We start from the raw sequence: 66,180 nt of genomic DNA, 5'->3' as shown, positions 1-66,180 counted from the left end.
GACATCTCCCTTCATTTCAATTAGTTTAGCCTTCCTATGTTCCTCTAATCTGTGACTATAATCAACCAGTTCTGTTAGCATCCTGATAAACAGTGTCTTGAATTGTGCTTCTGAGAGGCTGGCAATTTCTCTGTCGCTGAGAGTTATTGGCTCTGGGACTTTGAGTTCTTCTTGCGTCATCTTTTGGGCTGTTCGTGCCTGTTCTGTAGCAGGATCGGAGCCCTAAAGTGTTCACTAGAGCAGGACGACTAAGTTGCTGGGTTGTGACGTTGTATGTGGGGGCAGGGTCAAAGAGGAACAATGGCGTCCCGTCTGCCGCCTGCGGCTTCGGCCCCCACCAGTGCCGCAGCTGCCACCATCACCGGGCCCACGCGTTTCGTCCCACTGCATGCGAGTGTGCCACCGCTGTCAGCCCTCGCCCCCTGGGGCCTGCGTGGTCCGTCTCACTGTGCGCGAATGTGCAACTGCGGTCAGTCTGCCCCACACCCCAACTGGTTCCGGGCTGCCTGTGCACCTAGGTTGGGGGATCTGTCCTGCCAGATCCTGCTCGCTGCTGGCTGTGCCCCTCTTACCAGTTAGATGTAGTTGGACTTCCGTATAATTCAATTTTCTGTCCTTTGGCTGTGTCTTTGTTCTCCAAACCTTAGTTGTATTCAAACTTGGTTGTGGGAGAAGGCACAGTGTTTCCACCTATGCCTTCATCTTGGCAGAAGTCCTGAGTTCATGGGTTTTGTTTGTTTTCTGGCTCTAAGACTGTACTGGTTAGCTTTTACTGTATAAAAAAATCTCTCTGGAATTTTGTGTCTTAGAACAACGCTGACATCGTTTGTGATTCTCTAGGTGGGCTCCTTCAGCTAGTTGTGCCTGGACTCAGTCACGTGGATACAGTCACCTGTGGGAATGATGGGCTGGATGGTCTAAGACAGTTTCCCCCAAATGTCTGGTAGCCAGTGGCTGTCAGCCAGGGGCCTTGGCTCCACCGCTGTGGTCTCTCCAGCAGACTAGCTCAGATTTGATGTAAGGCAGTAGCATTCCCAGAAGGCACAAAGCAGGAGCTGTAAGCCCTCTTGATTCCTGGGCTTAGAAATCAAACACATTCACTTTAGTCACATTCTATTGGTGAACCCAAGTCAAAGAGCCAGCCTGGATTCAAGAGGTGGAGAAATAGATTGCACCTCTTGTTAAAAAAGGTCACATTTGCTGAGCCACATCACCAAGCTAAAATTTAGTAACTAACCTGATTGGAGTTCTAGCCTCTTCCAGGGGTGGGATTTTAATTCAACCACTGTGGAATCCCAGATCCAGGCTAGTGAGGTGATCTGATTGACAAGACCTCCTGCCTGCCTCTGAGTTGTCCTCGCCCCAGGTAATGCCCTCTTTTCACTTCTCAGTCCTGGCCTCTTCTGCACAACCTCCGTCTTGCACAACTCCTCGGAGCATTCTTCTAGTTCTTGAATCGCTTATTAAAGCCAATTGTATCTTCCAACTTACTTGGTTGAATTTTGTTTTTTTAATGTGTATTTTATTGATTATGCTATTACAGTTGTCCCATTTTTTCTCCCTTTATTCCCCTCTGCCCTGAACCTCCCCCAGGATCCCTGCCCCATGCCTTAGTTCATGTTAATGGGTTGTACTTGTAAGTTCTTTGGCTTCTCCATTTGTTATACTATTCTTAACTTCCCCCTGTCTATTTTGTACCTGCTAGTTATGCTTCTTATTCCCTGCGCCCTTTCCCCCATTCTCCCCCTCCCGCTTCCCACTGATAACCCTCCATGTGATCTCCATTTCTGTGATTCTGTTCCTGTCCTAGTAGTTTGCTTAGTTTGCTTCTGTGTTTTTTTTGTTTTTTTTTAGGTTCAGTTGTTGATAGTTGTGAATTTGTCATCATCTTACTGTTCATAGTTTTGATCTTCTTTTTCTGAGATAAGTCCTTTTAACATTTCATGTAATAGGGGCTTGGTGATGATAAACTCCTTGAACTTGACCTTATCTGGGAAGCACTTTATCTACCCTTCCATTCTAAATGATAGCTTTGCTGGATAGAGCAATCTTGGATGTAGGTCCTTGCCTTTCATGACTTTGAATACTTCTTTCCAGCCCCTTCTTGCCTACAAGGTTTCTTTTGAGAAATCAGCTGTTAGTGTAATGGGAACTCCTTTATGGGTAAATCTCTCCTTCTCTCTTGCTGCTTTGAAGATTCTGTTTTTATCTTTAATCTTGAGTAATGTAATTACTATGTGTCCTAGTGTGTTGCTGCTTGGATCCAATTTCTTTGGGACTCCATGAGCTTTCTGGGTTTGCAAGTATGTTTTCTTTGCCAGATTAAGGAAGTTCTCCTTCATTGTGTTTTTGAATAAGTTTTCCATTTCTTGCTTTTCCTCTTCTCCTTCTGGCACCCCAGTGATTCAGATGTTGGAACATTTAAAGTTGTCCTAGATGTTCCTAAGCCTCTCCTCGTTTTTTTAATTCTTGTTCCTTCATTCTGTTCCTATTGAATGTTTATTTCTTCCTTCTGTCCCAAATCATTGATTTGAATCCCAGTTCCCTTCCCTTCACTATTGATTCCCAGCATATTTTTCTTTATTTTGCTTTGTATAGCCTTCACTTCTTCCTCTATTTTGCGTCCATACTCAATTACTTCTGCGAGCATCCTGATGACCGGGGTTTTGAACTCTGCATCAGATGGGTTAGCTATCTCTTCATTGCTTGGTTCTTTTTCTGGAGGTTTGATCTACTCTTTCATTTGGGCCATATTTCTTTGTCTTAGCACACCTATTGTGTAATAAGGAATGGAGCCGTAGGTATTCACCAGGGTGGAGCAACCGCTTTGCTGTGTTGTGGTGCTGTATGTAGGGGATGGGTCAGAGAGGGAACAATGCCACTTGTTTGGCTCTTGGCCTATTTTCAGTCACTTCCTCCACTACCCACAAGTGAATTGGGTCCCTCTGGTGCTGATTCCTGGGTAGGTAGGTTTGTGTACATTCTAGGACCCTGTGGTCCCTCCAATGGACTCTCCTGTGAGACTGGGAGTTTCTCTTGCCACCACAACCCCCATAGATTTTTACAGCCAGAGGTTTTGAGGCTTTATTTCCCCATGTTGGAACCCTGGGTTGCATGGTCTGTCTTGCTCCCCATTTGTTCCTCCCAGTTTGTGTGCATGCAACTGTGGGACTGCCCAGTCTATCAGCTGCTGTCTTGGTGTGTGTCCTCTCTGCCCTGGCTGCCTGTCTCCACCCCTCCTACCAATGGAATGTTTCTTCTTTAACTGCTTGGTTGTTGGACTCCCATGCTGTTTGATTTTCTAGCAGTTGTGGTTGTTTTTTATTTTTAAATTTGTTGTTGTCCTTCTTTTGGTTGTGTGAGGAAGCAAAGCATTTTCTACCTATGCCTCCATCTTGCTGGCTTCCTAACCAGCTTCCCTCATGTCCCAGCCCCAGACCCTCTTGTCCATTCTCCATGCAGCAGTCTTCTGAAGCATAAATCAGATTCTGTGTCAGGTCCCTGCTTAAAACCTACCAGGGACTCTTTCACTGAAACTGCCAATAAGTAAATCCACACTGCTTAATGAAGCTATGGGGCTTCTGCCTGTGCCTCTGACCTTGCCTCCTTCTGCTCTCCCTGTGTGCCTTGTGCGAGCCCCAGGGACCTCTCCAAGTTTACCCCCTCTCATGCCTTCTCACTACCTCTGCTTCTTCCACCTGGAAGCTCTTTTCCAAGTTCTTTAGCACATGTCAGTACCTGAGATTCCCCTTTTCATGTATTTGTTTTATGTGTGTTGCATGTCCCCACAACTCCACACTCCTGAACAGAAGAGAATAGATGCTGTTGTCCCTGCTGTTTACAGCCATGTGCCCAGAGCCTGGGCCGGGCCTGACACAGTGGAGCTCAGTATCATTTGTTGACTGACGTGACTGTGAGGACTACAGCTAAGACTGTCAGAGCTAGAAGGGAAACAATCCAACCTCATGGTTCCACACATGGGGAAAGAGAGGCACAGGCACTGTCACTTGTCCAGCGGCACAAATGCAGACTTGTGCAAACTAAGTTGGTCATACACAATCCTGAGTTTCTTTTCCATAAACAGTAGTGGCCACTAAAAGTGAGGGTTACTTATTTCCACCTACAAGCTCCTGGCCTAGTTATCATAGAAACAGATCTCAGAACAAATTCTGTCACCCATACCAATAGGTTTTACAACAAACATTTACTTAGAAAGTAGCCACAAAAACTGGTTCATATAATCTGTTCTGTAATGTCACGGAAGGCCCAGCTCTCTGTTCTTTTAGGTGCTTGACCACCTTGCATGAAAGGTGCACTCAAGGAAGATACAGCATTTGAGGCAGAATCCAGCTAGATTAATGGTTACATCTGCAACCAGAATACCTCCGACATGGGACCCCTCAAAGATTCAGTCCAGTGCATCATTCCTAAGAGAGACTCTTGTACTCTGAACGAGGAATGGGTGGAAACCCAAGCCATTTTAGCCAATCTACATATCTTGAAAACTACTAACTTTGCCAGAGAAGAGCTCATTTGTAATTCCTGCCATGCTAAGTAATAAGCTATGCATTTCACTGATACATTCATTATGGCATTCTCTGTGCTAATCAGTAAAGCTTGGGGGTGGGGGTGGAGGGTGGATTGAGACAAGGAGAGCTTCACAGGCTGCTGCGCTAATTGTGTGTGATTGTGTATATCTCTCTAACCTGCAGGGTAATTGACTTCCAGTTGGTAGTGTGGAAGTATTTACACTATGGAAATTGGTGACAGGGTCCGCCCCCATGGACAGACAGTTATTAAACATCAGCATACTATCGGATAGGCTGAGGGACCTCTGGAGTGTGGCCTTTCAAATATGATGTTGGCCGACCACCTCACCTTCATGACTACCCTACCCCACCCCAGTGATGCTCCATCCTGGCTGCACTTCAGAAAGTACCCAGCTTTTACAGGGCTGCTGATTTCCAGGTCCCAGTAGGTGCAGATTCTGACTTGATTGGTTAGGGGACCCTAATCAGGACACATGTAAATCTCACCAGGTAGTTCTAATCTGCAGCCAGGGTCACATTTACACCTGTATGTCACACTGTCTATGCCACATATTTTAACAGTCTCAAAAAAAAGTTAATGGCAGCCCTGGCTGATGTGGCTCAGTGGATCGAGTGCAGGCCTGAGAACTAAAGGGTTGCTGGTTTGATTCCCAGTCAGGGCACATGCCTGGGTTGCCAGCCAGATTTCCAGTAGGAGATCTGTGTGTGAGAGGCAACCACACATGGATGTTTCTCTTCCTCTCTTTCTCCCTCCCTTTCCCTCTTTCTAAAAGTAAATAAATCTTTAAAAAAAGTTAATGGCAAAACCAGGATTGGCACCAGACCTGCTGGTCCCTAACCCAGAGCTCCTGGCACAAGGAGGGAAATGTTGAAAATCGGTCGCCACTTCTGAGATCACAAGGGTTTGCAAATATGCTGAGGGGCAGCCCTCGGCCCTCGGGGTTCAGGTTGTGGGTGGGGAGGGCCCATGAAGGAGCCCAGTAGCTCAGGGCAGGCTGTGCCAGCCCCAAATTGCTCCAGGCTCCCTCTGCAGGGGTGTCTCAGCTTCATTTCTTAGGGCATCTTGCAGGGTCTCAGATGTGTGTGTGGTGTGTGTAGGCTGGGAGGCTAACCTCCAGGGAGAGGGAGACAGATTAATTCTTCAGAGGACAAGGTGCTGAACTAGCTCTGGGGGTGAGGGGGGCCAGGGGAGGAGGACAGGGCGTAAGACTAGTCTTGCAGAACTCAGTGAGGGAAGCTAGTCCCCCAGAGAGGGATAAGGAATTAGTTTCCTCCTCCTCAAAGGACAGAAAGGACAACTATTAACACTGTGGTAAGATGTTTTCTTGGACCTCAGTTATTCATCCGAAGGTTCCATGTCTCTACCCACAGTAAACACCCTTGCAGGGCCTGCTCCTTTTCTACCAAGAAACTTGACTTCCCTTTAACCCTGCAGGGCAGAGCATTGCTACCTCCCCACACCCAGTCTTACTTTCTCCCTTCTAGAGCAGAGCCCAGGGGGCTGGGCCGGCTAGTGTCTGCTTCTCTCTGGGAGTCTGTGTGTACAGGAGGCTTGGGAGTCTAGGACAAGGGACCTGGACAAGAGTGCCATTCCTCCAGTCACCACCAGGGACCCCACCCAGCACTGCCTTGAGCTCATGACCTCTGGCCAACACACTTAATTATCAAGGCCACAGTCAAGTATTGACTCCCAAGCCACAGACTGAGCTAGGTCTGGGAAGCAAGGAAAGCTGTCAAGCTAGGGCCATCTAGCCGTGGGAGACCACTCTCAGCCAGGCCTGGCACTAAGGAGAGGAGAGGCCTGGTGAGCAGAGGCTGGGTCAGACCTGGGCTGAGTGTGTGCAACGAAGGGGACCCTAACCTGGCCCGAGGATGAGGGTGGAAGAGGGTTTCTCAGAGAAGAAGGCCCCTGAGAGCAGGGTTGGGATTTCCCATGGCCACTGAGAAAGGGATAACCAGAGACCGGGTGGGTAAACGGGGTATGTTACAAAAGGAAACTCAGGACCCAAACTCCGTGGGGCCTCTTAGCCCCGCCCTGGTCTGCTGCACAGCACCTTCCTAGAAGGGGCACTCCGCCGTCCTCAGGCTGAGCAATTCCACTTCCTTATTCCAGTTCCACCCTGCACATTTTAGCACCTTAGCGGTTAGGTTCTGTCCTTGTCCCATAATCTTTTTTCTCTTGACAACAGTGGAAAACGTGCATTTCTATCTACCCCGGATTAGGCACGCTCAATCTTTTCCTGCAGTTCCTCTGTACATATTCTGTCACGCCCCATTAATACAAGCGTTTCCAGGGTTGCAAGCGAACTCATTTGCAAAAACCCCTCCCTCTCCTGTCCGCTTGTTCCCTACCCTTTCTCTGGGTCTTAAGCTGTAGCCCCGCCCCCACCCCGCCCCCTCCCAGAGGCAGGGCGGGTGCCTCGAGCCCATTGGCTGCTGGGGCTAGCTGGTCCCGGCCGCAGCCCGGGCTGTTATTGAGGCTTGGCTGTGTCTGTCCCCGAACGAGCGGCCGCAGGGCGGGCAGCGGGGCGGGCAGCGGGGTAGGCAGCCGCAGGTGGGGCTGCTCGCTGCCAGGGACCTAGGCAGGGAGCCCCGGAGCCCCGCGCCTGGTGTGCCCAGGATGCCGCGCGGGGACTCGGAGCAGGTGCGCTACTGCGCGCGCCTCTCCTACCTCTGGCTCAAGTTCTCCCTCGTCATTTACTCTACGGTGTTCTGGGTGAGTGACCCCAGGAGGGCCTGGGGATGGAGATGGGGGCACACTCCCTGACCGCCCGGTGCCAAGTCCAGCGTTAGGTCCAGACATTGCTGTTCCTGGGAAGGCACGGGCGTGCATGCCTGGCTCCTTGTCTCACTCTTCCTGGGAACCCAGACGACCTAGCTCAGCCTGTGTTTCTGCAAGCTGGTCAGGAGCATTAGAGTTAGTTGGCTACTACGAAGGAGCACCGCCTAGCTCACCTGTGTGCTCTTGACCACCAATCCGCAGCGCATCGCCTGGGCTGGTGCGGTAGGCCATGGTTCCCGCGTCGGCCGCACCCACTCGGACTGCTGGGTATGACGGAGTTTACCCCTCTAGCAGCCTGTGGAGGAGACACGTGGTCGGGCTTTGTGGTGGACTCCCAGTGCTGTCCTCACGGTGTACTTGCTGATGCCCCTGAGTAACATGTTTCCCCACTGCTCCTGGTTTCCTCTTGGCTGGAAGGAGGATGTACCAGGAGGACGTGTGTGCCTTGTCCACACTTGTCCATGGAGTGGTTGGGAGGATTCCACCAGACCTTGTCTGGGGGCAGGGAGGGGGGTCTCTGGCCACCCCTAGGTACTTAGTAACTATTTCCGTGCCCACTCGCTTTTCCTCCTCTTCTGACTTGTTGCTGGGCAGGATGGTTATAGTTGGACATGAACCAGCCTTCAAATTCTGCCAATACCACTTTCTAGCTGAGTAATCTTGGGGAAGTTACTTCAATTCTCTAGGCCATAGTTACCTCATCTGCAAAGGGAGACATTAATTATGTGGAACTTTTTAGGATGGTTGTGGAGATTAAATGAGGTAGGCCAAGTGTAGTGCTTAGTACAGGGACCAGTGAAGCGCTCTCGAAGTGTGAACCTTTTTTATTATTGTGGGCAGGGAAACTGGGTCCTCCTGGTAAACTGCCCCAAGAGGCTGGATTTCTTCATGGATATTTCAAACCAGGCTGACCCCCATCTAGAAAAAGGGACATCTTTCTACAGTCCAATTTCAGCCCTGCCACTGTAGAATAGGCCCCTGCCTCCAGTAAGCCAAGGGCAGACTTCCCCAGAAAGGGGAGAAGGAGTGACTGACCCATTCCCCCTAAACACGCCCACAGTCCTGGTCTCCTCCTCAGTCTCCTGTTGGATCTCTTCTCTCAGCAGGAAATGCTAGATCTGCCATCAGGCCTGGCTTTCCATGTGACCCCCCTGCAGATGTGACCTTGCCTAGTGGTGGAGGGATCCAGATTCCAGTCTTCCAAGTCACTTGCCTACTGGGGGCCTCAGAGCTGTTAAATGACTTACCCATCTGGAAAGCTAGGTGAGCCCAGCTCCCTATCCAGGTCTCTGACACTACATAATGTGGAAGAGAGATGAGCAGTATGTTTGGGGTCAAAGGATGGAGCACAGACCTGTTGGTGGAAACTCCAGGGAAGCAGCAGGGAGAATGTGGGATTGGGGTGGGGGTGATTCGCGCTCTCATTTGGTGGTTGTCTCCCAAGATTGCATCAGAGTTAACTAGAGAGTTTTAAAAACACTAGAGGTGCCTGTGCAGAGGTATTTATTTAACTTACTTAAGGTCTCCGGGTAATTCTAGTGTGTAGTCAGGGTAGAAAACTGTTGGGCTAGGTGGTCTCATAGCCCTCTGCCCCGCCCTGGTGCCGCCCCTGATTCCGATTCTGGGATTCATTGCCTGCTCCTTACTTGTCTGGCCTCAGGAACTGTCCTCTCAGTAGGTCAGAGCTAAAAGAGGGAAGGCTACAATTGATGGGTGGGGAGGTGGGAAAATTAGGGAAGACCAGGAGTCAGAGATGGGGAGTTTTTGGCCTCACCTCTTCTCTCCATAAGTAATCACTGACCAGTCTTTTAACCTTCTTGTACCTCTATTTTCCCATCTGTAGAATGGATAACGGATACTGTGCTTCATACCTTATTACTCTGTATTTTGGATAAGTGATGTGGGGAGAGAGTGACATGTTGGCTAACCAAGTGCTATACAGAAGAAAATTATACTGTTAAACTTAAATTGAACTTTCAAGGCCTTGTTCTGTCCTTGTCCACTGCAGCCCAGAGGAACTTAAAGCCCTTGCTTTGGTTTTTCTCTTGGGGCAGGGAGTGCCTCAGAACTTGGAATCCTCCCTCTCTAGCCAACTGAGCTTGCCTTACCAAGTCCTTGACTTCCCATCACTGGAAGTGTTTCTGCTTGGACACCTCCCCACCCATGCCAAGTACTCAGTCACCTGCTAATTCTGCCGGAGCCGCTCCAGGTGCCAGAGTTTAACTGCAGGGTGGAGGTCCAGTGTAAGTAATTTGTCCAAGCCTGGGTTTGCTGTTAATTGGAAATCATTACAGGAAAGCCCATTAACTCTGGTGCCATCCCTCAGAAGGAGGAACGGTGCCAAGGGTTACTTACTTTGTAAGCCTGAAGTGCTAACACTTTCCTTTCACTCCATAAGTCTGGAAGGGGCCATAAGTTTTTGCCATAACTATGCACCTTCTGTAAGGCTTTTTGCTTTAAAACTTATCCAATAAAAATATTGTTCAAAATATTTTTATTTACTTTTATTATATTTTATTGATTATGCTATTACAGTTGTCCCAATTTTCCCCCCTTTGCTCCCTTCCACCCAGCACCCCCATCTCCCTCAGGCAATCTCCACGTGATTGTTCATGTCCATGGCCATGCTTATAAGTTCTTTGGCTCTTCATTTTCTATACTATACTTTACATCCCCATGGCTATTCTCTAACTACCTATTTGTACTTCTTAATGCCTTCACCTCTTTACCCATTGTCCCACAGTCCCTCCCATCTGGCAACCATTGAAACACTCTCTGTATCCATGAATCTGTCTCTGTTCTTATTTGCTTAGTTTGTTTTTTAGATTCAATTGTCGATACATTTGTATTTTTTGCCATTTTATTGTTTACAGTTTTTTAAAGAAAATATTTATTTAGTTTTAGAGAAAGGGAGGGGGAAAGAGAGAGAGAGAAACATCAGTGTGTGGTTGCCTCTCATGCCCCAACTGGGGACCTGGCCCACAACCCAGGCCTGTGCCCTGACTGGGAATTGAACCAGCAACCCTTTGGTTCGCAGGCTGGAGCTCAATGTACTGAGCCACACCAGCCAGGGCTGTTCATAGTTTTGATCTTTTTCTTTTTCTTAAATAAGTCCCTTTAACATTTCATATAATGGTTTGGCAATGATGAACTCCTTTACATTTTTTTTTTTGTATGGGAAGCTCTTTGTCTGCCCTTCGATTCTAAATGATAGCTCTCTGGATAGAGCAATCTTGGCTTTAGGTCTCTGCTTTTCATGACTTTGACTGTTTCTTGCCATTCCCTTCTAGCCTGCAAAGTTTCTTTTGACAAATCAGCTGACAGTCTTATGGGAACTCCCCTGTAGGTAACTAACTGCTTTTCTCTTGCTGCCTTTAAGATTATCTCTTTATCTTTAACCTTTAGCATTTTAATTATGATGTGTCTTGAAGTGGGCCTCCTTGCACCCATCTTGTTTGGGACCCTGTGGTTCCTAGACTTGCATGTTTATTACCTCCACCAAATTAGGGAAGTTTTCTTTCATTCTTTCTTTCTTTTTCAAGTAGATTTCCAATTTCTTGCTCTTTCTTTTCTCCTTCTGGCATCCCTATGATGAGAATTTTGGAACTCTTGAAGTTGTCCCAGAGTCTGCTTACACTATCTTTGTTTAAAAAATTCTTTTTCTTGCTATTCTGATTGGTTGTTTTTTGCTTCTTTATGTTCTAAATCATTGATTTGATTCTTGGCTTCATCTACTCTACTGTTGTTTCTCTGTAAATTGTTCTTTATTTCAATTAGTGAATCCTTTGTTTCTGTCTGGATCTTTTTATGCAGTTGAGGTCCTCACTAAGTTCCTTGAGCAGTCTTATAACCAGTATTTTGAACTCTGTATCTGATAGATTGCTTATCTCTCTTTTGTTTATTTTTTTCTTCTGGAGTTTTGATCTATTTTTTCATTTGGGCCATGTTTCTTTGTCTCCTCACTTTGGCAGCCTCCCTGTGTTGGTTTTTATGTATTAAGTAGAGCTTCTATGACTCCCTGTCTTGGTAGTGTGGCCTAATGTAGTAGGTGTCCTGTAGGGTCCAGTGGTACAGCCTCCCCTATCACCCAAGCTGGGTATTCGAGGTGCACCCTTCATGTGGGCTAAGTACACTCTCCTCTTATAGTTGAGCCTTGATTACTGTTGACAGGTCAATGGGAGGGATTTACCAAGGCCAGTCAGCTGCAAGGACTGTGACCACTGATGTGGTCTGTAGCTATGCACTGGGTGTAAAGGCTCTGCAGTTTCCTGGGTAGTGCAGGCCAAGGTCAGCCCCAACCTGTGTTTTGCCTGGGACCACCCTGCATGAGCTAGCAAGCAACCTGAGATAGTTGCTACTTGTGTTGGGCTTGGAGATTCCCAGGTGAAGCCAAGCTGGGAATCTAGGCTGGTTGCTGTCAATGCCAGACCTGGCGCCACTTACTAAGAAGTATGGGGGCTGGGGACTCAGTGAGGCTGGCTGTTGCTAGTTTGATAGGATTTAGGAAGTTGTGAAGCATGAGCCAAGACCAGCCATTCATATGGAAAAGTCATGGTTAACAGTTTGAGTGGACCCATAAACTGTGTAGGACAGAGTCTCAGAGGATCTCCAGGGTGGGGTAAACAGTGTTAGCAGGTTGATGGAGTCTCAGAAATAGCATCCACCTGCTGAATCTGTGGCTCTATGGGCCTCTGCCTGCCTTCCTGGGTGTGAGAAAGCTGTCCCCCATCGCTTTCCTCCTTAGTGCCAGACACTGCACTTCCTCCCTGTATGCTTCTGGTGCCTTTCAAACTGCTACCCTGGTGCTGGAGCTCAGAGGGAGTGAGTCTGAGTAGGTGAGTCTGTGTGTGGGTTCCTTTAAATTTTTTTAATTACAAGAGTTAATATTTATTTTTTTAAGTTTATTTTATTGATTATGCTATTACAGTTGTCCCATTTTTCTCACCTTTATTCTCCTCTGCCTGGTACCCCCCATTCCCTCTGGCATTCCTCCCCCTTAGTTCATGCCCATGGGTCGTACATATAAGTTCTTTGGCTTCTCCATTTCCTATATTAGTCTTAACTCCCCTGTCTATTTTGTACCTACCATTTATGCTTCTTATTCCCTGTGCCTTTTCCCCCATTCTTCCCCTTTCCCTTCCCTGCTGATCTCCCTTCATGTGATCTCTACTTCTGTGATTCTGTTCCTGTTCTAGTCATTTGCTTAGTTTGTTTTCATTTTTGTTTTTTAAGTTCAGTTGTTGATAGTTGTGAGTTTGTTGTCATTTTACTGTTCACAGTTTTGGTCTTCTTTTTCTTAGATTAATCCCTTTAACATTTTATATAATAAGGGCTTGGTGATGATTACAGTTAAAGGGCTTGCCCTTTAACTTGACCTTATCTGGGAAGCACTTGATCTGCCCTTCCATTCTAAATGAAGACTTTGCTGGATAGAGCAATCTCAGATGTAGGTCCTTGATTTTCATGGCTTTGAATACTTCTTTCCAGCCCCTTCTGCCTGTGAGCTTTCTTTTGAGGAGTCAGCTGATAGTCTTACGGGAACTTCTTTGTATGTAACTGTTTCCTTTTCTCTTGCTGCTTTTAAGTTTCTCTCCTTATCTTTAATCTTGTGTAAGTCAATTATTATATGTGTGTTTCTCTTTGGGTCCAACTTGTTTGGTATTCTCTGAGCTTCCTGGGCTTGTATGTCTATTTCCTTTGCCAGATTGGGAAAGTTTTCTTTCATTATTCTTTCAAATAAGTTTTTAATTTCTTGCTCTTCATTTTCTCCTTCTGGAGCCCCTATGATTCAGATGTTGGAATATTTAAAGTTGTCCCAGAGGTTCCTAAGCCTCTCCTCATTTTTTTGAATTCTTGTTTCTTCATTCTGTTTCTATTGAATGTTTATTTCTTCTTTGTATTACAAATTGTTGATTTGAGTCCTGATTTCCTTCCTTTCACTGTTGGTTCTTTGTATATTTTTCTTTATTTCTCTTTGTATAGCCTTCACACTTCCTTTGTTTTGCAGCTGTACTCAGTCATTTCTGTAAACATCCTAATTATCAGCGTTTTAAACTCTGCAGCTGATCAGTGAAGTTTTTTCTGAAGACTCTTTCGACTTGTTTGCTCATTTCATGATGGGTGATTTACTAGCACACTTGCCCACACCATCCTGAGTGTTCAGCAATTTTTGACCAAAAATGGTGTGACGCCCATGCCCCACCCTCTCTATTAACCTAATCTCTCCTCCAGTGACCTTTTTGTGTTTCCCTGATGGAAAAAAGTCCTCAAAGGGAAACATTTTGCTAATGTGGAAGAGGTGAAATAAACAACAGCAGAAGCTCTAGAACACATCAAAATTGACAAGTTCAAAAACTGTTTTGAGCAGTGGGAAAAATTTTTTGATAAGTGTATTTACACCAAATGGAGAGTGCTTTGAGAGTGACTGCAGTTTAAACATAGAATGAATACACAATTTTTAATAAATAAATTTCATTTTGGGGGGGTCCCCCTCATACACATGTATGTATTATATTCTTTTTTTCCCACATAAGGTAGCACACTATACACAGCTTAGCTTTTCATTTAGGTTTAAATCCACATAAATTGTGGAGTTCTGCTAGGGGTTGCCTCATTCTGTTTGATGGCTGCATAGAAATCACTGTGGGCTATGCCAAAATTTATGTAATCAGTCTCCAGCTGGGGAACTCAGGTTGTTTCCAACTTCTAGTTACTGTAAACAGTGCTGCAGTGACTGTCTTTGAATGTGTTGCTTTGCACATATGTGTACATGTCTGCAGGGTAATTTCCAGAAGTGGAATTTCTGTTTAAAGGGTATATGAATGTATAATATATATGCAGAAATGCACCAATAGTAAGTGTGCACAACTTGATACATTTTTACAAAGTGAACACACCTGTATGATGAGCCCCTGGGACAACCAACAGAATGGACAGCAGAGGCCAGAGCCTCTCTTGTTCCCGCTTCTAGTCCCTACCCCTTCCTTCCCCTGGGAGCCACTGCTGAGATGTCTAATGGCACAGGACAGCTTGGTCTGTCTTTGCATGTGTGCTACGATGTTGATAAATGTTGTTAAACCGCCTCCGCATGGAGGATTTACCAATTGTAACATTATTTGCTGTATTTCTTTAACTTGATTCACTTTTTAATCTTAAATTTGTTTTTAAAAGGTTTATATCACTGCTACTAATGGGAAAACACTATTCCCTCATTAAAAATAGCAGATGCCGTTACAATAAATACAGTGCGAGGAAAACAAAACGATGTTATTAAATCCTAGTTAGATACTGTGGGTGCTAGTAGGCACCTGAGGCCTGTCCTCTTTGTTCAAAAAGCAGGTAGGTGGACACGTGTTTGAGAGCCTTAAAGACAAACTGGCACCCAAACTGGGATTTTCCCCTGTATGTGGTGGAGAGGGTGGGAAGGGAGCTGAGCGGCACAAACTTGTCTCAGTCCATGAGTCTATGTGAGTGTGATCTCCTTCCCCACACTTGGGGGCCCTCTTGCTATCTGAGGGCACCTCAGGGTCCAGAGAGGCTGTTTTCATGGCCGCTCAGCAAAGCTGGCGTGGACCCACCAGTGTCCTCATTCCCAGTTCATTGCTCTTCTTGGTGGGTTGCTGAGGATGTCTCCATAAGCAACGAAGTCCCCAGAGAGGCACTTGAAACCAACTCTTCCCACCATGCAGGGTGAATCATTCTGGCACCTGTGCCCTTGGCCCACTGGGGACACACCTCTATTTTTAGCACTGACCACAGGATATTCTAGAGATCCGTTTACATGACTGTTCTTCCTCACTGGACTGTGGGCTCCTGGAGGTCAGCGGGGTAGCTCATTCCTATCTCCTTCCGAATGCTGATCTTGGGGCTGGGCACACAGTAGGTGCTCAGGAAAGCCTTGTTGCATTGGGGTGGTGGAGTCCTAATCTGTGTTTTGTAAGTGAGGATTTGAGATGGCGGAGCCTGGATTAGGTGCTGAGCAGGGTGTGTGGTCAGCAGTGTTCGCTTTTGCTGAGGTCTTGAATTTGGTAAGTGGGTAGGGCTGCCCACAGAGACACTGCCTCTCTAGAAAGCACCAAGCCTGTTGCTCTGGTATGTGAGATGTTAACTAATCATTATTATGTTTGGGGAATCTTATAGTGATATTAGGAAGAAAAAAACTTAGAGGAGTGAGTGGGAAGGAAGTAGAGGTGTGTAAGTAGTGAAGGTAAGAAGTGTCAGAGGTGACACTAACTTTTCTTTGCCTTGTCCAAGCATGGGCTCTGTGATCATAGCTTGGCCTGCGAGTCTTTATACATCGCTATTCATGGTTAAGGCTGTGGAGTCTGGACCAGGCTGCCTGGGTCCCAGTCCTAGTTCTGGCACTGAGAGGTTGAGTGACTTAAACATTAGCTTCCCTGTGCCTCGATTTCCCTGTTTGTAAGAGGAGTGATATTAAAAGCTACCTGAGAGTTGCCGATATAATTGCCTGAATTAATATATAGGAAATGCTGAGAGCAATGCCTGGTACATAAGAAGTACTGTGTTAGACACTTAAGGGTTAGCCCTTTTTTTCCTACCTTCCTCTCTAGTCCAGGTGCTGCAGAGCCATAGACTGAGAATGAAAAGGGCCCTTAAAGCCACCTCTAAGTGTCACCTTTTCATTTTACTGAGGGTTCAACAGAAGTCTGGATGGAGAGAGGAAGTGAGTTGCTTGAGACCCCACAGCAAGTCAGTGACAGACCTGAGACCAGGACCCAGGTCGCCTGATGCCAGTTTCTTCTTTGGGCCACCATGACCTTTAGCAGCCATGCCCCTTCTCCTGGAACAGGTGGCACCTCTCTGCTGTCAAGGCTCAGGGGGCGGGGAGGGGGCGGGGAGAGGACAGTGTGTTTGGGAGGAGCTTGCTGCCTGGCCTGCCACGTAAGCGATAGATGAGGCCAGGCAAGAAAACGAGTGGATTCAGTTTCCAGCAGGAACTTCTGACTTTTGAAAAGAGCGTCCTTGTGAAAGTAATATGTGCACATAGTTTTCAGAAATTGCAAGCAATTCAGGTGAGTACAAGGAAGACAGTCACAGTCACCTTCAGTCCTACCACCGAGAGCCACAGTCACACGTTGGCAAACACCCTTCGGGACATCTCCTTGTGCGTATATGTACACGTTTTATTTCCTTACATTTAAAATATTGTGCTTGATTCATTAGGCAGGTCTATTTTCCTCTTGCTCTAGGCAAGTGTTTCAAAGAGAAAACAGTGACACAAGCAGGAAGCGGGGCAGCCTTTGTGCGGGAGAAGTGGTCCCCCTGCCTAAGGAGCTGTCACAGAGAATCTGGAACAAAGGGCCTGGGCTCGGGCCTGGGGCAGAGAGGTCGTGCCCTCCCTCAGCCCGGCTCTGAGGTCTTTAAAAGCCAGGGAATCAGGAAGGCAGCCCTGGGAGAGGTCTGGAGAGTGTTCCAATGCACTCACCCTGCTCATGAGCAAACTGAGACCCGAGAAAGTGTGTTTGCTCTTAGTCCTGGCTTCTCTGCATGATCCCTCCCAGAGGAGGGGTTGTTTTACATTGTAAGGCTGGTGGGGACCCTGCTGCCTTTGTTGTTTGTTCCTGAGAAGCCAGAGTAATGCTGCCTCCTTCTTCCCACTGCCTCTTCTCTCTGGGTGGCTCATAGTGCCAGCCTGGGGTGGGGCTCAGTGAACCAGATAAGGCACTGATAGGAAATTTCTGTACCAGCCGGTTCCACGGACAGGGAATGATGTCTCCTGGGTGAGCTCAGGACACGGGATTGGAAAGAGAAACCTTTCTCAGAAAGAACCTTTGCATCTGAGTGGGTTTGAACTGGCATCTAAGTGGAAGGCAGGAGAGTCCAGTCTTTTTCTTACAGATTTTATTTATTTATTTTTAGAGAGAGGGGAAGGAGAGAGAAAGAGAGGGAGACAAAAATCAATGTGAGAGAGAAATATTAGTTCATTGCCTCTGGTATGTGCCCTGACCCTGACTGTGGACCGAACCTGCAACCCAGCATGTGTCCTGGCTGGGAATCTACCCGGGGACCTTTCGGTTTGTGGGACAACACCCAACTGAGTGAGCCACACCGGTAAGGACAGGAGAGTCCAGTCTTGACCTGCTATTCTTTCCAGGGTGGGGACAATATGTTTGCTTTTCAGTTAATGAGTACTTTCTTGATGCTGACTGAGTGTGCCAGGCACTGTGATAGTTACTGGGAAAGAACTATGAGCAAGAAAGGCTTGGTTCGGGCCTTAGAAGACCCGCAAACCAAGCAATAAGCATAGCTTGTAAGAGGTGCTCCCGAGGAAATCCGGGAGCGGGCAGGATGAGATGGGAGTGCCCACTTCAGAAGGATAGTCGAAGAAGGCCCTTCGGAGGAGCTGGTATTTCAGCTGAGGCCCAAACAGTGAGAAGGAGCCGGCCATAAAAAAGGGCTGCAAAGAGCGTCTTGGACAGAGGGAGTGGTAGGGTGAGCTGCAGGTCCGATGGGCCGCATGACCAGGGACAAGTTACAGACAGCTTCCTGTGCCTCAGTTTCCTTGTCCCTGGAAAGGGGGTAACCGTCGCCCCTCCCACTGGGGCCAGGCTAGGGTGGAGAGACGCCTTCAGGTCTCTCTTAGCAGAGTGTCTTGTGTGGTAAACGTTAGTGCAGATGCTGTGAGAAGCTAGGCAGGAGCTCAGAGCTTGCTGGCTGTGGTGAGGGGGCTGGGGGGAGGGTGGGGGCTGCTGCAGGAGGAGCCGCCATCTTGTACTTGCCTGGCCGTGCTTTGCCTTACCTCATTGGATCCTCAGAACAACTGGGAGCTGCATATACAGGGGCACTTGAGGGGAGGAGTGACTGGAACAACCAACCATTTGCATCCATCCCTGAGATGAGTTGTTTACTGTGGAAATGATGCCTGCTGTGTTTTGTTTAATTTTTCCAAAGGGTACTTTCCCACCAGTGAAGGGTTTGCATCTTGGCCTACAAGAAAGTAAATATTTGCCCCAAGGGTAGAAGGAACACAGTCTCGGCTTGGTCAGGGCTCAGAGTCCTTCCCCTTCCTGCAGGACAGCCCCTCCCAGGATGCAGTGCATGGCCTTGGACCAGTCCCACGGCCTCCCCAAGCTGTTTCCGGTGCTAGGACGGGCTGGGCTGGGTGCAGTGTGGTGCACTGCACAGGTGCTTGAGGTCAGGCGCTCAGCGTCTGTGCACCCTTGTGTGCCAGAGGCTGTGGACCCTGAGGTAGCTTCGCAGTGGGTGGAAGCTAGCCCCTTGCCCACTCTGTCACAGGTTGGGGTGAAGTCTCCTACCTGGGGTGGGGTGGGGTGGGGTGGGGTGGGGTGTGGATTGTAAGGCTGGCATCAATTCTGAGACTGGGTCACTTCTTGATGTCAAAAGACAGCACCTTCCAACCCAGTGGGCATTGACTGTGACTCAAAGCCTTCCACCCAGGGGGTTTGACAAGTACATATGTCCAGACCCTGTCCTCAGAGTCTATGGGTCTGGGTGGGGCCTAGGCACTTATAATATTTAAACTTCCCCTGGTGATTCTAGTGCGCAGCTGGAGTGGAAACTACAGCCCATGGAGGTGCCTGTGAGGCAATCTGATGGGACTGGCCTGGTTTCCAATGCAACGTTCTCTCCAGCTGAATCCTGCTCCCAGCCTGTCCATCAGTCTGGCCAGTCTCTGTGGGTGGGGAAGTTAGTACATTTGGGTGAGGCTCACCATGGAAGGAGTGGGCCCAGAAGGGAGAGAGCCTGCTAGCCAGGGGAGGGAGAGCGGGTGCAGGGGTAGGGAGTTGGCGGGGCCCAGCCTGGGTGAGGAGGGGCTGGTGGAGGTGGGGTGGGACCACGGCCTTGCAGTGTGGAAGGCTGGGCTTCTTCAGGCAACCAGGATGTATCAGGAGTGTGTGTGTGGCTGTGGGGGTCCCATGATTCTAGAATTTTGTTTTCTTTTTGGTTTACCTTTATAACATTTTTTAATCTGGTCTGTGGTTAACTTTGGAACTTGAAGAAGTCTGTAGAAGCAGACTTGAGTTTCTTGAGTCAGGGAATCACGCGCTTGGGAGGTGAGCTGTGACAAGTTTCCTCCCTTTAACTGTGTCTCCAGTTTGAGAACGTCTGATGCGTAGGCATTATGGGGGGAAGCTGGCTGCAATCGCTTGAGTATGGGGGCCTGCCGTTCTGACCCCACAGGAGAGGCACAACAGGTGGGGGGACAGTTTCAGACAGGCGGGATGAGCTCACGTGATGTCATGGTGGGAGCTGGTGACCAGTTAGTGGAAGAATGGGGACTTAGTTTCTGAATCTGACCAGTGAGCTCTGCAGTGGGTTGAATGGTGACTCCCCGCCCCCAGTGGGTATATTTATGACCCAAAACCTGTGAATATGACCTTATTTGGAGAAAGGGTCTTTGCAGATATAATTAGGTTCAGGATCTTGAGATGAAATCATCCTGGATTGCCTGAGGGTACCTAAAATCCAATGACAAGTGTCCTTATAAGAGAAAACCTCACCCCCTTCCCAGAATAAAACATTCTATATTCTCCTTCTGGAGACCTAGAAGCTGCTAGAACCTGGGAAGAATTTGGCCTGTGTCTCGATGCAGAGAAAAAAGTGGCATTTTAAACTCAAGCTGCTTTTCTGCCCCTTTGCCTGATAAAACCAAAGTCTTCTTGGAGACGCTTGCTTTTCTTTCCCTACGTTTTGTAAATGCCTGGTCTTCTTCAAGAACTCTCGTCTAGGCTACTTTTTAAAAAATATTTTACTTATTTATTTTTACACAAGGGGAAGGGAGAGAGAAAGAGGGAGAAAAACATCAATGTGTGGTTGCCTCTCATGCATCACCTACTGGGGACCTGGCCTGCAACCCAGGCATGTGCCCTGACTGGGAATTGAACTGATGACACTTTGGTTCACAGGCCAGCTGGGCCATCTTTTAAAATAAATCTTTTGGAGAGATAATCCTTATCAAAAGGGGGAAAACCTTAGCTATGTCTGATCAAATTAATTTACTTCAGCTATTTCTTTCTAAATTAGTAAATTCCAATAAAAGTTATTGAATGTCTAGTTATTTTGAAATAACACGAAACACTGAGACATAGCCGGCTAGACCCGCTTTTGGATTTTCATTACGAAGTGGCTGTGGAGTGGATTTGCTGCTGCGGATGAATGTCTTGTGCTTTGTGGGAGGTTTCTTCGAAGTGAGAGTGTGTTTGCCAGCGGAGGAACCTGTGTTTCCAACGGTCCTGAGACGTGTTCGAAAGTGAATCTAGGGAATGCCGGTTGCTTACTTTTGGTCATGATTGGAAATCAAGGTTTCTGGAAGTTAAGTTCAAGTGAAGTTGGAAAGAAATTATGGTTTTAATCATAGAAAGCATAAGGCATGGAGATGGAATTTTGAAGGATAGAGATTGAAGGTGATTTATTCTAAAAATGGTTATTTCTAAAGGGATAAGAAAGCTGTGAAAGTGGCAGAACAGTTTGTGAAGGTTGTGAAAGTCTTCAGTTTGTGAAGAAAGAAACCTCAGGCTCCAGTGCCCTTTCCTCCACCCAATTCTCCCTGGTGCCACCCTTCGATGGCTTTGGTGGCACCTGGAGTTGTTTCCTTATACTCCCACCCTCATCGGTGTGGGGAAACCTACCTGTCAGCTGTGTAATAAATCCTTCACCAAGATGTGCTTTGTCAACGCTGAGATAGAAGGTAAGGCTGCCCTCTGGGGAGTCATCCTACATGACTGTCCCCAGGTGACACCAGGGACACAGGGTCCAGAGAGTCAGGAACGGATCACCCTGATGTTTGAAGGGGCCTATTTCTTCCCCTTTGTTTGGTGCTCTGCTGATTGGTAAGGCCACCCTCGGGGCATGGGGTAAACACATCCATAGGTCAACCGGGCTTTCTCTCTCAAACATGCTTTCTCTCTCTCTGCCCATCTGGTCTCTCAAAAGGGCTTTCTACTGAGTCCCCTGTCTGAGTGGGTTAAATCCATTCCCAGGGCATCTGACCGGTGCTCCTATCATTGGTCAGCTCGCCCTCAGGCACAGGGCACACACATCCATCTCTTTGTATTTCTCTGCTGGTGTCTCTCCCCACACCAGGCTCTCTCCTTTCTTGGACAGTAACTAAAAACTTTTTTCTCTTCACTTTCTTCTCTTTGTGAATTCTTTCACAGCCTCTGTCACCAACCACCCTGACAGGAATGACAGCCCATGTCTTGGCCTCAGATTCCTGTCTGCAAAATAAGAGAGTGGGGCCAGAACAACAGCCACAAGATGATTTTAGGTCGTCCCTGGGAGGGAATTTAAAAATTTAATATGTATATGTTAAATATAATGTATATTAAAATAGTACATTAAACCAATGATTTCATAGGTGTTGACTAGGTTAGGTCAAGATTATATTTATTTTAGTAAAAAGACAGTCAATTATTTAAAGAAACATAGCAGCACCTGCCAGTCAGGTGTAAGCACTTAAGAGTCTCTGTATCTGCTGATTTTAAAGAAAGAATGGGGATTCTCAGGTGTTACAGCACCTTTCAGTTTATGAAGGAGTTTCCCCATCTCTTGGGGTCCTCTGAACGACCACAGGGCAGGCATGATCACTCCTGTTTAACAGCACGGGCAGCGGACCCTCAGGAGGGAAGTAGGCTGTCCAAGGTCACGCAGCTCCTGAGCGGGGAGTGCCTCAGCTGGCCATGCTCTTTGCTGGTCGCACCAGCCCAGCCCCAGGGAGGGGGCAGTCACAGCCCTGACCTCCTCTCACTTTCAGCACCAGGGTTTCCTCATGATATTGATTTGTTGTGTTTGTCTTCTCTCGTGCTAACTGTCTTAAAGTGCAGGAGGGGATTGAGGTGGCAGCGACCCTCTCTCTCTTCCCCCAAGCCTCTCCCCAACAGGGAGGGACATGCTCAGGCCCTGTTTTCCAGGAGGCTGTCTTGGATGTGTAATAGGTAGGTTGCTGTCTCAGGCTGTGTTTAGCCCCAGTGAGCAGTGAGACATCTGGCGAGGGCATTACTTCCAGGCCAGGGGAGGCTTCCTGCCCCAGGGCCCTGGGGAGCCTAGCCCTGGCTGTGGCCACGGAGACATCCCAGGCCAAAAGGAGACTTGGGCCTGTAAATAGACCTTCTTGTGGAAGAGATGGAACTTGGATCTTGCTTGTTTCTCAACTTTTTTATTGTAAAAATATGTAAAATGTAGGAAAGGTGAAAGAATGATACAGTGAACACCCATATGCCCAGCAAGCAGGATCAGGAACTCTGACACTTGGCCAACTAAGTGTCAGACTGAGTGTCAGACATCATGACAGGGCACCCCAGGCGTCCCAGAATGCATCTCCACAAAGAGTTCTTGGATATAAACACAGTTCCAAGACTGCACCTAAGAAAATACCAAGGCTACATGAAACTTATTAAATTGTTCCTAATGTTCCCCATAATGCATTAAAAAACATCAGCATCCGACAACATGGCTCATGTATTGCATCGGATCTCATTTTAACAAAAAAGGTGAGAGGCGACTTCTGAGGGCCTGAATGTTCTGGAATCCTGGGGAAGATGGCTGTGTGTTCCTTGTCTGGATTTGTCTAACCCACCAAGACCTACTGGGCCTTGCCCTCTTCTTGCTCAGGGAAGTGCAGAAAGCGAGTAGGGGAAGTCTTGCTGGGCCTGGAAAGCAGTGTGGAGCTGTGGGGGCCCCTGCACGAGTCCTCCCTCGGTGCCTGGATGCAGGACTCCTTAAGTGCTCACCCAGTTGCACCCCCCAGGCCAGGCACTGGGAGAGATGCTCTACAGAGCCGGGAGACCCAGGGCTCACTGCCGGCTACCCACAGTCTGCTTATGAGACCCAACATGCCCCAGAGTTGCGCAATCGTAGATGCTGTGTTTGCAAATAACCAGTGTGTAGGAGGCTTCTGGGAAGTCAGCGTGCCCAGGGACGCATGGGGCAGAACCTCTTTGTCCTGTGGTTCCCATGCTCAGGGGATGGTTGGGATGGAGCTGAGAGCCGTCCCTTCTCTTCTGCAAGATGGAGGGCACTGAACAAGGGGTTCCCCATCAAGTAGGGGTGGTGGAAATGACACTTATATATAAAAAACCCCTTAAACTCACAGAAAAGCCGGAAGAAGAGTTCAAAGAACACCTGAGTGCCTTTGAGTTACCAACTGTTAATATTTTGTCTCAATCCCTCTCTCTCGATGATTTCTTTTTTGCCAGTGCAGCTGAAAGGAAGCTGCAGCCATTATGATCTCACCCTTAGATACCCTAGCATTCAGCCTTTCAGAAAGGGCGTTCTCCCACACGCCATTGTCTTGAAAAATAATCACCATTAAATAAAGCATCATCTGTGCAGCTCACACCCAGATTGGGTTGTTTTCCAGATGCCTTGTGCGGGCTATTTTACCCAATCCAGGATCTACTCAAGGCTCCCCCATTGTTCAGGCTGTGACGAGTCTCCTCAGTCTCCCCCGGTCTAGACCGCCTCTGCGGCTTTTGATTCCCTTGTCACCTCCAGGTCTGTTGATCTGCAGAGCATTAGTGGCATTGCGGATTTGCTTCCCAGTTTCTTTGGGGTGTGGCAGGAGGTGCAGAATACCATGTTAGGAGATGCCTGATGTCCAGCCACCTCACTGCTGGCCATGCCAAACTTGACCGCTAGCCCTCTGTATTGCAAATATGCATTTCCCATGAAAACAAATGAGTAAGCCGTGGGGTGACATTGGAGCTGTGTGACTGACTAAACCGTTGGGTGAAAGAACATTTGAAAGCAAATCCAAGCATGTGACTCCCCTGCTTACATTATTTCAGTGAGTTCCCTATTTCAAGTTCAAAATATATTGAGTCTGCCCACTTCTCGCCACCTCCACGAGCCTGCCATCGTCCAGGCCAATGTCGCCTCCAATCTGGGTTGCCGCAGCAGATTGCTGATTGCTCTCCTGGCCTACACTCACCAGGCTCTTCTCAGTATAGCAGTCAGAGGAGCTCATTTAAAAATCAAAGTCAGATCAAATCACTGCTCTGTAAAATTGCAGTGCCTTCCACCCACTCAGAGCAAAAGTCAGAGTCATCCCAGTGGCTTAAAAGGCTCCACTGATCTGCCTGGCCCTGCCCCTGCCCTCTCACCTCATCTACACCCCTCCCCCACCCCTACACTGTAGCAGCTGTGCCTTGAATACATGGGTGTGTTCCAAGGTCTTTGTGATTTGAATGCCAGCCTCCTTTCCCAGCCTCCCTGGTGTACTTTCCTGTTTTGTTTCTTTATAGCACTCTGACCATGACATACTGTGTGTTTTTCTTGTTTGTCTCTCCCCAGCTAGAATGAGTTCCACCAAAGCTGGGACTCTCATGTTTGGTTCGCTGCTGTAGCCCTCCCCAGCGCCCTCCTAAAACAGCTCTCAAAGTGCGCTCCAGGAATCCTTGGGTGGGTGGACGGGGGTCCGGGAAGTCAAAGCGACACTGAAATGCTAGCTGCCTTTCCCACTCATTCTCTCAGGAGTCTGTGGCGGAGTATTTCAGGGGCCTGTGGTGGCGAAGGGGCGCAGACTGGCTGAGGAGCGGCTGTGAGCATCCTGCTGCCCACTCATTGGCCAGACATGGACATTTGCAAAAACATAAAGCCCATGTTTTAAACATAATCTTCTTTGTGTTTTTTGACATTTTTTAAAGAAAAATATGCTATTTATGTTAACATGTAAATCTATGGTTATTTCTAGATGAATTAAATATTTAAAATGTCTGTTTTAATTTCTTATATAATAAATACAGTAACTGATACATATGATACATAAAAACAAAAGTTCTAGGGTCCTCAAAGTTTTTTAAGAGTCCGAAGGAGCCCTGCCTCTTGTGGCTCAGTGGGTTGGGCGTCGTCCCGCACACCAAAGGTTGCCGGTTCCATTCCCCGGCAGGGGTCAGGGCCTGTGCATGGACTGTGGGCCAGGTACCCGTTCTCAGGTGGAGGTAACCAATCAATGTTTCTCTCACACATTGATGTTTCTTTCCCTCTGTTTCTCCCTCCTTTCTCACCTCTCTCTAAAAATAAAATAAAACCTTTAAAAGAATCCAAAGGAGTCCTAAGACCAAAAACTTTGAGTAGAATGGACTTAATCTGTCAGTAAAGGGATATTAAATGACTGAATACATTTTTTGACTTAACCTAAGAGACCAGGCCCTGGTGGTCTGGCTTCTGTGAGCTTCCCTGGCCCCCTCCCCAGCCCCATCTACTTGTCCTTGGCTCCAGCTATGCTGACCTGCTATCCCTGAAGCACCTTCACGGGCACCCAAAACCCTCGTCCACTTCGGGAATGTTGCTCGTTCATTACATGCATTAAATGCACTCAGTTCAAGCATCACCTCCTCCATCTCACTGGTTTTGCCCTGGGTTAGCGGCTCCTCCTCTCTGCGCACTCGGTTACCTCTCCCCGGCGTTTCCTGTTTCTGCTGCATTGCTGGTGTGTCGTGTTCTTGGTAGACAGAGCTCCTCGAGGGCTGGAACCAGGTCTTATCTTTTCTCTCCCAGTGTCTGGCACACGACAGGCACTTAATAAATGTATGCTGAATCAGTGAGTACTGCCTAGGAATTCAGAATAGGGACTCCCCTTTCCCTGAATTATCCTGGGACCAAAGTGCCTCTAAGGGGAGATGGTTTGTGGCATCTGGTTTGAGTGTTATATCAGTTCTACATCCTCATTGGGGAAGGAGAAGTAACATTAATTGAGCACCAGCTCGGTGGCAGGAACTTTTACTTGGCATCTTGTCTCAGGGGCATTGTGGTTTGTTGGGTCACTGGGGACTGGCATGGGCCCCAACCCCTTTCCATATGGCTCTTTCCATATGGCTTCTGTCAGGACAGTGTGGTCTGGGAGCTGAGCCACCAAGCTTTCTGGGTATTTCTGGGACTAACATGTTTGCATAGTGTGTACAGCCTGTGAAATTGTGCAGATCAAAGACGGTATGTGTGTTGCTGGGTTCTGCCATCCATGCCCTGCATGGAGTAGTTAACGAATATCTGGACTTATCTGTTGAATGGGCATAATTAATACTATAAATATCAGTACCAGTGAGGGCTCTCCATTGTTGATTCCATAGGTGATCAGAAGTGGAGAGAGATCCCTGTAGCTGGGGTGATCCAGGAAGACCTCCTGGGGGAGGAGGACTTTGATCTGAGCTTTGGAGAATGGTTATTAGCCTCTTTTGGCTTTATTAGTTCCAGAACAACTGTTGGTCTCCTTTCCGTGGCTACTGTGGGAGTAAATGCTGAAGGGGTGTGCCTCCATTGAGGCTGGGCTGGGAGGGCCTCTGTGCCCTGGAGGGACTTTCACGTGCAGAAGTGTGGCATTCCCGGACTAGGTAGGAAAGCATGGAGAACTCAGGGGAGGAGAAAGTGCTGGGTCACCCATGTTCTGCTGACGACCCGGGGTCTAGGAGGAGCTGGGTAGGCATGAGTTTTCTGGACTCCTGGAGCAGTGAAGGGACTCTAGGTGTTGTCCTGGCCAACCCCCTCCTTTTTGGAGTGGAGAAACTGGGGCCCAGAGACAGAAAATGACTTGCCCAAGTCGAATGGGACCTAGAAGCAGAGCTGGGATTAAAGTCCAGGGCTCCCATCTGCCTGTGCCGCCCCCCCAACCCCACCATCACCTTCGCTCAGTGCTGCTTCCAGTGTACAATGCTGCCTCCTTTCTTCTTTGCCCTTTGACCTCTGTGGAGTTATGAGCCCTCGGACTGGGTCAGTGTACATTCTTTAAGGCCTGTTCATACCAGGCACTGACACATGTGATCTGATTGCCTCCTCCGCCCTCCAGCCCTAGTTTAGGGAGAAAGAAAGGGCTTAGTTCAAATGTGGGATTTTGTGCAAAGGGGAAGGAATACACCGAAGGATGTGTATATATATATTTCCTTTATATCCAAGAAAAAAAGAATCAAATATATATTTTGGGGGGGGTTCTTTTTTTCTTGGATATAAAACTAGATCTAACATTAAAAAACAAGTGGCAGGAGAGAGTAAGCCCTATTATTGCCCAAATTATATAGAGACTGCCCTTAATTTGTATGTGCCCAACTCGGGCCAGTGTTCCCTGGGAGATGGCATCCTTGGCTGTGTGGCCTCACTGCCTTCGGAAGCTCCTGCTGGAGGTTCCTTCATCTCTTCCTTCCCTTCCCTGATGTCCCCAGAAAGCAGCCCCATCCTTTGCTGCCTGCTCCCTTTTGGTGGCTCCCTCCTTTATTGTGGCTTCTCCTCTCAGCAACTCAGAGGATCAGGGAGAAGTAAGATCATGGGGGACCCCTCTTCCTTCTCCCTTTCCTGAAATGCCTCTTGTCCTCACTTTCGGTCCCATGGGGAAACTCCCACACTGTCTGTGGGAAAGACCCCAGGGCAGGGAAGATGGGAGATGCCTGGCTCAGTTCCTGGTGGACAGGTGTGGGCTCTGAAAGGCTGCCGGGGCTGGAACTGGGTGGCGTTGTCTAGGACAAAGCTCCTTGTCACCTCTGTGAGCCTGTGTCTCTTTTTAAAGCGTCTGGGAAAATGGAGTACCTGGGCCATCTTACCTACTCTTGCCAACAGCTTGCAGCTGTGAGCAGTGGCGCTCTTTCTAGATAGAGGTTTGGCTCAGGGTGTGCTCCTGAGTGTGCCCAGCAGGGAGCAGCTCCCGCCAGCCTTGCATAGCTCTCTAGAGTCCGCAAGCCCATATCCCAGGACCCGAGTCTGCTTTCACCATTCCTAGCCTGTCAGCTGCAGCGGCAACTTTAGGCCTGGGCGCTGTCTGAGGCGGCCTGAGCGTGAAGTCCCCACCCACCGCCACAGCCACATGTCCACGTGGGGAACACTGGCTTCTGTCCTGATTGGCCTCTGGCCAATGCGTCAGCCTGGCTTGAAGGTGGGCCTGGGGCTCCGCTGTGGCTGAGATCTGGGAAGATAATCACCCTGATGTCACGAGAACACAGCCCGGGGAGGCAGGTTCTGACTCTCGGTTCAGAAAGAGAAAGGCCCAGCAAGGGAGAGGAAAGAAAACCAGGGAGAGGAGTGTGTTGGGTAGAGGTGATTTGCTCTCGACTCCTCCTTTTCTCTTGGCTCTTTCCTTGGTTTTCAGAGTAACCGTGAGTCACTCTCACCCTTAAACCTTGGGAGGCCCTGCTGTGCAGCGGGATTGCGGGAGTTCCTTCTGGGCTGACATGCAGGTGAAGCAATGTCATGTCTCAGAGGCATTGCCGCGACGCAGAGGTATTGGGTCCGTCCCTGTGCCGACGGAGGGTCTGGCAGATGAAGTCTAACTCTGTGTGCCCTTCAAGGCTCAGCTCCAATGGGCCTCCTCTGGTTTCCCAGCAGGACGTGGCTGCTCTGCCTCTTGTTTCAGAATGTCCTTATCAGTTATTTGTTACACCACCTCCCACCTGCCTGCCCCAAACTTCCCAAGGAGAGGCGGGGCTTGGGCAGCTCTCCCCTCTAGGGCTTCATGTATTTATTGTTCTCAATTAGAAAGGCCACTTTGCCCTGGCTGGGTTGAATAGCACTCAAGCTCCCAGCTTAGGTCTTTCGCAGCCTGGAATGTGCTGTGTGTGTGTGTGGGAGTCTATTTTTTATTTTGCCATAGGAATGTGGAAGATCGTCTAGGGTGAGAGAGAAGGCGACAAGACAGACCTTTCGGAAGCTTCACCATATTGAGAACAGACAGTATGTGGGAGTCTTTTAAATCAAGTTTCTGTCACCATTGATGCTGGAGGGAAGCAAAACAGACTGGTGTGTCCACTTCGCTTCGTAGAGAGATTTGTTTTCTTAAGGCCGTGTCTCCTACGCCCACACCTGGCTGGAGGGCCTGCTCAGGCGGGCCTGGGAAATACTTCCTGAAGTCTCTCCCTAGCTCTGCCTAGCTATGGAAAAGCTTCAGGGAAGTGGAGAGAGCACTTTTATTAGAGAAATCATAGTAAAGAAGACATAAGCAAACAAGGAATACTGTGCTTATGGGCGGAAGACCTGATTCGGTTCTGTCCTAAGGGGTCTATAGATTCCATGCGGCTGAGTCAAACCCCAGCAGGTTTTTTCATGGAACTTGATGATTCTAAAATGTGTAAGTCACAGTTGAGGCCCAAGACTATCCAGGACACTTCCAAAAAAGACAGGAAAGAGGAACTCGGCCTACTAGATGCCGAGATGTGTTTTAAAGTTCTACTCACTATGCCACGAAAGCTTGTTTAGGGGTAGACTGACCAATGGAAGAGGCAGGGAGACAGAAACTGACCCAGGCACAAATGGAACCTTAGTGTGTGACAGTGGGGTCACGGCAGTGGGGTCACCAGTGGGACAGGAGGACTGGTTAATGAATGGTGATTGTTACGCTGCAAACCAAAGCAGGCTGTCTCAGAGAGTGTCATGGATCAAGGATTGCAATTAACCGAGTTCTCTGCACTTGATCTCCAGTTTTTAAAAAGAAGTCCAGGGTCAAGCAAGTCAAGAGTTGACAGCGAAGTACCAGTGACAAAGACCAGTGAGTGGCTTCTTTGTTGGCAATAGGAGGCAGCCTCTGCAGCTTTCTCAACGGCTGGCTTTATTTGGGGTTGAAGAAAGCCCCATCCCCCAGGCTCAGGCTGCCTGGAGTTAGGACAGGGGCCAAGTTCATGGTGCTGAGCTTCAGGGCCCCCAAAGCCTAGAATACTGCCCCATAGTCCTGGAGGTGGGCTTGGCGCTCTCCAGGGAGACACAGGGGCCCTTATATCAGTTTGGGTTGGGGGCACTATCAGCGCCTTCTGGATCTGGTCTGTCCTGCTTTAGGGGTAGGAGGGGTGAGACTACAGGGACTGAACTCTCTGGGGGGAAGTGGGAGAAGAGATTGTTTTCTCCTGAATGAAGTCAGTGAATGTGAGTTGAACCATCTCTAGCTAGTGGCAGGATGACCAGGTCCAGGATTTTTTTTTATTAAGCATGGTCTCTACTTTCAGAAAGTAACAATGGGAGAGTGGTAAGGGGCAGCGCCCAGTGCGAGACACTTGAGATCTATGCTGTCCAATGTGATGGCCGCTAGCTACATGTAGTCAGATTTAAATTAATTAAAATGAAATAAAATAAAAAATTTAGTTTCTTAGACACACAAGGCACATTTCAATAGCCTGTTAGTCATGTGTGGCTAGTGGCTACCGTATTGAATGTGAGCAATATCACGGAGTGTCCTCTTGGCACTGTTATATTTTGCAAAGACATTTCAGGGCAGTTCTCTCCCAGGTCTTTGCAACAGGCTGGTCTGCAAGTCTTAGCGGCAGGACAGACAGACAGGTTTTTGCTGTGAATCCTGATGCTCTACCTCTCCTATGATCCGTGTCACTCATTGAGCCTGGTCTACAGAGTGGGACTCGTCATTTCGGGGATGTGGGAGGGAGTGTGAAGGTTAAGGGAGATGAGGCAAGTCGAGCACTCTCAGGATGCTGGTAGAGCGCAATCATTCTACCAATGGCATCAGGCTTTACTGTACTACAGGTGAAAAATGAGGCTCAGAGAGGGGAAGTGACACGAGCAAGGTCACTGAGCTAATAAATGGAAGCTCAGAATGCCAACTCCCATGTCTTATCTTGCCTCTACTGCTCCTTCCAGCCCTCATCCGGACAGAGGAGAAGCTGGTATGGAGTGGGCTGAATAGGAGGCAGTCTGCAGGGTGGCTCAGCCCAGAGCCAGGCAGGGTTGGCCTGGGGCAGAAGGGCTGATGGATGTGGGGCCCAGGGTTTTTCGGCTGGGTGCAGGAATGCTGCTCGCCCCATCTTACTTAAAATCTCCCTCAGGCCTTGGAATTTAGCTACTCCCCACATCTCTTCAAGCAGGAAACTCAGAAAAGAGCTTTGTTTTGGCCCGACAAAGCCCTGGAGCCTCATGAGATAGTTTTGGAACAAATGGAGCAGTTCTTGCGGCCTTCCAGGAAAAGCCCATCCTGATTTCTGACAATTCCTTTCTTCTCCTCACTTTTGTTCAAATTCCCAGAGTCGTCAGTACCTTTCAGAGTCGGGATTGCAGCTCACTTCCTGTGGACCGAAGGGGTTTTTCACCTTCTTTGTGCCAGGAATGTTTCACTTAGAAGTTAACAGAAGTAGGGGTGTGACCCTTTTCCCATACCCAGTTGAAAGACCCCCTGAATTTCATCCATAGGACTGCAGAGGTCATTTCTAGCCTCTCTCATTCTCCTCTCCCCGAGTCTTACCCCATGTCTAGTCCTGTGACCCCATCTCAGGGCCTGGAACAGAGCAGGTGCCTGGTTTGTGCCTTTTGGAGTGAAAGAGGGCCATTCAGGTCCCCTGTAAGTGCAGACTTGCCCCAGCTGGGGGTGAGCCGGTCTGTGGAGGGGACCAGTCCCAGATGCTTCCTGAAGCAGGAGGCGCAGGTGCTGAAATGCCTCACAGGGCCTCCTGCTTCCCAGCAGCTGCATGGAGCCGGGCCTCTCCCTGCAGAGGAGGAAGGTGGGTCCCAGGCTGCAGGGCTCAGAGGGCACTTTCAGGCCCTGGGCTGTAGGGCTTCTATGCAGAGCCTGTTTAAGACACCATGTACCTTGCAAAGCCTGGGGCTCTGGGCCTGGCCTGCAGGTTGCCAGCAGCATGTTCTTTTCCGCTTTGGCCCCAAATGGGCATGGCTGTGTGCCCCCTGCCTCCAGCCCTGTTTAGCTGAAGCTGCCCTGCTTGACGAATAGTCTATTTGCTTCCTGTGCAGGAGCTGGAGTGGCTGGCCGCCTGGTGAAAGGCTATAATTAGCAGAGAAGAATGGATGTGATTGCACACTGGCATTGACAGTTCATTTTATATTCAGATGGGAACATAAACTGATGTCATCAGAGATGTAAATATCATTTGGAAATCTTGAAGTTTCTGGGAAGGGTTATGCTGGCCTCTCCCCATGCCCGCTGCCCCTCAACCATTTGAACAAAGAGCCCAAATCAGCCTGAGCTGTGTGGGGGAGCCGCTGTGGGGGTTGCCTGCCAGGCCTCTGGGAGGGCTGGGAGAAGTGGCCTGTGGTGGCTGCGTACACAGTGTGGGGAAGCCAGGAGGCGTGGGTTTGCATTTGCTGTGATTGCTTTCCCACAGCTGGAAATGTGGCGAGGCTGACTAGCTAAGGAAACGCCGAGCTTTGCAACAGGAGGGGGATCCGAGGAAGTTTTGCTTCCTGCCAGTTAGGCTGTTGTGGAGTGGGCCCCGGGGCTCTGGGGAGCTTGTAAAAACAGAAGAAGCCACTGACTGCTTTACAGAGAGGGCTGGGGTCAGTTCTGGCCAGAACTGCGGCCAGTGACAGCTCTCGAGTTTTGGAGATGGTTTCCAAAGCAGGAAGGACACCTTCCCTCAGATGCACGGGGGTGGGGGATGAGGGAGGGAGAGAGGTCTGGGCCATGGCCACCTGCTGAGAACCTTGTTGTTGTTGTTGTTGTTGTTGTTTTTACACAACAGGAAATATAGAACTTTCAAAAGTATATAAATCAATTCTGAAAATATTAAGAGCTCTGCTGTTGGCTCAGTGACAGCATCAGAGTTGCCTTTCATCAGGGTGGAAAATGAAACCCCACTTCTGTTCACCTCAAGTTCACCTCAAGTTCACCTCAAGTTCACCTCATCCTCACATAGTTCATTCACCTCCTACCTGGGCTGTGAAGGCGTCACTTCTCTGTGGGGTTCTTCTTCAACCACGACCCTCAGCTCTGAGGTGGAGGGAGGTTGAGGCTCTGTGTCTGGTGCAAGGTTAGGGTTGAGTGAGTGATTCCTCGTAAGTGCAGTAGTTCGGAAGAGGGTGATGTGACTTTTTAAAGCTGCTTGCCCTTGTTCTCAGAGGACCCAGAAGCTCAAACAGACCTTGAACAACAATTTTGCCATGTTCTGGGTTGTGGAGCATGAACTGACCAGATAGCCTCTGGTTGCTCTTTCTCTATCAAAAGTAGCTTTTATGTCCTGTGCTCTCCATTTTCCTGCGCAGGGCTCTGTATGTGTGTGTGTGTGTGCCCTGCCTTAAAACTTGTAAAATTTACCCAGGTGGGCAAATTTGATGACATCATTTTACTCAGTGTTTGCCTTCAGCACCCCCTGGCCCGTGGGTATTGGACTTTTCTTTTAGCCTGGAGGAGTGGATCCCCATCATCCCAGAAAATGTTTTCAAACCAAGGGAACCGTGTTTAGCTGTGAATCACAGCAAACTGCTGGGCCTGAGGGTGAGGGCCACGGCTTCCTGATAATCCTGCTTTTTGGTGTTTCTAAGTACTTGGTCTGTTTGACTTTTTACATCCTTGCCATTTGTCAAAGCTTAAGCCTCAAGGGCAGCAGGCACTTCCCTTTACCCAGGACAGTCCTGGTACTTTTTAGGAGGAAGTCAAGGGGATCTACCTGGAGGGCGTGCTCTAGCCAGTTCAGGGCCAGGGCAGACTCAAGGGCACCTGTGTTCATGGCTTGCCTTGACAACACCCTGTCTGTACATCACTCACATCCTTTACTGGGACCGTAGCTGACAGCACCGTGGCTTTCGCTCCCACACTGCCTTCTACTCAGTGGAACAGTCCAGTGTCTCTAATGATTTGCCCCTGCCCTCGGAGTGTGTGGCCCAGGAAGTCAAAATCCTCAGCCAGGCAGACAGGGTGGGCAGCATGGGCCTGAAACCCAAGGGCGATCTCTTTGGGAAGCCCGGCTCTCATCTGTTCCATAGACATGGACTGCAAACGCTGACTGTACTTTCTTAATGTCAGGGCCACACTATGTGCTAGGGGGTGCTTGAGATAGCTGAAAACATCCCCCTGGTGTGGAGCTCATATTCTTGTGGGGAGGACAAACGATTAGAAAGAAAAGGAAAAAAGTCATATGTTAAATGCTGGTAAGTGCTAAGGTTGAGAAATGAAGCAGGGAAATGGCATCAGGAATTTTGGAAGGCAGGGCTTTTTTTTAAATAAGGTGGCCATGAGAGGCCTCCCTGTGCACAGTGGTAAATGCGCAAGGGCAGGCAGGAGGTGAGGGAGTGAGCCGCGTGGGTGTCAGGAGGGAGAGCATTCCAGGCCACAGGAACAGCCTGTGCAAAGGCCCGGGTTCTCTGACCCTCTACAGGGCATTTCCCCTGACTCACCAGTACTTTTCCCTGAATTTCCAAATAGGGTCTGTGTTAGTTTGCTAGCACTCGAGTTGTATCTACCTACGCCTCCATCTTGGCCGGAAGTCTGAATCACCTCTTTAAAGGCTCTGTCTCCTAATACAGTCACATGCTGGGGCACCAGGGGTAGGACTCCAGCACAGGAATTTTAGGGGAATCTAATTCAGCCCCTAACAAGTTCCCTCCACGTATGGTCACCTGGGGCAGGCCCCTCCCCGCCCATGACAGGTACACTAGCCCTCAAATAAACTCTTCGGAGGAAAATCAAGGGTCCTCCAGTCCTTCTCATCTCTCACTCCCTGCTTTCTTGCTGCAGCTCATCGGGACCCTGGTCCTGTCTGTGGGGATCTATGCAGAGGTCGAGCGGCAGAAATACAAAACCCTTGAAAGTGCCTTTCTGGCCCCGGCCATTATCCTCATCCTCCTCGGAATCATCATGTTCGTCGTCTCCTTCATTGGCGTGGTGGCCTCCCTTCGTGACAACCTGTGCCTTCTTCAAGTGGTGAGTCAGCCCCACGTACCCCTAAGCTGGGCCCCAAAAGGAGGTGGGGAGACTGAGGCTGTCCCACGGTCTTCAGGCAGCTCAGTTTTTTCAGTCCTGGCCTCGAGCCAGCTCGTCTGGAGGGTGTCCAGGATGAGCCCATCTGTCCACGCTGGCCCAAGAGGCCGGGCCACCTCCACTTCCACATAGAAAGGCTGATCTAAATACTCTTCTTACTCACTTACTTAAACCCTGTGTTGGTCTAGACTCTCAGATGGAATTGGGAGGAACCACACTCAAATAAGAACAAGCAAAACCAAAACAAGTTGGTGGTGAGTTCTCAGCTCCTAAAACCAGCAAACCCGCACTGGGTCCAGGGCTGTAGACAGAGCCCTTGGGCTCTCTCTCCTGCTCCCAGCTGGCTGCCTGGCATTGTCCTCACTCTCTCTTTGCCATGGTTATCAGCAGCCTCAGACCAAAGGAGTCCTTGCAGCTTTTGATCCCAAGGAACCTGTCTTGGTGACTCTGGCCAAACTCCCAGGACTCTGAAGTCCTGGAGTCAAGGGATGGGGTTAGCCCTACCTGCCTCCCTTACTGTGGGGTGAAGGGTGGCTCCTGAAAGCTGGGGGTACCAGTAGGCAGATGCTTTTGCTCTACATCCACGTGTGTGATTGACCTCTTTGTCTTCCTCCCTCGGGAAGTCCCTAAAATCTCTTCTAAGCAGGGTCTCAGGGCTGTCTGAGGCTGAACCTTGCTGACATCAGTTCAGGCAATGCCTGGGTCACGGACAGGGTTCACATCCTCTACGCCTCAGACATCCATCCCTCACCTACTCTGGGGGTCTGAGAAGCCACTGCTCAGGGGCTCTGCCCACACAGCTGGGAATGCTGCCCTACCTTGTCCATTAAGCCAGGCCTGCCCCTCTGGGGCACCCAGACCGAGGACCAGCTTGCCTTGTGGGGGCCAGGAGAGCGGGGTGTGTTTTTCCACCTGTATCCTGCTGAGGAGCCTTGGGACAAACTTCAACAACAGTCTGGCTTGGACAGCTGAGTCACTCTTCCTGACCATTGGCTCCAGAGATGGGCTTTGCCTCAGAATGTCTGTTCACATCCTGTATCCTCACAGGAGGAAGGGGCGACAGGCCCAGGAGCAGTAGGAGCTCCAACGGATGATTCTCCTGATTGTGCTTGACCTCTGCCCCCCAGGTGAATCTCTGAATTCTGTTTTTCAGTTTATGTACATCCTTGGGATTTGCCTCATAATCGAGCTCACTGGCGGCGTGGTGGCCTTGATCTTCCGGAACCAGGTGGGCCTGTGGTGCATTTATCAGCCCCTAGTACACTGAGTACGCACTGTGCGTGTGCCCTGGGCTATAAAACTGGGCGTGTGCAGAGAGCAGGGTATACAGTTCCTCGTGGAGCAATTGTTTTGCTGGGGAGATGGGCTCTGGGAAAGGAAACTGGAGAACAAGAAAACAGGACAGGGTGGTGGGAGAGTGCCGGGGGGTCAGACGGGGAGGACGATACTGAGATGATGGAAAGGAGCCTGCCAGGTGAGGCTCAGAGGGAGCAGAGGTCCAGGCAGAGGGAACCACTGAGGCAGAAAGGAGGTTGGCAGGTGTGTGCACCAGCGTGGACACCACTTGGCTGAAGGACGTGAGTGCTGGGAGGGATGGAAGATGGAGTTGGAGTGCTGGCAAGTGAAGATGACGCGGGTTCTCGGGGCCCATGGTCTAGGACCTGGGAGTTTTCTCTGATGGCAGTGGCTTTGCAGAATTATATGGGGGGGGGATGTGATCTGATTTACATTTTACTCACTGGGAGGCAGCGCGTGGGGAGACCAGGGAGTGGGAGTATGTTTTGGAACCAGTGTCAATAGGACTTCCCTCTGCTGGGACATAAGGGTGAGGGCAGGAGAAAGGCTGGAGGCCCATGTGGCATGAAACCTGCTGGAAGGGTTTGCAAAATCAGGAAGGGTGAGCTGGAAGGGTTCCCAGGACTCTCAGTCTCCCGGGCCTTCCATTGCAGGCCAGGTAGCTTCATACCAGCTGTGTGACCTCGGGCAAACACTTAATATCTTGCAAGCCCCCAGGTTCCTAGCTCATGGAGTTTGGGGCGAGGACTTGATGAGGGAACGCATGTGAAGAACCTGGCATGGTCCTGGCCCCTGTCGGACCTTCATTACATGTTAACGCTTTTGTCCTGAAGCCTGAAGAAGAAAAGGGACTTGCCCAAGTCCTCACAGGAAGTGAGTGGCTGAGCAGGGCTGACTGCCAGCTCAGAGATCCATCATTTCTTTCATAAATCCCTTTGTCTTCCTCTGGCTTTGACAATGGAGGCAGTGCTGGAGGAGCAGGGCCTGTTTATGGAAGCTCAGCTCGCTCTGTCCACTCCCCTGCCTCCACCCCTCACCACCCAGGCCACTTGGTTCCTGGTGCCCCCGGGCATCACTGTTGGGTGGATGCATCAAGGCTGTGGCCACACTGTTGTCAGAAGTCGAGCCCGAGGCAGCAGTCGCGTTCCCAGACCCAGCTTCCCAGGCACCAGCTTGTGCAGATCCTTCAAAGGAGCCAGTGACTGACTCTTGCCAAACTCTCCGTGGGTGCAGCTGGTCTGGCTCAGATGGGAACGGGAAACAACCTGTTCTGCCGGGGTCTCCTGTGTGTGGGCCTTAACCATAGGTCTGTCTGCACCCCCGGAGTCCAGGGGTCTTCCCATTTTGTGAGCCCCAGGAGAGGGGAGAGGAGATTCCCATTATATCAGTAAAGTCTGTAAGGCCCAGAGAGGTTAGGGAGCCCTCCCGAGAGCACACAGCAAGTCAGAGGCAGCTCAGTCTCTTTTTTAAATCTTTTTTTTCTATTTCTCCCACCCCAGTATTATTGAGGTATAATCGACAAATAAAATGATAACATATTTAAACTCTACATTTGATGATTTTATATATGTATCCTTTGTAAAATGATTACCAGTCAGTTAACACATCCATCACCTCACATAGTTAACTTTTGTGTGTGTGAGAATGCTCAAGGTGGACTCTCTCAGCAAATCCTACGTCTGTAACTCCGTATTATTAACTCCAGTCACCACGCCGGATGTCAGAGCCTCAGAACTCATTCATCTTGTAACTGAGTGTTCCTTCCCTTTGACCAGCAGCTCCCCGTCTCCACCAGCCCCATGCTGGCGACCACTTCTCTGCTCTCTGGTTCGGCCGGTTGGACTTCCTTCTCCTTCGCTTTCTTCTCCTTCATCTTCACCCTCTTCTCCTCCCCCTCCTCTTCTTCCTCTCACCCCCCGCATCCCTTCTCCCCCTCCTTCTTCTCACATACGAGTGACACCATACTATTTGTCTTTGCCCGGCTTATTTCAATCAGCATAATGTCCTCCAGACTCATCCATGTTGTCACATATGGCAGGATTTCCTTCTTTTTTGTGGCCAAATATACTATATTATGAGATATATATATATATATATATATATATATATATATATATATATATCATACACAATCCCATGCAAACGCTGCGTTTTTCTTGATCACATTCACCTGTTGACGACACCGAGGTTGCTTCCCTGTCTTGGCTATTGGGACAGTGCTGCAGTGAACACGACTGCGTGGCAGAGGGCGCTTTCAGACACTGAGTTCGTTGCCTTTGGCTGTATACCCAGAAGTGGGTAGTTTTTGAGGAAACTTTGCACTGTTTCCCATAGTGCTTACACCAGTTTACATTCCCACCAACAGTGTACAGTGGTCCCTTTTCTCCTCACCAACACTTGTTGTCTCTTGTCTTTTTCTGAACAGACATCTGTGTGAAACGACAGCTTGTTGTGGTTTCGATTTGCGTTTCCCTGATGATTAGTGATGCTGAGCAGCTTTTCATGTGCTCATTGGCCATTCGTGTGTCTTCTTTGGAAAAATATCTATTCAAGTGTCCTGCTAATTGTTTAATCAGGCTTTTTTCTTACTGTTGAGTTCTAAGGTTTTTAAAAAATATACATGAGATATTAACCCCTTATCAGATATATGATTTGCAAATATTTTCTCCTATTTTGTAGGTTGCCTTTTCATTTTTTTGGATAATTTTCCTTGCTGTGTAAAAACTTTTTAGTTTGACGTGGTCTTACTTGTTTTTTACTTTTGTTGCCTAGGCTTTTGGTGTTAGATCAAAGCATCATTACCAAGACCAATGTCAAGAAACTTACGCCCTATGTTTTCTTGTAGAGGTTTTGTGATTCCAGGTCTTAGGTTTAAGTCTGTTATGCATTTTGAGCTGATTTTGGTGTATGGTGTAACATAAGGGTCTAGTTTCATTCTTTTGCATCTGGATACACTTTTCTCAACACCATTTATTGAAAAGACTATTTTTTTCCCATTATGTATCCTTGGTGTCTTGTTGAAAATTAGTTGACTATATATGTGTAGGTTTGTTTCTAGGCTCTCTATCCTGTTGCATTGATTTATGTGTCTGGTTTTATAATAATACATGCTGTTTTGATAACTATAGCTTTGTAATATAGTTGGAAACCAGGAATTGTGATGCCTCCAGCTTCGCTTTTCTTACTCAACATTGCTACAGATATTTGGGGTATGTTGTGGTTCTATACAAATTTTAGGATTTTTTTTTCTATTTCTGTCAAAAATGCCATGGGAATTTATAGGGATTGCATTGAATCTGTAGATCACTTTGGGTAGTATGGACATTTAAAAAATACTTTTTCTTTCAATCCGTGAACAAGTGATATCTTTCCAATTCCAATTATCTGTATTGGCTTCAATTTCTCCCAGCATTTTATAGTTTGCAGTCTATATGTTTTTCACACCCTTGTTTAAATTTATCCCTAAGTATTTTATTGTTTTTGATGCTATTGTTAATGCTATTGTTTTCTTTTTTAAAAAAAGATTTTATTTATTTTTAGAGAGAGGGGAAGGGAGGGAGAAAGAAAGGGAGAGATACGTCAATGTGTGGTTGCCTCTCACGTGCCCTAGGCCTGCAACCCAGGCATGTGCCCTGACTGGGAATTGAACTGGCAACCCTTTGATTTGCAGGCCGACACTTAATCCACTGAGCCACACCAGCCAGGCCTATTCTTGTTTCTTAATTTCTGTTTTTGGATAATTCATTGTTTGTTTGTAGAAATGCATTTGATTTTTGTATGTGGCATTTTTGTATTCTATAGCTTTACTGAATTCATTAGTTCTAACAGTTTTTTTTTCTGAAGTCTTGAAGACTTTCCATATATGACATCATGGCATCTGCAAACAGACAATTTACTTCTTCCTAATTTGGATGCTTTTGTTTCTCTTATTGCCTCATTTTCTTGCTTTGGCTGCAAACTCCAGTACCATGTTGAACAGAAGTGGTAAGAGTGGGTACTGTGTCCCTTCCCCATCTTGGAGGAGAAGATTTTAGCTTTTCACCTTTGAGTGTGATGTGAACTGTGGACTTGTCATTTGTGGCCTTTATTATGCTGAGGCACATTCTCTCTGTACCTAAATTAGTGAGAGTTTTTATCTGTAAAGGATGTTGAATTTTGTCAAATGCTTTTTCTGCCTCTATTGAGATGACCATATGATTTTTATCGCATTCTGTGAATGTGGTATCACATCACATTGATTGATTTGCAGACGTTGCAGCATCCTTGCATCCCAGGAATGAGTCCCACTTAATCATGGTGCGTGATTTTTTCATGTTGTTGATTTTGATTTGCTGATATATCGTTAAGGATTTTTGCATCTATGCTCATCAGGGATATTAGCCTGTGATTTTTTTCTTGTGCTATCCTTCTTGGTTTTGGTATCAGTGTAATGCTGACCTCATAAATGAGTTTGGAAGCGTTACCTTCTCTTCTTCTCTGTTTCCTTCTCAATACTTGGGAAAATTTTAAGAAGAATTGGTATTAATTCATCTTCAAATACTTGATAGAGTTTGCTAGTGAAGCTGTCTTGTTCTGGACTTTTCTTTATTGGGAGACTTTTAATTCCTGATTCAAGTTCTTCACTCATTATTGGTCTGTTTGGATTTTCTATTTCTTCATGATTCAGTCTTGGTTGGTTGTATGTTTCTAGCAATTTATCCATTTCTTCTAGGTTACCCAGTTTGTTGATATAGAAGTGTTCATGATAGTCTCTTTTTTAAAATATATTTTATTGATTATGCCATTACAGTTGTCTCATTCCCCCCCTCCATTCCCTTCCACCCTGCACACCGCCCACATTCCCCCACTTTAGTTCATGTCCACGTGTCACAAGTTCTTTAGCTTCTACATTTTGCATGCTATTCTTGCCCTCTCCTCTGTCTATTTTCTACCTACCGTCTATGTTGCTTATTCTCTGCACCTTCTCCCCCCTTCTCCTCCTCCAACTCCCCTGGTGCTAACCCTCCATGTGATCTCCATTTCTGTGGTTCCACTCCTGATCTAGCTGTCTGCTTAGTTTGCTTTTGTTTTAGGTGTGGTTGTTAATAACTGTGAGTTTGCTGTCATTTTATTGTCATATTTGTACCTTCTTTTTCTTAGGTAAGTCCCTTTAACATTTCATATAATAAGGGCTTGGTGATGATGAACTCCTTGAACTTGAGCTTTCTGAGAAGCACTTTATCTGTCCTTCCATTCTAAATGAAAACTTTGCTGGATGGAGTAATCTTGGATGTGGCTCCTTGCCTTTCATGACTTGGAATACTTCTCTCCAGCCCCTTCTTGCCTGTAAGGTCTCTTTTAAGAAATCAGCTGACAGTCTGATGGGAACTCCTTTGTAGGTGCCTGTCCCCTTATCTCTTGCTGCTTCTAGAATTCTCTCCTTCCTTTTAATCTTGGCTAATGTAATTATGCTGTGCCTTGGTGTGTTCCTCCTTGGGTCCAACTTCTCTGGGACTCTCTGAGCTTCCTGGACTTCCCGGAAGTCTATTTCCTTTGCCAGATTGGGGAAGTTCTCCTTCATTATTTATTCAGATAATTTTTCCATTGTTGCTCTTCCTCTTCTGGTACCACTATAATTTGGATGTTGGAATGTTTGAAGATGTCCTGGAGGTTCCTAAGCCTCTCCTCATTTTTTGAATTCTTGTTTCTTCATTCTTTTCTGTTTGGTTGTTTCTTTCTTCCTTCTGGTCCACTCCATTGATTTGAGTCCCAGTGTTTTTCCCATCACTATTAGTTCCCTGTACATTTTCCTTTATTTCACTTAGCATAGCTTTTATTTTTTCATCTAATTTGTGACCAAATTCAACCATTTCTGTGGGCATCCTGATCAACAGTGCTTTGAACTGTGCATCTGATAGGTTGGCTAGCTCTTCGTCGCTTAGTTGTACTTGTTCTGGAGCTTTGATATGTTCCTTCATTTGGGCCTTTTTTTTGTCTTGTCACACCTGTTATGTATGAGGGGCAGAGCCTTAGGTGTGCACCAGGGTGGGTCAACCATGTGGCTGGGTTGTGATGCTGTATGTGGGAGAGGGATCCACAAGGGAGTAATGGAGCTTACTCCACTCTCCCTCAGACTTCAGTTCCCTCTGCTGCTTCCCCCAAGCAAACTGGGCCTTTCTGGTGTTGATTCCCAGGTAAGTGGGCTTGTATATATGTTCTAGGACCCTGTGGGTCTCTCCAACAAACTCTCCTATGAGGCTGGGAGTCTCTCCTGGCCCCTCAACCCCCACAAGTGTTTTCAATCAGTGCTTTTAGGCTTTATTACCCAGCACTGGGGCCCTGAGTTGCATGGTCTATCTCACTGCTCGCTCCTTTGCCTGTGCACGAATGTGTAGCTGCAGTCGGCCAGCTGCCTTGTACCCTCACTGGGTCTGCCTGTTGCCACCCACCCATTGCCTGGAATCTGCCAATCGCCACCTGTGGGCCTGGGTTGGTCCATCAGCCACTGCTTTTTCCTGCCGTGACCCCTCTCAGCCAGCCACCAACTCTGCCCCTCTTACTGGTCTGGATGAATGGTTTGTTGTTGTTGGACTTCAGTACAGTTTAATTTTCTGTCTGTTTTGGTTTCTAAATCTTTGTTGTCCTTAAGTTTGGGTGTGCGAGGAGGCACAATATTTCTACCTACGCCTCCATCTTGGTCGGAAGTCCCCATAATAATCTCTTATGATCCTTTTTATTTCTGTGATATTAGCTGTAATGTCTCCTCTTTTTTAATAACATCTCTTTCATTTCTGATTTTATTTATTTGAATCTTTTTTTTCAGGGTTCAGCTACAGGTTTGTCAATTTTATCTATCCCTTTTAAAAAACTGATTCTAAGTTTTATTGATCTTTTTTTATTGTCCTTCTAATCTCTATTTCATTTATTTCTACTCTGATCTTTGTTATTTTCTTCCGTTTACTAACTTGGCTTAGTTTATTTTTCTAGTTCTTCAAGGTATAAAGTTAGATTGCTTATTTGAGACCTTTTTTCTTAATGTAGAAAGAATCACTATAAATATTATTACCGTACACTTCCTTCTTAGAACTGTTTAAGTTTTAGTATGTTGTGTTTCCAGTTGCATTTGTCTGCAGATTTTTTTGATTTCCCTTTTGATTTTTTTTCGGTGGGGGAGCAAGAAAATTTTTAAATTTTTAAAATCATTAAAAAAATTATTTTAAAACCAATTTGTCTCTCCTAATTTCCAAAAGTGTCTCTCCAAAAGTCAGTCTCCCAAACCTGTGTTAGATTCTCTTCAACACAGTCTTGACCCTCATCTCGATCGGAAATCCTGGGAGAGGTTGGGTAGAAGCCATCGGCACTGGAAGTGAAGATAATAAATGCATTAACTTGCTGGGAGACTCGACACCGTGCTCCCTTGTGACTTCTTGTTTGCCCCATCGGCTGTCTTCTCAGTCCAGTCTTGCTACGTGCTCCTCCCTTTTCCTCTTTCCTACTTCTCAGCCCCTCTGCTCTGAGCTGGCAGGGCCAGGGCATTGGTGTGTTTTGGGCAGTACTGAGGGAGGGCTGTTTATTCCATCTGCCCAGTGGGATGCTTTCCTGTGCAGCCTGCGGGGCCCCCAGCTGGCCTACGGCTTCCCAGAGATTGCTGGCGAGTGCTTTCCTGGCTGCTGCCCAGGTCCAGGTCATGGTTCGTGGCATCATGGTTTTAATAAATAATCCCCTAAGTGAACAGTAGTCTGGTTTCCAGTGTGCTTTCACAAAGGCAGTTTTATTTGCCATTTTCTGGTGCCTTACAGGCCGCAGGGGCCGTGACTCCGGTCCCCCTCAGTGAGGAGCTGAGCCGAGGTGGACCCTCCATGGGCTGTTGAGTCCTCACAGAGGGGGACGCTGTGGAACTGGGGTCAGGGGTATCAGTTACCAGTTATCCCCCGACCCTGAGGGAACCGCAGGGTGAGGTGTGTTCCTTCCCCTTGGATGCGGTGGCCCTGCCTGGGCAGGGTCTCGGTGCATCGCCCACAGAGGACCCTCTCCATCATGGGTCTCAGCTGTTCGGGACTCCTGGTGGGCTCTGCTGTCATATCCCTGCAGTACATATTTCAAACAATCGCAAAGTGAGATACAAAACAGTAAGCACAGCAAGATTTCCACAATAAAAACGTAGTCCTGAAAACTCTGGCAGGAAATAGAAGTATGAGCGTACAGACTCTTATTTCCTCTAAGGGGTGGGACTAGGGTGAATGTTCTTTTCTCATGTTTTTTCCCTAGCTTCCAAAGTTTCTTGTTCTCTTGTCATCATCAAGGGGAAAATAACATGTAAGGAAAATAGTGTTCCTTCCAACTACAATGCAATGTGATTTTATGAAACAAGGCAAGAGATGAGCCAATGGTGAGGACAGGGAAGGAGAGGTGCGGCTCATTGGTGGTGGCAGAAAGGGTCAGGTAAGGTGGAGAAAAAGGTGAGGAGCAATCAAGGTCAGCTGCCCAGACGAGGTGACTTCCCAGTTCCATTTTTTTCTTACCAAGAGGAGAAGACCGATTTCTCCGAGCTGCACTGAAACAAATCCAGGCCTGCAGGTTACGTATTAACTCTGAGAATTCACTTGTGGTGACAAATGAGGACAAATCATTAACCTAATGACCTCACATTAAGTTCTCAGGAAGATGCATAGCCCTAGCAGGCTATGAAAGATAAACAGGCTCCTAGGGGCGAGGCAGAAACTCTCCATCCACCCTTGACCCAAGATGAGGTTTTTGCTGTCAGTTATGACTTGACGGTCAAACTGAAGTGGCCTCTCTGCTCATACAGGGCCTATGGCCATGCTTGGGGGAGCAGGTGGCCCTGAAGGCCTGGGCATTAGAAGCAGAAGTGCAGCATCTTGACCTCAGACCAGCTGGATGACCTCCACGACTGGTCTGTGTCTCACCCCTCTTGACCGGCCATCACCCCAGCTTGTTCTTGGGCCTCTCTTGAGGGTGTCAGGGATGCTGGCAGAGGGCGGCTCCTACCTGTGTGTTCACAGTCAGGCAGAGCTGAGCAGGGGCACCCAGAGGGTGCTGGGCTGTACCTGGCATGTCTGTGTCCCAATCCCAGGCCTCCACCCCCTACCACCAGGGCCGGAGGAGGAGAGGCCTCTTTCCTGGCCTTGATCCAAGGGTGCTGCGGTCACACCCAACACCAGGCCAAGGAAACGGCGAGCAGTACATAGCCTGTGGGGTACCGCTCTGGGCCCGACCTTGAGGTCAAGGGCAGGGGAAAAGGAGAGAGCACCGTGGCCCACTTAGCTGAACACCTGAATGTGTATATCCTTCCACCCAGAGCCAAGCAGAGAAAGTTCTGCACTGATGTGATCAGACTCCCACAGCTGGTGTGCCCCGTAGTGGACAGCTGTTTGGGGGTGAGAACTGGAGCCCCAGATACACAGGAACCTGAGGCATAACCTCCCCCAACATGGGGATTGAATCCATGACCTCAGCCAGATCCGAGGATGAAAATGGCAAATATTCCAAAGAACCTTGCGGCTTTCCTCTCCTTTTTCTTCTTGCTTCTCAGGTTCTCTTTGGCCATTGGTGGTCAGAGTGGGCCTGTCTCAGGGCAGGAGCAGAGGCTGGGATCTGGGGGCAAGAGCACAAGCCCCCACCTTCTAGAGGAACCGAGGTAGGCCCGGAGATGCTGGCTTCATGTCGTGGGAACCAGGTTGGCCCTGGTTCCAGCTGGGCTGCCAGCAGCCTGGCCTCCCCAGCCTTGGGTCTTAGAAGCTGATATGGAATCCAGCCACCTCCTGGAAGCCAGGAAACTAGGACACCTCCATCCGCAGAGGCCTGGGGGAAGGCTCCAGCTGCTGCCCCTTCCCTTCCTCCCTCCTCTGCCTGCTCCTCCAGCCTCCTATCCTGGGGGAGCAGCTGCCACGTGTCCCCCACCCCTTTCAATTCCTCATTTATTTAAAAACACCCTAAGCATCTCTGCTGAGAAGGGCGATGCAGAGGCTTTGGATATCTTTAAAAGTAGATTTAAAAGAAAGAACTTAGGGTGACAGCTTGAATCTGGTGGCTTAAACAATGTGCTCTGAAAACCCCATGCCCTTTGATGTTTGCTTACTCTTTGCTTAATTTATCCCAGGCCATGTGGCCTCGAGGCTGGGCCAGCCTTCAGTGAAAGGTGGTTTTCTAGTCCTTGTGGGAGCTGCCCCTGCCCGTGTGACCTGGTTTAGAGCAGGGTGGGGTGGCACTGGGTGTGTGTGTGTCCTCCGGGAGCAGCAGAGGAAGGCAGAGTTCTTTCTTCCCTGACATGCTCTGCAGGGCATACCCTCTGCATGGCTGCGCCAGCCCCTCGGAACAGCCAGACACGGCAGAGCCCTTCACAGTTACGGCTGAACCATGCAGCTCACAGGCCTCGCTGCAATTTCTCTCCCATCCGCTTCACAACATAGGGACCACCTAAATGCCCTACATACCTCCTGGTACACACACACACACACACACACACACACACACACAGTGCCCAAGGCAGTGCATGCATGAAAGAGCCAGCATGACCCAGGGAGGTCCCTGGTAGGAATTGGGGGCAGCTGCCACCCAGGAGGCCTGGCACCATCTTTGTTTCCTGCCCATTTCGGGAGGCCTCCGGTGGGGCCTTTCCGTCCCGCAGGGCCCCAGCTCGGTTTACCAGATGGAAGGCCCGATTTTCACAAAGAGGTCTGTCTTGCAGCCAGTAGTCTTGGAAAATGCTCAGAGACTGAGCTGGTTTGAGGAGAGAGGGCAGGGCTGCTCACCAAAGAGGGAGGGAGGGCCTTTCCCCATCGGGCCTGTGGGCAACCCCGCCGCTGACCCTGCCCTGGGCCTCTTGCCCTCATGCCCCCACCTCCATCTCCGGCACATGACCCAGTGGAGAGCCGGGGAGGTGGCCAGTGGGTTAGGGTAGGTGCAGAAGGACATGGTGGATCAGGACTGTGTCTGCAGTGCCTTGAGAGGATAAGGAAACCAGCTGACACAGCCTGAGGCATGTAGCCTTAGACATGTCCCTGACCCTGACATTGCCCTCTTGTACCTCAGCTCAGCCAAGGGCCCCTGCGGCGTGCTACTCAATGCCATGAGCTCATTCCCTGCTCTACCATGGGTGACAGACTGGCCCCACCCTGGTGTCCTGTTTCTTAGACACCCCAACCGTGTCCCAGCTGGCTGGCCTGTCCCTTCACCACCCAGAGGACCAGGCACCCACCGTTGGAAAAGCCCCAGCTATGTGGACGGCAACAGCTGCTCCAGCCAGCCCTGCACACAGACATACGTGGGGCCGCGGGCTCTGGAGTGCAGAGGCTTTCACGTGGGACAGGGCCGGGCCCAGGCCTCCCGAGGTGGCCGTCCAGTCTTCCCCAGCTCCCAGGCCTGCTCTGTAGTGGCTGTATATCGTCAGCAGAGGGTTTTCTTTCTGGCCGCAAAGGGGCTTTCCCAAGCCAGTCTCCTTTGTCACCTTGGCTTTGAGCAGTGTGTCGAAGGGTTGGCTGGTGTGTGCTTTGTGCTTCCCTTTCCAATACTGCAGATGGGTTGGAGAGAAGGCCTCGACCTGAACCTTGGGTCCTGACCTTGGCTTTTTAAAGTCCGTCAGGCTAGAAGTGTGACACCTTGATTCCAGCGTCAATCTGCCAGCGACCAGCAGCTGATTGGACAAGTCACGTTGCTTCTCTGGGCTGCAGGGTGTTTGCGAGGGGTTCCAGGCCAGGCCGAGGGTTGCCTCCCCATTTTTCAGGGAAGGAAATTGCCTGAGGCTGGAACGTGCCTTAAAGATAGGCCTGCAGGGTCGGTTCACAGGTGGGAAACCGAGAGGGGAAGAGTTGGGACCGGCCGACAGTGGCAGGGCTGGTCCCGGAACCCAGGGCCGTGTTGTCCTAATGTCCCGCAGGCGCCTCCCCCGCGGTCATCCGGCTCCAGAGCTGAGAATGCCCCCTTTGTGCCAGCACAGCCTCTGCTGACACGAGGGCCTCCCTCCTCTGAAAGCCCGATTGTCACTGTGAGCTGGGAGCTGGGCTGCCTGAATTCCCATCCCCACCCCTTCCCGCTCTGATGCCTTTTGTGAAGCCTTTTGTGCTCTGGGGTCTCAGCACAAGGGCCCGAGGACTGCTGGTCCAGAAGGCCTGGCGCGATGGGGAGGGGGCAGTGTGCCAGCACTCTTCCCGGTAGGGGTTGTCCCGCCAGAGCTAGGAGGTGGGCCCTTGCCTCGGGCGAGTGTGGCAGCGAGGAGCAGAGGCCCACGGGGGAAGTCAGGAGACCTGACTTCCCGTCTTGGCTGGGCCCCTAACCCACCTGCTCTGTGAAGTTGGGAGAGTCCGGCCCCCTCTCTGGCCTCAGTTTCCTTACCTGCAGCAGGAGAGGTGGGATAGTAGAGAAGAGCCAAGGGCGGGTCTAGAGGGCAAAGAGCAGATTCAGCTCAGGCCTGTTTCTGGGCAGGAGAAGGAACACCGGGCCCTGGGCACTCCTGAGCCCCCAGGGCCCGTATGGATATTAGGTTTTATCCATAAGACCTCTCCTCTCGGGAGTTCAGGAGTACCAGCTGCATGGCTCTTGGAGCTGTGCACCCCCAGGCAGGGCCCCGCCCTCTCGGGGCCTGGGTTGTTTGATCTGTAAAGGAAAAGGGGTGAATCACTCCTGCTCAGACATGGCAGAGGGACTTGGGCGTCAGATGGACATTAGGGACATAGGGGTGTGTGTGTGGGCGGGGAGGTTGTGAGTCTTCAGGGTGGGAACGGAGCGGGTGCTCTGTGCGGGCAGGGGTGGGGGTTACCTGGGCACTCGGGCACTCTGTTCCAATTGGAACGTCTAGGAAATCTTGGCTTGGACTTGGGGGCATGCGTGGTTCTCTTCTTTCCTAATTTCTCTGTGCAAACAGACCATCGACTTTCTGAACAACAACATTCGAAGAGGGATCAAGAACTACTATGACGACCTGGACTTCAAGAACATCATGGACTTTGTTCAGAAGGAGGTGAGCCGGGCCTTGTGGGTTGAAGATGTGCCTCCCCTGCCCTTTGCTCCCTGCTGGAGACCCTGCTCCAGAGGCTGAGAGTGAGGGTTTATGTGTCTGACAAATTCCCAAAGCAAGGCCGAGTCAGGAGGCCAGGGTGGGCCATGGACGGCCACCGAGGATGGGGCTTGACGTTCTCAACCTGTCCTCCCACATGCCTGGTCCGGAGTGTCCTTGCCCTACCTGTCCCTTTTCAGTTACATGGACCCTCCCCCTGAAACAAAAAGAACAAGGTCAGGTGCAACTACAACCACCCCACAGGATCCTCGGGTGTTCCTCTCCAATGGACAATGATCCTCCTTCCTCGAGATGGGAGTGACCTCTAAGCCACCCAGTTCACAAGTCCCTTCTGCCAAGTCCCTTCGGTGGGGGGAGCTCACTCCCTACCAAGTCAGGGGACAGCCCAGACTTGGTCACTGTGTGAGCAGAGCTCTTCCCTGAGCCTGTCCCCTCACACTGGGGACAGAGCAAGACTTCTCCTTTCCCCCGACGACCCCTCAAGTCTGTCTGGGACATAACCGCAGCTTCAGGCCAGCCACTGTCCTGCCTGGCTTACTGGTCTCATTTAGTCCTCATGCTCAGGTTCCTCTCCTGCATCAGGGACATACTGATGGTCCCTTCCTCTTGGCGTCACTGCGACATTCCCTGGACTTAATTAGTCCTCAGAGCAGTGCTAGGCGTGCGGTAAGACATCAGTCAGTAAGTGTCAGCTGCGGCAATCCTCCTCCTCATGTTCTCCTAAGTGAGGACAAGCAGAGCCCGAGAGCTTTGAGCCTACTCAGCCCTGGCAGCACTTCCGGGGACATGACCTTGGGGCTTCATCCCCTGTGGTGACCCGATCCCCTGTGATAGCCATCAGTGGGGGGCCAACATCTCACTGCACCCAGGGCCATCCGTGGTGGCCACTCCCTTGGCTCAGGGCTTGGACGCAGTCACAACAGGTGCAGCCTCTGGGTGGCCCTTCTCTGCCAGGGATGTGCCTGCCAGCTCTGGCTGTTGGGTGGAGCAAGATGTTTTCATTGGAAGCAGCTCTCAGCTGGCTTGGGGGTTTTATTTCTTCTGGAGTGGGCTGAAGGGGGTGACTTGCGCTCTTTGGGCACTGCTTGGTGGCAGGCCCTGTGCGGGACGCATCACTCACAGCCTCTCTTTGTAATCCTAGCTCAGCTGTGTGCAGCTGGGATGCCTCATCCTGCTTTACAGAGGAAGATGTGTGGCTCAGAGAGGCTGGTCAACTTGCCTGGAGTCACACAGCTGGGAGTGGTGGTGTGAGGATTTGAACTCTGGTCTGACTGGTTGCAAAGCAAATGCCCTTTGCACTGTGCCACAGGGAGGCACTTTCAGTTCCTAAAACCTAATATCCATACAGGCCCTGGGGGGGACAGTAAAAGGTGTCCGGTTTATGTTTCCACCAGGGCCTCCAACCAAATCACTCCCCCAGTTAAACCCTCCAGCGACTTTCCGTCACTCAGAACACGATCCCGGCTCCCTGCTATCCTGGCTCACAAGGCTTTATACGCCTGGCCCGTGTGGCCCCCTCAGCCTCACCCCTCCCACTCCCCTTGCTGTGCTCCACACATGCTCACCTCTGTGCCTGCTGCTGAAATACAGCTCATTTCTGTGCAGGATCTTTGCACATGTGGCCCTTTTCCTACTGTTCATGTGTCAGATTCAATGTCATCACCTCCTCAGAGGCCTTTCCTGACCTCCTAACCTAAAGCTGCCCCTGCTTTCCCTGTGTTTTCACATTCCTGGCACGCAGCACTACCTCACTGGCCTTTTCATGTCCTGCATATGCTCAGTCTCCCCGCACTGGATGTGTCCCACGTGGGCAGGGGCCGCGTTGCTCTGCTCACCCTGTCTCTCCAGTGCCCAGAACAGGGCCCGGCCGTGCTGCACCCCGGTAAAATACCGACTGTCCCCGGGGACTGGCACCATATGGGAGCAGAGTAAGGAGGAGCTAACCCACGGGGGAGATGACCAGTCTCACTGTCGCTCAGTCCTGAGCCCAGGGCAGGACGGGAGGCTGTGTGCCTCTTTGCTAAGGGCAGGGCAGGCAGTGCTGGGGCGAGTGAGGAGGAGGTCAGTGTGGTGCAGGGGCCACGGGGTTGCTGTGGCTGCCATAGGGTCCTAGTCTCTGGGACCTTAAAGGCCAATTTTTCTGGTCCAAGACCTGAACTGGGACATGACAATGGAATCCATTTGTCAAGGAAGGACTTTGCCATCCAGTGTTTAGTCTTCACCCTGATGACCCATGAAGAGGCTTCTCAGCCTTGGCTTGCATGCCTTTCCAGTGACAAGGAGCTCAATACCTCCTCGGCAGCCATGCTGCCTTTGGAGTGCCTTGACCTGACAACCTCTGGCCTCAGATTCTCCCTGTAGCTTCCAGTACCAGGGTGGGCCACATCATAAATTGCTTTGTCTCTTGCCGGGACCCCTCCTGCTGCCTGCCCACAGCCCTGGCAGTAACAGCAGCTCCCTTCTCTGCCTGCTTCCTCTCTCAGTTTAAGTGCTGTGGCGGGGAAGACTACCAAGATTGGAGCAAAAACCAGTATCACGACTGCAACGCCCCCGGACCCCTGGCCTGCGGGGTGCCCTACACCTGCTGCATCAGAAACACGGTATTCCCTGCTCCTGGGGCTGCCCCAGCTGGTCAAGCACCTTTCTTATATTTCAGGACAAGGGTGGGGTGGGCAGCAGGTGGTGGTTACTGTCCAGGCTTCCTGGGCCTTAAGGGCTACAGAAAGGGGTACACCTGGGGGTGGGGCTTCCCTTTATTGGAAGTGGCAGTTCACCTCTACCAAGCACTCACCGTGTGCAGGCCTCTCCAGGTTCCTCAGTGGAACTGGCTCATTTAGTCCTTTCAGCTGTCCCGTGAGGGGTATTGTTCTTTACTCTCTGTACAGATGAGGAAACTGAGGGGCCCAGAGGCCAGGTGCCTTGCCCAAGGTCGATAGGGCTGGGATGAGAGGCAGGCAGCGATCACCAGAGCCGTGCTCTGATTATTGGACAAGCCAGATCAGGAGTGGGAGGGGGTTCCGGGCCAGGGCGGCCTAGCAGGGGCGGCCGGCTCTGCAGCCTTGACCGAAGGGCCGGAGCAGGGCCTGTGCAGCGGGCGTCTCCAGGGACTTTGGGCCTGAGGGCCTGGTGATCATCAGTAATAAGGCACTTGGAAGGGGGTCCAATGATGTAAATGCCAGGAGGGTCCTGTCAACTCTCTCACCCCCTTAGCTACTTGGGAGGCTGCCCTGTGTAGTCACCGAACGAGGGAGGCTTCGTCAATCCTCTGTGTTTGACTAATGTGTCCAAAACCTGCCTGGTTTCTGTGCTGGAATAGGCAGAGAGCTTTGCACTTACTCATCACGCTCCAGACAGTCATGGAAAATTTCTCTCCTGACGTCTCCAGCCTTCAGTGCCCACTGCCAGGTTCTGTAAACTGAGCAGCTGCTGGTGGGGGTGGGGGCCTCCCCCATGAGTCAGGGAGCCAGTGACAAATGCAAAAGCCCTAAAAAAGGCCAGCCCAGGAGGGGAGGCTTATTTGGAATTTTTAGCTGCCATTTTAGGGCTGCCCTCCTGGGAAGGAGCCCGGGGCTTTCAGAGAGGCCTGGGAGAGGCGATGATCTTGGACTTCATCACCCGGGGCAATGGCACCTGAATGTCCAAGCTGAGATGGGGATGCCCAACTTGTATTATCCATTCATCCATTCAACAAGCATTAATTGAGGACCTACTCTTTGCCAGATGTGGTTCCGGGTTCTAGGTGTGTAGCCAGCACAGGTAGAACTCTCTGCCTTCACGGAGCTGATGTCCTCCTGGGGAAAACTGACAGAATAAATAAGTAAAGGAGGATGTCAGAAGGTGTTAAATACTAAGGATAAAAATAAAGCAGGGACGTGGAGGATTGCACTTTTACATTGAGAAGGTGGGTTCTCCAACGCACCCTGAAGGAAGCGAGGGAGTAAGACGTGCGTATCTGGGGGAGGGGCCTTCCTGGCAGAGAGCCCAGCAAATGCAAAGGCCTCGAGTGGGGAACCGCCCTGGTGTGCGTGAGGAACAGCACAGAGAGAGCGTGGTGTTTCTCCCCCTCTAGGGTAGAGCGAGGGTGGTAGCAAATGAAGCCAGAGAAGCTATGGGTGCCCTGAAGGCTACAATCAGAACTAGACATTCCGTCTACGGCCATACCACCCCGAACGTGCCCAATCTTGTCTGATCTCGGGCGCTAAGCAGGGCTGGGCCTGGTTAGTACTTGGATGGGAGAACTAGACATTCCTATGAGTGACAGGGCGTAAAGGGCTTTAGTGGCTGAGCGGGAGACATGATTGGGCTTTTCTAGGATCACCGTGGCTGCTGAGTGGGCAGAGGTGGATGCAGGGCGCTCGGTTAAGGGCTGGCACAGCAGCTCACGTGACTCAAACCAGGCAGTCTGGGAGGCAGGGTCTGAGAGTCAGGTTAGTGAGCAGGAGGCTTAGCAGGAGGTGCTCCCAGGACCAACACTCCCAGAAGCAGAGCTGGGCAGAGGGAGGAGTTGAGCAATGATGCAGCCTTGGTAGCAACCTCAGTGGCATCTACGTGGACGATCCATCAGAGCTGTCCCATACTGGGACAGAGAGGCCAAGCCTGCACACCCCACCTTGACCAGGCATCACATGAGTACACTGTCCCACCTGCAAGGGGACTCACTGGCTCTGTCCAGCGGAGGAACAGAACCAACAGGATGCATGCGTCTCTGTGAGTGTGTGTGTGTTTGTGTAAAGGGGTTATCGTAAGGAATCGGCTCACAGGATTATGGAGGCAGACAAGTCCCGAGGACTGAAGGGTGAACCAGGAAGCCGGAGACCCAGCAGAGCCGGTGCTCAGTTCCAGTCTGAGGCCAAAGGCCCGAGGTTCAGGGGAGCTGACAGTTCGGTGCCTCCTGAGTGCTGGCCGGCTAGAGACCCCTGGTGGGGCTGGTGTTTCAGTTCAGACCTGAAGACAGTCTGCCGGGAAGAGTTCTCTATTGCTTGGAGGAAGGGAGCTTTTTGTTCTCTTCGGGCCTTTAACTGACTGGATGGGGCCTGCCCATATTAGGTGGGGCGATCTGCCTTCCTCGGTCTACTGATTCAACTGTTCATCTCATTGAAAAACACCCTGCGGAAACACCCGGAACGTTTGGCCAAGTATCTGGGTATCCCAAAGCTTGGTCAAGTTGACACATAGAATTAAGCACAATGACAATTGCTGCAGGGGGCTGACAACTAAAGGCTGCTGCCACAGCAGCCGCAGAGGCCCAGGCAGCTCCTCACAGCGTCCACCACACCAGGCGGGAGAAGGCAGAGGCTCAGGGCCGGGTGGCCGTCACGGGGATGGCACGACACAGTTGGATTCTGGCTGTGGTTAGCACATAAGCCACCAGGATTTGTTGGCAGATCAGGGGTGGGAGGTAGGCGAAAGAGGAGAACACCCAGCAATGGTGGCCTGAGCCACAAGAATGGTGGGGCCACCATTGCTCGAGGGGAGGGCTGCGTGGACAAAGGCTGGGGGCATCAGGAGCTCAGCGTGGGCATGTGGGGTGGAGAGCTGGTGTGCCGGGCCAGCCGCGCCTTCAGGGAGGTAGTTGGAGCTGAGTCTGGAGTCTGGGGGAGGGTTCAGGCGGGGAGTGCCCACACGGATGCCACCTGCAGGGGAACGGAATCTAAAGCTGGCGTCTAAATGGGAACTCCCAGGTGGGGAGGTGACGGGCACCCGACCACGTTATCTCTGGTCCCATGTGACAAAACTGTCATTGTCCCTGCGTCTCCCACACCCGGATGGTTTTCTCTAACTGTGAAAGAGGACGCTTCCTTCCTTGATGGAATCAGTTCTATTTGTGTGTGAATCTATTTATTTTATACCATCTTTTTCAACCAAGGAAATACAGAGACTAAGACACTAAATTAAAAAAAAATCAGAATCATGGAAAATATAATCCAAAATAGGGGGCAACAAATGATGGAGAAAATATGAACTACAGATCCATAGGCCTAAAGGGCTTATGGAATCACTGGAAAGGAGCCTTGTGTTTGGTGGCTTAGAGCTGCCAGGCAGCCAAAGGGAAAAAGGCAGATGTGGTCTCATCCTGGGCTTCCTGCGGGGGATTTGGGTAGGGCTTGTCCCTGCCCTAAGTAAAAGCTTCCTGTCTGCCTCCTGACTTGGATGGAAGCATGGGCTCCTGCTGGGTCTCCAGCCTGCCTTTGGACAGGAGCTGCACCGTCAGCTCTCCTGGTTCTCTGTAGAGGCTTTGGGGCAACAGAGCTGCGTGTTGGCTTCCAAAGTTCCTGTGAAGTTCAGTTACACTGAGGATGCCCCCCCAGACCCATGGGTGTAAAGGGCAGCTTTCTCCTACACTAACTGGCCTCAGACTGCTGTGCCTCTGTGTCCAGCTTTTATCGGTATTCACTCCCTTTTTGTTGACTACCCTTTGGGGGCCTGTCCCTGATGCCCCCTCTCCCCCTTTTCTAGCTGCCCAGACCCCAGATGAGCCAGCTCCTTAGTCCTGGGTCAGGGTGAGAGGATGCACCTGTGAACCTTGCTGTATTGATCTTCGGCTGCTCAGGAGTCCCCTTCCTGATGTGCTGCCGTGTGGCACCGTGGCAGGTGGACGTAGAGGCTGCACAGCTTGTCTCGGGACCCTGAGCCTTTGTCAGAGCCCCTGCAGGGTGCCGATTCTGTGGTGACAGCCAGGCAGGAAAGACCATGGACGTATCGTATCCCCTCCTTGGAGGGGAGCTCTCCTGGAATGGGAGGCAAGTCTCCCCTGGGGCCGGCCTCTCTGTGTAAGGGAGGCCTCTGCCAGCTGCATGTCCCCTCTCTGAGGGCAGGGGCTGTGGCCCCTCCACCCGGGCTGGACCCTCAGTGAGGAGGGAAGTTACTCTTGTCACCTGCTTACATACCGTATGGTTTGCTCGTCTGTTATGTTCATCATTGGTCCCTCTTTCTAGCCTAGAAGTTCCGTGAAGGCAAGGTCTTTGTTTCGTTCTTCTATACTCCAAATACCCAGAACAGTTACTGGCACATAATAGGTGTTCAGTCACTGTTTGTTCAATGAATGCCTGAGTGAATGAACAAACAAGGTAGAAAGCTCCCATCATGCCCTCAAGGACCCGCTCCTGGCCTGACCCTCTCCATGGGGTCATGTTCATGGCCCAGAGGGGCCAGAACTGTGAAGTGGATGCTGGGTCTGAGAGCACGTGGAGGCACTTGAGACTGAGGGAAGCTGTTTTGCTCACAGGCCAGGCCCTGATGTGTAGACCTGATAGGAGGAGGAGACCACACAGGGCCACAGGCATGATGGGAAGTGCTCCTGCCAGCCCTGTGACTTACACTTCCTGGGAAGGGATGGGATGGGGTCTAGGACCAACCTAGATTGATCAGCATCTGGAAGTTTTTGTGAACAACTGTCGTCCCAGAAAGGACCTGGGGCGGCACTTCCTTTCACTGGTTGGGTGGTCGTCGGCTGGGACAGGGAAGTGTGGTCAGAGGTCCCGGCCTTGCCCTCCAATAAAGCACCACAGGCCAGGTCCCGGCTGCAGTCTGAGGTTTTTCTTCAGGGGAGTCAGCAGGGCAGGAGAAGCCCAGCCTGGCCCCTGAGACAGTGTGTCACCCTGCCAGCAGGACTGTGCCTCTGGCAGGGCTGGGGCAGGAGCCCGGGGCGGCACGCTCTCCTCTGCACTCCTAGGCTGCCACTGGTCTCCGGCCAAGTAGTCGTTTCCACCCAAGTGCCGCAGAACCAGCCCTCCCACCTTTCCTCCCAGCGTGTTTCTTGGATGTGGGGTGTTAAGATGCAGAGTTGAGGCAGACTGCCCAGGTGGGAGTCTCAGCTCCAGCCTCACCGCACAGCGCAACTCTGCCCCTCAGTTCCTTCATCCGTAAAATGGGGAGAATATTATCACTAGTGTCTTTGACGGTAAGCACCGTGTAAGTGTTATCATCTAATACACCTTTCTGTTTCAGACGAGCGTTGTCAACACCATGTGTGGCTACAGAACTATTGACAAGGAGGTAATAATGTCTTTGAAATCTCCTCCAGAAGGGTTGTTCTTCCTTCCGCTCTGGAGGGGTGGGAGGGTTGGAGGTCTGCTGAGATTTTCCAACACTTCTGGCTTTGAACAGCAGCCAGGGACTGCGGGGGTTTTCCACTCCTACACAGACACAGAGGGGTTCGGGGAGCCAAGAACCCCCTAGGCTGGGAGAGGTGGCCTGCTGTGGGCTCGTGTGCCCAGCGTGCTCCGCGCCAGCCTGCCTCTGCCCTCAGAGCCTCCAGTTTGCAGATGGCTCACACTGGCTCTCTCCACCTGGGACCCAGGAGTCCCAGGGGACAGTGAGCCCTCTGCAGGATGCCTCCTGGGGCAGCTTCCTGAGCTATACCCCTGGACTAGGAGAGAAGCTGGCTTATTGCTGAGAAGGGAGCTAAAAATAGTGACTTGAGATGCCTCTGAGCAGTGTTTCTCCGAGTGAGGTCCCAGACCCAGCAGCAGCCGCCCCTGCCCCCCCTGGGGACTTGTCAGAGATGCTCCTCCTTGGGGCCCAGAAGGCAATTCTGGTGCACATTCGGGTGGAGAGCCATAGGCCCAGAGTGGCTCTCCAGCCTTCAGACCCAATGGCCAGTTTTATATTGAATTTGTGATTATCCTGAAATGAAGTTCAGAGATGACATAGCCTATCCATACACCTACTTTCAAAATGAGTAACAACAGTCTAGCTGACCTGGGAGAGAAGTAAAATAAAACAATGTATGACCATATTCCACCCCGTAAGGGCTCAGGCACGAGACAGGTGCTTGCACGCAGGGCCGCTGCTACCGGAGGGCGGAGGTGCTCCGTGGCAGCTCTCACACCATGAGCCTTATTTCTGCAGTTGATGTGGTTTTTTTTAAATGGTGAACAACTCTCTATAAAGTTTTGAACAAGATAAAGTATCATCATTCCTTAATTTATATTTAGTAGTATTTGTGCAAAATTCAGTGTGTCATAAAACCACGTGGAAAACGCTGGTTTTTGTATGTGCCTCGAGTTAGGCTTTTGGCTCAGTTTGTCACAAATGGGTTTTCACCCACGTGAATGCCCAGGAAGTGTCTGGGAGGCAGTAGGCAGGCAGGCAGGTAGGTGGAGAGGTTGTCGGTGAAGTAGGACTGCCCTTGGCTCCGAAGTCCCTCAGTACCCAACCCCATTCTCTGTGACAACCAGAAGTGCCACCACAGTGTTCCCAGTGTTACAGGGAACACTGCTGCCTGTGGAGACCCAGTGGTCAGGCACCACCTTCTCACACTGCATGGGAGAAACGGAGGTTCAGGGAGGTTGGGGGACCTGCCCAGAGCTTGCATGAGCAGCAGAGTCAGGACTGGGCCTCGCCGGGCACAGTGCTCAGCAGGTCCTTCCTGTGCAGCGTCTCAGCGTGCAGAACGTCATCTACGTGCGGGGCTGCACCAACGCCGTGCTCATCTGGTTCATGGACAACTACACCGTCATGGCGGGCCTGCTGCTGGGCATCCTGTTCCCCCAGGTGGGCTGGTCCCCGCTGCACTCGGGTGGTGGGTGAGCTGTGGATTCAGATGAAGGGTGGCTGGTGATTACAGAACGCACAGGAGGTACAAAGGGGCTCATCCTGGGAGGGCCAAAAGGAGAGGGAGAATCGCAATAGCATTGCTTATAAAGCTCTTCCAAGTGCTTCACAGGTACTGCCTCCTTCGGTTCTACAAGGTAGGTACTATTATCATACCCATCTTACAGAGAAGGCACCTGAGGCTCAGAGAGGTTAAGTAACCTGCCCAAGGTCCTCCCACTGGCAAGTGTTGTAGCGTGGGTGGAGACAGGAATCCCAGAAGGAGAAACCTCTGCTGAGGAGGAGCAGGGGAGGTCTCTGGAATGACTGGGAGGGCAGCGGAGGGCCCAGGGTGGGGCCACTTGAGTGGTGGGGGTGCCAGGGAGAAGGCTGTGCTCTGGGGGTTTCCCAGGTCACCAGTGCCTTGAGTGCTCACGACTGGCTGCCAGGGTTTCTGGGAACTGGGGACTGCCAAAGGCCGCCCACGTCCCCAGCAGGCTCTCATCCACCCTGCCCCTTCTTCTCAGTTCCTGGGGGTGCTGCTGACAGTCCTGTACATCACCCGGGTGGAAGACAGCATCGCGGAACACTCTGCCACCTTCACCGACGGGCTCCTGGGGACGAGTGCCAAGCCCAGCATGGAGGCGACAGGCACGGGATGCTGCATGTGCTACCCCGTTTAGGGTCTGTCCAGGGCAGCGGCTTCTGCAGGACTGTGCCAGGATGGCACCAAATCGTGGGGGCTGGACGGGACAATAGTCCTCCCCACAGTTGGCACTGACCAAAGCCCAGGCTGTGTTTGCTCTGATGGCCAGCTCAGGCCTCCTGTGGCCACTCCCTCCCTGGGGGGCAGAGCCTGGGGCCCTCCCCAGCTCTGGGTTCTGTGTCTGCTCATGCTGCTGGGCATGGGAGCAAGGGTAGTCCTTCTCCAGGCCTGGGTTGCTGGGGGACAGGGAGCTCAGTGCTCTCAGCTCAGGGCTGCTTTATTTCTGGCAGTGTCTTCTTGGCCTCTGATGTTTATCAGAGGGGGTGGGTTTTTTTAGTGATTTGTAAGTGGGGTGAGAGGGGAACAGGGTGCCCTGTGGTGAAGGAGGGGAGGGTGCAGACCTCAGGTCCCTAGTCCCTCAGTCGTGCCTCAGGGGCTGGGCTTGGCCCATTTCTCAGCCTCCAAGTGCCTTGAGCCCTCCCCAAGGGCTGCTGCTTTGCTGACCCATTTTTTACATGATTTTGTAGCATTCATTTTGTACACCGTTAACAGGAGTTTCTGACTAATCAAGGCTGGGTTTTCCCATGCACTCTGCTCTTGCCCCTCCAACCCAGTTTATTAATCAAACAATAAAGACTTGATTTTTTTTTTTGTCTTTCATTTGTGCTGTTTGGCTGGGGAGGGGATGAGGAAGGCCTGAATGTGGACTTGGCAGCTCCTTGTTGGTGCAGAATTAAGGGGGTCCACCCTGGGGCAGAGATTTGGGATGATCTGGGACACTTCGGGACACCGAGGCTGGAGAGAATCTGCAGCTGGTGGGCGCTGCCTGCTCCTGATCTGGAATGGCCTCTCCCATTCTTTGCCTCACCACTTAAGGAAATGGCTTTCACGGGCTGTGCTTGTGGGCGGGGCCTGGAGCTTGTCCTTTCTGCTAGGAATTTATTTGTGGGAGACCTCAGGGGAGGAGACAGAGGTGACTTCCTACTTTACAGGCTGGGAAACTAAGGCCAGGTCACCTATGGCAGGAGGCTCCTCCTCTGGTCAGTGAGGCGGAATGGACAGCTGAAGGACAGCTCCTTCCCTTCACCTAGGGAAGTCAGGCTCCGGGAAGGAGCTGTGCCCACAAAAGCACGGGTGGCTTTAGAACCACAGTGACCTTCCCGCCTTCAGTAAACAGTTGTTCCCAGGGATCCGGGCGGGGTGGAAGGTACAGAATGCCTAGCAAAGCTCGGTGCCGATCGCCCCCTGCTGGAGATAGCAGAACCGACATGGATCAGTCCGGCCCCACCTTTCTGCCCCGAAGACTTGAATTCTAGATTTTCTAAGAGGTTCTTAGCAGCCAGGGCAATAGAAATAGAAGAGTACGAGTCCCAAACCCAATGAAGTTAATCGAAGGGTGTTAAGGGAACTGCCCATCACATCCCGGAGTCTAGCAGCCGGATGTTTGGTCTTCCCAGTCTGAAGGCCAGAGCTGTCTGATGTGCGGCGAAGGGTCGCGGAAGGATTTCCAAACGGGCAGGGAGAGCAAACGTGACAGCCAGCCTACTTCGTGGCTAGACTCATACTTGTCTAAAAATCATACAGCCGTTAATTCCTTCCTTTAATCCTCACAGCTGTTTGTGGTGATTCCCGTTATCTTCATTTTACTGATGGAGAAACCGAGGAACAGAGCAGTTAAGTAACTCGCCCAAGGCACATGCCAGGGGACTGGCAAAGCCAGGTCATGCACCGGTGAGTCTCGGTGAGTCTCGCGGGCAGTCTGCCCTCTGCTCTGCGGGCTCTGTGGCCTCCTGTGGACTCACGGTACAGGGCGTGCAAAACCAGGGACGGTCGCAGTCACTGCTGGAGCCCCGCCTGGCCCCCATTTTGACCTCTGGACACGAGGCCCCGCCAACCTTTGTGTCACAGCTCCCGGGCTCGGGCTCTGTGCACAGAGGGCCAGGCAGCTGCCTTTGGGGCTGCGAGACGAGGGGTCACGGAGGGGGGTTTCGGGCTGCTGCGAGGCTCCGCATCCAAAGTCGCTTCACCCTGGAACTTGGAAACCTTTGCCACCTTGTCCTCTCTCTCTCCCCTGCCCTGCACAGGCACAGCTCACCTCACACTGCTGCCCTGTGCACCGGGGGTCACAGGTCGGCGCCCTCAGATGACTGAGCTCCCGCGGGCAGTTTCATTGTCATTCAAACCCGGGCCACTCACTTCTCCAGAAAGCAAGCAGAGCCCATGGAGGGGACCTTTTCAGTCCTGTGGGTGGGACGCCTCTCCTATCGGGCTCTTTTGTGCTTAGAAGCCAGCGACATCATCTTGACCGGTTGTTTCACAGGGATGGAAGAATGACCCTGAAAACTAGGCCTCTTCCCACGGTTTCAGGGCAGCCCACCATACTTGTGAAACTAGAGGAGGTCTGTGGGCTTTGATTTGGGGCATGTTTGTTATATAATTTCAAGAGAAACAGAACAATCAAATGCATTAAGAAAGACTGGCTTTGTATAAGAATTCCAAATACAACACTCTCCAAACTTATTTTTTAATAGTTTGTTGAGGTATACCTCATGTAAACTGCACATATTTAAAGTGACAGATATTAACTGTATCGTTAGTGAAGCCATCATTACAGTCAAAATAATGAGCATGTCCATCACCCTAAACAATTTCCTCTTGCCCTCTAGTAACTCCTTCTTTATAGCCCTCCCTCCCAATCTCCCACCTGTTTTCAAAACGCCACGAATCTGCTTTCTGTCTCTTTACATTACCTTGTAGTTTCTAAAATCTCATATAAGCGGTCTCATACAGTATATGCTCTTCATTTGTCTGAGTTCTTTCACTTGATGGAAATATTTTGAGACATTTATTTTGTAGCATTTGCCAGTTGCCCGTTCCTTTTTATTTCTGAGTGGTATCCCATCCTGTGGATGTACCATAGTTTATTTACCCATTTGCCGATTGATGGACATGTGTATTGCTTTTATTTGTTATTATCACAAATAAAGCTGCTGTGAACATTCATGTTCATGTCTTTCTATGGAAATATACTGTGGACCCTTGAACAATACATGGGTTAGGGGTGCCCCCTCGCCCCTCCCCCCCAGAAGCCAAATAGCTGGGAATAACTTTGATGCTCCTCCCCCAAAACTTAATTCCAGTTGGTCCAACGGAGGATCCAAAACAGTATTTTTGTTCTGCAGCTGGGAGTCCGCGGTTGGGAACCAGCGGTCAGGAATGCAAAAATACTGTTTTCAATCCGCAGTTGGTTGACTCTGCAGATGCAAAACCCATGGATACGTAGGGTCGGCCATATTTATTGAAAAAATTCCGTGGATAAGTGGACCCACACAGTTCAAACCCGTGTTACTCAAGGGCCAACTGTATACTTTCATTTCTTTTGGGTAAATATCTCAGAGTGGAAAACCGCATCATATGGTAAGTGAATCTCTTGGTAAGAAACTGCAGAGCATATTCCAAAGCTGGTTGCGTGACTTTCTCTCCTCTGCATTCTTGCCAGCATTTGGTGCGGTCGATCTTTTTACTTCTGTGGTGATATTTCATTGTGGTTTTACTTTGCATTTCCTTAATACGGTGGAACCTTGGTTCTCAAACTTAATTCATATTCTGGAAGGCTGCTGAAGAACCAATTTGTTTGAAAACCAAACCACACTCATGTTCGCACGTTCTCTCCTCTGTCGCCTGAGAGACCTATAACTGGCCGCACAGGTATCAGCACAGGGTTGTCTGGTTGGGAACCGGGGTTTTGTTTGACGGGGAGACTTTTCCCCCATGAACAATGTGGTCAAGAACCGAGTTGTTGGAGACGGCAGCCCTTCGAGAGCTGAGGTTTGACAGCAATCAGTCCTGTTAAGCATCTTTCCATGGGCGGATTCGCCCACATAATTTCTTTAGCGAAGCATCTGTCCAAATCTTTTAAAAAATTGTATTGTTTGTCTTCTTATTGAGTTTTGAGAATTCTTCACAAAGTCTATGTACACGTCCTGTATCAAACAGGCAGTTTGCCAATACTCTCTCCCAGTACGTGGCCTGCCTTTTCATTCTCCTGACAATGTTTTTCAAAGCGGAAGCCCCAGCTGCGCGAAGCCCAGTGTTTCCTCCCGTGGGTAGTGCCTGCGGTGTCGCCTCTAAGAAGGCTTTGCCTGACCCAAGGTCACAAAGGTTTTCTCCTGTGTTTTCTGTTGGAAGTTTTACAGTTAAGTAAAGCTGTTACTTAACTGTACATTACAACGGTCCACTTTGAGTTAATTTTTACATGTGGTGCAAGGTATGAGTTGAAATTCACTTATTTTGTCCGTGAATACCTGTTTGCTCCAGCACTGGTTGTTAAACGGTGCTGATTTGCTGACAATCAATTGTTCATATATGGGTGGGTTAATTTTTGGATTCTCTGTACCATGGGATTTCACTCATATGTGAAACCTAATGAACAAAATAAATTAACAAACAAACTAGAAACAGACTCATGGGTACAGAGAAGTGAAGGCTATACTAGTGAAGTGAAACAAAGAAAAATACACATGGAACCAGCAGTGAGGGGAAGGAAACCAGGACTCAAGTCAGCCCGGTTGGGAACAAAAGGAAGAAACAAACATTCAACCTGATTATCTTTTCAGCATCTGTTGAACCTGTAGTAATTAGTTCTGTTTATTCCTGATACAGATAATTAGACCTTCTTCATTTTCCCCAGTTAGTTCGACCAGGGTTTATCAAGTGTAGTGATCTTCTCGGGGAGCCAGCCGGGCCACGCTCCTGAGCACACAAACATGTCATTCCTCCAAACCAACTGACCGACAAGCCAGCAGAACTTTCTGGATCCTGCTACCCCTGTGGCCACCGCCTTAGTCCTCTCTTTCCCTCCCTTCGTGACGACACATGGGAAGAGTGTCCATACTGTCTCGATTTCTCTCCTCTCTGTCACTCTCAAATCTCCCTAATAGGACCCCGGTCCCCACCCTGCCACCCGAATTGATCTTGTCAAGATGACCTTTAGGCACCAGTGACCTCCTCGTGCCTAAATCCAATGTTCTCTCCTTGTCTCCTTGGCTTATCCATAGTCCTTGGCCAGGCGGTCACCCTCTCCTTGAAATGCTTTCTTGTTTGACTTTGAAGACAGAAGCCTTGCCTGGTTTTTCTCCAACTTCTGTGGCCACCCCTTCTCAGTCTCAGTCTCTGGTTCCTCTTCCCCAATCTCTTAGCATCGGAGGGTTTCATTTTCTGTCTGCACTCTCTCCCTTAGTGAGCACCTCCAGCCCCATGGTTTTAAACACCCCCTAAGTGACCCTTCTCCCTTGGACTCACATGTGCTCTGACTACTCAACGCCTCCACCTGGGCATCTAATAGAGATCAACACCCCACACCTAAAGTTTCCAGCACCGACTCCCGATATTCCCCCCAGCCTGCCCCTGCAGCTCTCCTCCACGTCTCAGAGAACGACCACGCCAGCCGTCCAGCTGCTGAGGCCAAAGACCTTGTGGTCAGACTTGACTGTTCCTTGAACGGCCCAGGCCTCTGTGCTCATTGTTTCCTCTGCCTGAGGTGCTCTGCTTTCAGCTCTCAGAGTGGCTGGCTCTCACTTTCTTCTGGTCAAATGTCCGGTCCTTGGCCACCCTTGATAAACCTGTGGTCTTCCTCCTTCATGAATTCCTTGTCCCCCTTCCCAGAGTTGCTTTTCTCTTAGCACTTATCACTATGTAACTACTGTACACTCTCCTTATTCTTGCTGTTTATTTTCTGTTTTTTTTTTCTGTTGGAGTGAGAGCTCCATGAAGGTGGGAATGTTTGTGTATTTTGTTCATCACTTGTCTTAGTTTGGGTCCTCCCGAAAGCTGACTAAGAGACAGATGCTTTGATCTCTGGGAGGAGGCCTGAGGAACGAGGCGGGAAGAAAGAAGAAAGGAGCGAAAGTGCCTGTACAGATGTGTTGTCCTACCGGCCATCACAATAGGGTTGCTAACTCCCCCGGGGACCCTATGAAGAGGCTTGTGGATGAAGTTTCCACCCAGGGGGTGACAGAGGGGAAACATTCTCCATCAGCTCCCATTAGTCAGCAGCGGCCCCACCTGCATGAACCCCACTTCACTTCAGGTTGCACATGCATGAATACCAAGCCGGCCTTTCAAACCCGGCCTCGCAGGAGCCCCAGGGCAGGCTGGGAGTAAGGCACTGCCCTGTTGCGCCTGCTCGAAGAACTGGATCCCCTGGCCCTGGGTGGAATCAAGTATGAGGACAAGGGGGTTTGGAGTGAGTACAGGGGTGTCTCATCCGGATCATATCCCAGCATCTAGCTCAGTGCTTGACAAATAGTAACAGATCAGAGCTGTTGAACGAGGGAAAAGAATCGATGGGAACAAGGGAGGGAGATCCCATCCATGGGGAAATAAAGCCCAAGCAGCGCTGACAGCCAGGCCAGGTCCTGGCCTTTGTCCCAGAAAACCCAGGGGATGAGATGGAGCCAATACTTACGGCTTGGATGCTCAGAGCTACGCTGCACCCTGGAGTGGACAGGAGCTCTGGCCTACTGATCTCTGAGAGAACAACTCCTTTTTTGGGTGACTTCTCTCCACTGCCCTACAGAGTCAACCAAGTAACAACCGCCCCCTTTGCCATGCCCAGTGAGCACTGGCCCTGTGCTCACCTCTTTTCGCCCACAATGGGTGGGAAGACCTGGGCTACCGGCAAGGGACCTGGGATTAGAAGGG

At 50.2% G+C, this 66,180-nt stretch overlaps 1 protein-coding gene across 1 annotated transcript; it reads left to right on the top strand.

Annotated features, from left to right (window-relative positions):
- Positions 1–7,050: 7,050 nt before the first annotated feature.
- Positions 7,051–60,130, top strand: TSPAN15 (tetraspanin 15). The gene is made up of 8 exons (XM_037029221.1): positions 7,051–7,266; positions 34,688–34,873; positions 36,084–36,158; positions 49,086–49,181; positions 51,722–51,838; positions 57,186–57,233; positions 58,617–58,733; positions 59,300–60,130. The coding sequence occupies exons 1-8, from the start codon at positions 7,171–7,173 to the stop codon at positions 59,453–59,455; spliced, it is 891 nt and encodes a 296-aa protein (XP_036885116.1). The 5' UTR covers positions 7,051–7,170; the 3' UTR covers positions 59,456–60,130.
- The last annotated feature ends 6,050 nt before the right edge of the window (positions 60,131–66,180 follow it).

This window comes from Sturnira hondurensis, unplaced genomic scaffold (assembly GCF_014824575.4).
Source record: "Sturnira hondurensis isolate 20B ecotype Veracruz unplaced genomic scaffold, ASM1482457v3 Scaffold0020237, whole genome shotgun sequence".
Lineage (NCBI taxonomy): Eukaryota > Metazoa > Chordata > Mammalia > Chiroptera > Phyllostomidae > Sturnira > Sturnira hondurensis.
The sequence above is the reverse complement of the archived record's forward strand: the minus strand, read 5'-3'. Positions and strand labels throughout refer to the sequence as shown.

Coding starts and splice junctions, on each gene's coding strand:
- TSPAN15 (XM_037029221.1), top strand. CDS start 7,171: ATGCCGCGCGGGGACTCGGAGCAGGTGCGCTACTGCGCGCGCCTCTCC. Junction 7,267..34,687: donor TTTACTCTACGGTGTTCTGG/GTGAGTGACCCC, acceptor TTCTTGCTGCAG/CTCATCGGGACCCTGGTCCT. Junction 34,874..36,083: donor ACCTGTGCCTTCTTCAAGTG/GTGAGTCAGCCC, acceptor TCTGTTTTTCAG/TTTATGTACATCCTTGGGAT.